General features: G+C 44.8%; 3 protein-coding genes across 3 annotated transcripts; 2 read left to right on the top strand and 1 right to left on the bottom strand.

Annotated features, from left to right (window-relative positions):
• Positions 1-2,959: 2,959 nt before the first annotated feature.
• LOC115116186 (probable serpin E3) lies at positions 2,960-11,225 on the bottom strand. Its single transcript, XM_029644668.2, has 7 exons — positions 10,935-11,225; positions 8,620-8,960; positions 6,096-6,563; positions 4,290-4,488; positions 4,039-4,139; positions 3,624-3,794; positions 2,960-3,464 (listed from the first exon to the last, which is right to left on the bottom strand). The coding sequence occupies exons 2-7, from the start codon at positions 8,882-8,884 to the stop codon at positions 3,412-3,414; spliced, it is 1,257 nt and encodes a 418-aa protein (XP_029500528.1). The 5' UTR covers positions 8,885-8,960; positions 10,935-11,225; the 3' UTR covers positions 2,960-3,411.
• A 22,260-nt stretch (positions 11,226-33,485) lies between these two features.
• On the top strand, positions 33,486-65,582 carry LOC115113702 (glycerol kinase-like). Its single transcript, XM_065016146.1, has 19 exons — positions 33,486-33,712; positions 40,172-40,245; positions 43,042-43,148; positions 45,915-45,992; positions 46,604-46,683; positions 47,265-47,402; positions 47,664-47,773; positions 47,910-47,976; positions 51,173-51,208; positions 51,376-51,443; positions 55,178-55,220; positions 55,311-55,391; positions 57,451-57,529; positions 57,614-57,710; positions 57,927-58,011; positions 58,225-58,345; positions 58,623-58,766; positions 59,570-59,824; positions 63,744-65,582. Exons 1-19 carry the CDS (start codon positions 33,626-33,628, stop codon positions 63,752-63,754), a joined length of 1,761 nt encoding a protein of 586 aa, XP_064872218.1. The 5' UTR covers positions 33,486-33,625; the 3' UTR covers positions 63,755-65,582.
• A 4,061-nt stretch (positions 65,583-69,643) lies between these two features.
• On the top strand, positions 69,644-71,506 carry LOC135563581 (glycerol kinase-like). The gene is made up of 3 exons (XM_065006395.1): positions 69,644-69,941; positions 70,756-71,013; positions 71,273-71,506. The coding sequence occupies exons 1-3, from the start codon at positions 69,809-69,811 to the stop codon at positions 71,281-71,283; spliced, it is 402 nt and encodes a 133-aa protein (XP_064862467.1). The 5' UTR covers positions 69,644-69,808; the 3' UTR covers positions 71,284-71,506.
• Positions 71,507-72,089: the final 583 nt, after the last annotated feature.

Raw genomic sequence — 72,089 nt, 5'->3', positions numbered from 1 at the left:
GTCTCTGGTCCAATACCCCCTCCCTCATAGGGTCTCTGTCTCTGGTCCAATACCCCTCCCTCATAGGGTCTCTGTCTCTGGTCCAATACCCCCTCCCTCATAGGGTCTCTGTCTCTGGTCCAATACCCCTCCCTCATAGGGTCTCTGTCTCTGGTCCAATACCCCTCCCTCATAGGGTCTCTGTCTCTGGTCCAATACCCCCTCCCTCATAGGGTCTCTGTCTCTGGTCCAATACCCCCTCCCTCATAGGGTCTCTGTCTCTGGTCCAATACCCCCTCCCTCATAGGGTCTCTGTCTCTGGTCCAATACCCCCTCCCTCATAGGGTCTCTGTCTCTGGTCCAATACCCCTCCCTCATAGGGTCTCTGTCTCTGGTCCAATACCCCCTCCCTCATAGGGTCTCTGTCTCTGGTCCAATACCCCCTCCCTCATAGGGTCTCTGTCTCTGGTCCAATACCCCTCCCTCATAGGGTCTCTGTCTCTGGTCCAATACCCCTCCCTCATAGGGTCTCTGTCTCTGGTCCAATACCCCCTCCCTCATAGGGTCTCTGTCTCTGGTCCAATACCCCCTCCCTCATCCAATACCCCTCCCTCATAGGGTCTCTGTCTCTGGTCCAATACCCCCTCCCTCATAGGGTCTCTGTCTCTGGTCCAATACCCCCTCCCTCATAGGGTCTCTGTCTCTGGTCCAATACCCCCTCCCTCATAGGGTCTCTGTCTCTGGTCCAATACCCCCTCCCTCATAGGGTCTCTGTCTCTGGTCCAACCCCCTCCCTCATAGGGTCTCTGTCTCTGGTCCAATACCCCTCCCTCATAGGGTCTCTGTCTCTGGTCCAATACCCCCTCCCTCATAGGGTCTCTGTCTCTGGTCCAATACCCCCTCCCTCATAGGGTCTCTGTCTCTGGTCCAATACCCCCTCCCTCATAGGGTCTCTGTCTCTGGTCCAATACCCCCACCCTCATAGGTCTTTCCCGTACTTGTTGTTGTTCGTAAAGAGGACCCGACCACAATAGTATTTTGAATACACTATATAGATGTAAACTACTGAATCATTTTAAAGTGAATTCCCAAAGGAAGACCTTTTTTTTTGTATTTCCATGAATAATGTTTTATATTTTGAATGTCCATGTAGGTAAAAGCGTCAGTTGTTCAGTAAGTGTCATCATGTTTTATTTCACTTTCTTTCAAGGAAATGAGAGGCTTTGCATGTTGTTGAGGAGGTTTCTCTTTGGAGATGTGACTGGTGATATACAGTATATATATTTTTATCACACAAACTATGGGAAACAGCAGTGATCACTTGAGTTTGAATAAAATGTGGTGGATGTGAGAGTTTCTGAATCCTCTCTGACACCATGCATTAGCCCGGGAAGTGACACCATGCATCAGACAGGAAGTGGCACAATGCATCAGCCGGGAACTGGCACCATGCATCAGCCGGTAAGTGACACCATGCATCAGACAGGAAGTGGCACCATTCATCAGCCCGGGAAGTGACACCATGCATCAGCTGGGAAGTGACACCATGCATCACCCGGGAAGTGACACCATGCATCAGACAGGAAGTGACACCATGCATCAGACAGGAAGTGACACCATTCATCAGCCCGGGACGTGACACCATGCATCAGCCGGGAAGTGACACCATTCATCAGCCCGGGAAGTGACACCATGCATCAGACAGGAAGTGGCACCATGCATCAGACAGGAAGTGGCACCATGCATCAGACAGGAAGTGACACCATGCATCAGACAGGAAGTGACACCATGCATCAGCCCGGGAAGTGACACCATTCATCAGACAGGAAGTGACACCATTCATCAGCCCGGGAAGTGACACCATGCATCAGACAGGAAGTGACACCATGCATCAGACAGGAAGTGACACCATGCATCAGCCGGGAAGTGACACCATTCATCAGCCCGGGAAATGACACCATGCATCAGACAGGAAGTGACACCATGCATCAGACAGGAAGTGACACCATGCATCAGCCCGGGAAGTGACACCATTCATCAGACAGGAAGTGACAACATTCATCAGACAGGAAGTGACACCATTCATCAGCCAGGGAAGTGACACCATGCATCAGACAGGAAGTGACACCATGCATCAGACAGGAAGTGACACCATGCATCAGACAGGAAGTGACACCATGCATCAGCCCGGGAAGTGACACCATGCATCAGCCCGGGAAGTGACACCATGCATCAGACAGGAAGTGACACCATTCATCAGCCCGGGAAGTGACACCATGCATCAGTCGGGAAGTGACACCATTCATCAGCCCAGGAAGTGACACCATGCATCAGACAGGAAGTGGCACCATGCATCAGACAGGAAGTGGCACCATGCATCAGACAGGAAGTGGCAACATGCATCAGACAGGAAGTGGCACCATGCATCAGACAGGAAGTGGCACCATGCATCAGACAGGAAGTGACACCATGCATCAGACAGGAAGTGGAAGGCCTATAATACAGCTGCAGGAAAAAAATGGACCAAAACATTTTTGGTGCAAAACACAAAGTATTAACATTTTATTTACAATGTACAAAAATATTGTTCCTCTTCCTGAAGTGTCTTGACCCTCTTGTTGGTCACCAATAAATATGGGTAGTTTAGTTTATTAGGATCCCCATTAGCTACTGCACACGCAGCAGCTACTCTTCCCGGGGTCCACATAAAGAGTACAAATACATGACAAAGTACAGAACCGTTATAGAACAGAACAACAGAAGATGTTACATTGAACAGTTTTATATAGCAAAGACACCAAGAGACAACAAAAATACTATTTACACACTATTCATATATATATTCATATTGTTATATACAGTCAAAGTAGATCTTTAGAATGGTTGAGGTTGAATATGAGGTAAGGTATGGTGGAGGGGGTCCTAGGATGGTGGAGGGGGTCCTAGGGTGGTGGAGGGGTCCTAAGGTGGTGGAGGGGTCCCAGGTTGGTGGAGGGGTCCTAGGGTGGTGGAGGGGGTCCTAGGGTGGTGGAGGAGGTCCTAGGGTGGTTGAGGGGGTAAGGGGGTCCTAGGGTGGTGGAGGGGGTCCTAGGGTGGTTGAGGGGGTAAGGGGGTCCTAGGGTGGTGGAGGGGTCCTAGGGTGGTGGAGGGGGTCCCAGGTTGGTGGAGGGGGTCCTAGGGTGGTGGAGGAGGTCCTATGGTGGTGGAGGGGTCCCAGGGTGGTGGAGGGGGTCCCAGGTTGGTGGAGGGGGTCCTAGGGTGGTGGAGGAGGTCCTATGGTGGTGGAGGGGGTCCTAGGGTGGTGGAGGGGGTCCTAGGGTGGTGGAGGAGGTCCTAGGGTGGTGGAGGGGGTCCTAGGGTGGTGGAGGAGGTCCTAGGGTGGTGGAGGGGGTCCTAGGGTGGTTGGGGGGTCCCAGGGTGGTTGAGGGAGTCCTAGGGTGCCTGTTCAGCTGGATTCATCACACGCCCCATAAATAGAACAGATCCTGGAGAGAGAAAGAGATGATAAATAGAAGACCAAACTAACAGGGTGATGTTGTAACGGCAATAAAACGCCCAAATAGTGCCCTCCTTTTCCTGTGACATCAGTGATCACACAGATCATGTCAGCTATCTGTCCATTTTTTGTATGGTAGGCCTCCTACCTGTGCTGACTTGTCGCAGGAGGAAGAAGAAAGGTCTGTCTGCTTTGAAGACGGGAGCTCGGGATCGTTTGAGTAGCACCATAGCGGTTACTGCCACTGCCTTGGTCCCGTCCTCTGTTACCTCTATCCTGGCCTCATGAAAGGCATCTGACACATACAGGCCTTCCTCTGCTGTGGAGAGATAACAAACACAATGCTGTAAGTCCTGGACAGCCATCTGTCCTGAGGATGACATGGCTCTCTAGCCTGGGGGCCAGTCTGTTAGCTGGCCAACAGCCAGTTCCTTAGGGAATTATCATGCAAAAAAAAAAAAAACATTGGCTAGACAATGGAGTAGGCAAATGCACAAACTGATCTTAGGACCAGGACCTCATATAAAAACCCAGAATAAGGCAGTTGAATGAGTGTACTGTACCTGAGATGCCGGTGAAGTCTGCTGCCATTGGGTTGAAGGCGTCTCTGACCCCCATTGACGGCAGAACCAACCTCAGGTTGAACCTACTCTGCATTTTAAACCTGTAAGTAAAATGCCAGTCCATTACTCTACCATTCACCTGTTTTGCCATGCTACAGTAGATCAGACACCATGAAGATTAGGAAATATATTTAGCGACTACCCTGGTATAACTAAAGTTCAGATAAATACATATCGAGATCAAAGTGCACCTGGGGAGGAAGACATCCATCTTGGTTCTGCGGAGGCCAGTGTCCCAAGTGGCCACAGCGCGGGGTGTTATCTGGGATTCCAGCGAGGACAGAGGTGTCTTCCTGTCACTGGGCAGAGCCACCAGCAGACTGAGGGAGCGGCCCAGGTACGGCAGCTCCAGGACTGTGTAACTCTGGTCTGACAAGGTGCGGAACTGCCCTGCACATAGAGGGAAACCAAGGGAGGGACCGTTTTAAATAAAATCATTTATTTTATAAAGCCCTTTTTACATCATCAGTTGTCACAAGGTGCTTTACAGATACCCAGGCTAAAACTCCAGAGAGGAAGCAATGCACAGGCAGAAGCACTAAACATTAACACTTTACAATGTCTACTATACTATGAATCAAAACTCTAATTGTGTTGTTTTGTGCTTGATGATTTTATTTGACTGTATGTAAGTGATGAACTGACAAGTATCTAAGTGATGAACTGACAAGTATCTAAGTGATGAACCAACAAGTATCTAAGTGATGAACCAACAAGTATCTAAGTGATGAACTGACAAGTATCTAAGTGATGAACCAACAAGTATCTAAGTGATGAACCAACAAGTATGTAAGTGTTGAACCGATAAGTATCTAAGTGATGAACTGACAAGTATCTAAGTGATGAACTGACAAGTATCTAAGTGATGAACCAACAAGTATCTAAGTGATGAACCAACAAGTATCTAAGTGATGAACCAACAAGTATGTAAGTGTTGAACCGATAAGGATGTAGGTAATGAACCGATAAGTATGTAAGTGTTGAATTGATAAGTATGTAGGTAATGAATCGATAAGTATGTAGGTAATGAATCGATAAGTATGTAGGTAATGAATCGATAAGTATGTAGGTAATGAATCGATAAGTATGTAAGTGTTGAATTGATAAGTATGTAGGTAATGAATCGATAAGTATGTAGGTAATGAATTGATAAGTATGTAGGTAATGAATCGATACATATGTAAGTGTTGAATTGATAAGTATGTAGGTAATGAATCGATAAGTATGTAAGTGTTGAATTGATAAGTATGTAGGTAATGAATCGATAAGTATGTAGGTAATGAATCGATAAGTATGTAGGTAATGAATCGATAAGTATGTAGGTAATGAATTGATAAGTATGTAAGTGTTGAATTGATAAGTATGTAAGTGTTGAATCGATAAGTATGTAGGTAATGAATCGATAAGTATGTAGGTAATGAATCGATAAGTATGTAGGTAATGAATCGATAAGTATGTAGGTAATGAATTGATAAGTATGTAAGTGTTGAATTGATAAGTATGTAAGTGTTGAATCGATAAGTATGTAGGTAATGAATCGATAAGTATGTAGGTAATGAATCGATAAGTATGTAGGTAATGAATCGATAAGTATGTAGGTAATGAATCGATAAGTATGTAGGTAATGAATCGATAAGTATGTAGGTAATGAATCGATAAGTATGTAGGTAATGAATCGATAAGTATGTAGGTAATGAATCGATAAGTATGTAGGTAATGAATTGATAAGTATGTAAGTGTTGAATTGATAAGTATGTAAGTGTTGAATCGATAAGTATGTAGGTAATGAATCGATAAGTATGTAGGTAATGAATCGATAAGTATGTAAGGGATGAACTGACAAGTTCAACTACAGCAAAAAAGAAGTCCAGACAGAAAACTATTGCTGTACTGTACTCACTAGGGACTGTGGGTGAAAATGAACACTGGTGCATATTTCACTGTCTGAACTGTGCTTTTAATTGCACATGGTCCCTTTAAAATAAACTACTACTTACCAAAGTTGACCTCTGTGGCCTGGTGCATCATGGGCACCTTGATGGTGCTGCCGTCCGACAGGGTGAAGGGAAGGTTCTGGGTGTCAGTGAAGAGGAACTGTTTCTGCCACACTCCCCGGAAGTTTACAGTGTTGACCAGGGCCATCTGCAGCCGCTTGGCCCACAACGAGGTCTCTCCCTGGGCCTCGCCAGACCCAAACAGCTCCCCGCTGCCACCGGACTGGAGCAGCTCAACGGTGCCGTGGTTACGTCCCCACTGTTGCAGCTGGCTGCGGGTTTGGTTGTGCTGACTGAAGTTGGCTCGGACCAGACTGCTGTTGCTCAGGGCTGCTGCATGCTGGGTAAAAACAGGAAGGAGCTGGACGCCGGTCTGGATGAATAGGGCGCAGGCCTGCTGGAGCCGCACCCCTTGACTGGAGTTACCCACGTCCCTCTGCGACCGCAACAGGAAGTCCTGCACCTGCATGTCTGGAGAGACAGGAAGTGGAATCAGTGGCTAGGCCAAGTGGAAAGGTTCCCGCTAGAATCAATGAGTGAAAAAGAGACCAGGTGTCAGCCAAGCCAATTTAATCCAGGTCTGCATTGGTAAATTCATTTCGGCCTACTTGAGGCACCAGATCCATACCACATGTATAAAACACCCTTGGTTTTCTTCACTCTGACACCTTACCACCTGCACCTTTTTTGTTGTTGTTCAATCAAGAATGCTAAATAAATCAAAAGAAAATGTTATTATGTCCCTGTGTAACGGATGTGAAACGGCTAGCTAGTTAGCGGTGGTGCTCGCTAAATAGCGTTTCAATCGGTGACGTCACTTGCTCTGAGACCTTGAAGTAGTAGTTCCCCTTGCTCTGCAAGGGCCGCGGCTTTTGTGGAGCGATGGGTAACGATGCTTCGAGGGGTGACTGTTGTTGATGTGTGCAGAGGGTCCCTGGTTCGCGCCCGGGTATGGGCGAGGGGACGGTCTAAAGTTATACTGTTACACCTGCCTGGAGTAAGTCCTTCCCACGACTTGTGAACTTGTTTAGTGTCTGCTGTCACTATTGCAGTGTAACACGGTGGCCTTTCGACCCCAGAGTCTCAGTATTACCCTCTGAATAATCAGATTAGCAGGGGCAGGTATTAGAGCTCCAGACACCACTCTACTCTACCTTGCCTGGGCCAACCCGGCCCACAGGGCCCCGTAGCAACGGTATAGCCCAGCACCAGTTTAAAGGAATGGTATGCACACACCCAGAAACACTTGAACTAACAATAACAGAGAGCACAATCAACCCCACACTTAGATGTTACTTAAAGTGCTCTGTCTTTGTACCAGCACAGCATGTTATACCAACAATCAACAGCTGTGGCACCCATCCCCACTGACTGGTCCCGGAGAGTAATAGGGGTATGCAAACAAATGCAGGGTTTCATTCCACCCCAGCACTAAAACTGCTTTAGAATCGATTTCTCATCAAGACCATGATTCGATGAACAAGGTGTGTTGGTAATGGGCTTTGAACACAAGCCTACACACCCAGTAACCTGAGCACCCAGTAGTCTGAGCACCCAGTACCCTGACCACCCAGTAATCTGACCACCCAGTACCCTGACCGCCCAGTAGTCTGACCACCCAGTACCCTGACCACCCAGTAGCCTGACCACCCAGTAGTCTGACCACCCAGTAGTCTGACCACCCAGTACCCTGACCACCCAGTAGTCTGACCGCCCAGTAGTCTGACTACCCAGTACCCTGACCACCCAGTAACCTGACCACCCAGTAGTCTGACCACCCAGTAACCTGACCACCCAGTAGTCTGACCACCCAGTAACCTGACCACCCAGTAGTCTTACCACCCAGTAACCTGACCACCCAGTAGTCTGACCACCCAGGAGTCTGACCACCCAGGAGTCTGACCACCCAGTAGTCTGACCACCCAGTAACCTGACCACCCAGTAACCTGACCACCCAGTACCCTGACCGCCCAGTAACCTGACCACTCAGTATCCTGACTACCCAGTAGCCTGACCACCCAGTAGTCTGACCACCCAGTTCCTTGACTACCCAGTAGTTTTACCACCCAGTAACCTGACCACCCAGTAACCTGACCACTCAGTAACCTGACCACCCAGTAACCTGACCGCCCAGTAGTCTTACCACCCAGTAACCTGACCACCCAGTAGTCTTACCACCCAGTACCCTGACCGCCCAGTACCCTGACCGCCCAGTACCCTGACCACCCAGTACCCTGACCACCCAGTAGTCTGACCACCCAGTAGCCTACTGCACTCCTCTGGATGCCTTTTGAACTCTTAGGGGCTCTGCTTGGTGGTGGGTTCTGGGGAAGTCCCACTCCTTTTATAATAGGTTCCATTTGATTGAAAGTATAGTACATTGTGAAAGATGGGGAACATGGGGAGGGTGAGCCAAAGGGCAGTGGGTCGGATTCGAATCCATGCCAACTCTGGCATACGTGTGTTCCAAGGGGTCAGAGGTTGTAAATTCTGGATCACACAGGCCACTGGTGGCGGAGGGTCTTACCGTTGACGTCATATCCCAGCGCCGCCTCCAGTTGTGCCAGCGTGTTGCCGCGGGCGCCCAGCTGCAGAAGACCCAAGGACAGCGAGACGCTCAGCGGCGACGCGATCAGGTTGGAGTTATTCTCCGTCTCTTTGAGCGTTTGGTAGAGTCTGACGGCGAACTCTGTGTGCAGCTCTCCCATGGAGTCCTGAAAGCTGGCGTCACACCGACCGCTCCCCACCAACCAGAAGCAGACGAATAGTGAGGTCATCGACAGGCGACGCATGGCCTTGGAGGTGCAGGGTCAAAGGTAAAATAGAGCTGATGATGTCAGAGTGGCCGGGTCCGCAGTGATGAGGTCACTGCAAAGAAGGGTGTTCAATTGTATTAATTTGATTTGCCAGTTTAAAAAGCAAGCATATCCACAGCAGCGTTATGACAGCGACGGCACAATAAATCCAATGACTTATTTCCATTGCTGTCCCTGATGATATCAAGTGTTGCGTAAGATACATTTCATCAATCGGTCTTGATGGAATCGTGGAAGAACTTTTCATTGTAAAACCAACACTTCCAATTGTTGAAACATTTGTTCAATTACTGCCTCGGCTCTCTCTTATCCTAAGCTCCGCCACGTGCCTGCTCTTTCCATAGAAGGCCACGTACCATTGAGGGGTGCTGTCATCCCTATTCAATTCAATCAATTAAAGAGAAATATTGACCTGCAGAAAATGGAGACCTCATGAACCAATTATTCATTAATCCTATTTTGTGTCCAGGAAATTGCACCACATTCAGAGTTAATGTTATTATACAGTATTATATATATATATATATATATATATATATATATATATATAGTATTATTAAATATATGTCTACATACATACACGCACACTACCTGACCAAAAGTATGTGGACATCTGCTCGTCAAACATCTCTTTCCAAAATGAGTAGTAGTTGTAGTAGTAGTTTATATTAGTTGTAGTAGTACTTTATATTAGTTGTAGTAGTAGTTTATATTAGTTGAAGTAGTAGTTTATAGTAGTTGTAGTAGTAGTTTATAGTAGTTGTAGTAGTACTTTATATTAGTTGAAGTAGTAGTTTATAGTAGTTGTAGTAGTAGTTTATAGTAGTTGTAGTAGTACTTCATATTAGTTGTAGTAGTAGTTTTTATTAGTTGTAGTAGTGCTTCATATTAGTTGTAGTAGTAGTTTATATTAGTTGTAGTAGTAGTTTATATTAGTTGTAGCTTTTATTAGTTGTAGTAGTAGTTTATATTAGTTGTAGTACTGGTTTAAATTAGTTGTAGTAGTATTTTATATTTGTTGTAGTAGTAGTTTATATTAGTTGTAGTAGTAGTTTATATTAGTTTTAGTAGTACTTCATATTAGTTGTAGTAGTAGTTTTTATTAGTTGTAGTAGTGCTTCATATTAGTTGTAGTAGTAGTTTATATTAGTTGTAGTAGTGCTTCATATTAGTTGTAGTAGTAGTTTATATTAGTTGTAGTAGTAGTTTATATTAGTTGTAGCTTTTATTAGTTGTAGTAGTAGTTTGTATTAGTTGTAGTACTGGTTTAAATTAGTTGTAGTAGTATTTTATATTTGTTGTAGTAGTAGTTTATATTAGTTGTAGTAGTAATTTATATTAGTTGTAGTAGTAGTTTATATTAGTTGTAGTTTATATTAGTTGTAGTAGTAGTTTATATTAGTTGTAGTAGTAGTTTAAATTAGTTGTAGTAGTAGTTTATAGTAGTTGTAGTAGTAGTTTATAGTAGTTGTAGTAGTAGTTTATATTAGTTGTAGTAGTAGTTTATAGTAGTTGTAGTAGTAGTTTATAGTAGTTGTAGTAGTAGTTTATATTAGTTGTAGGCCTATTAGTAATTGTACAACTTTTCTATGCCGTTAATGTACGTTTGTATTTTATTATTGTTTAGTTGTTATTATTATTAGACTATAGTTGCCATATTATTATTGTTACTAAGTTACAAATCTGGAAATTGCAATCAAAAGCACGCATCATTTAGTTAAAGTTTTAAAAAACACTAGTTTTATAATTCAATATAATCCATAAATATTTGTAGCCTGTAGTGATCACGACTGACACATCAGCCAACGTAAATGTTCCTTCCCAAGTGGACATAACTTGTATCTATGGTAACCTGTACATTCTATCCATATTTTAAGGAGCTCAAGCTAATGTAAACCGTAGAAGACAACAAATAAGGACCTTTAATGATCTGAAATCATTTAAAAGTTAAAACTCATCGCAGTTATAGGTCTGTTATAATTTATCATGGCCCTAATCATGAATAATTCACCTGCAAGAAACGTACCTGGAAGACAGGTACAGAGAAAGACTACAATTATTTTGGTTTTCCGTTCCAATTCCAGGCAGTTATCGCCAAATATCCGATGTCCACAAACGTCTGCTATCGCTGTCACTGGGGAGCTTGTGTGCGCGTATGTCCCTCTCACTTCTCCTGTCCTTGTGTTTGTTGGCTACTCCTGTCTGCTCCTTGAGTAGCCAGCTGATTGAGCGGGTTCTAGTCATAAGACCGTGTTTAAAAGGAGTGCTCCGTGTTTGCGGTCTCTGTCGGCGATGTCCGTACCATTCGACTCGGCTAGAATTCCTACCTCCCTAACCCTGCCCGGTCCGGCGCTATAAGGAGCCAGGCGGAGGGAGGCATGTCACCAACCAGCAAATCCCAAAACGAGCTGAGAAAAAAAGACTCACACACATTTTCACAAAAGACAGTCAGTGCCCTTTATTCAAGCAGCTTGCCCTTTTGTTGTGGTGATCAAAAGCCATTTCCCAAACAAGAGTACAACAGGCTGACCATCAAAGTACTGTGTCAGCACTTCTAATTGGGAGACACTATGGAATGTGCCATATAAATGATCTGGAAAATGAATGATTTGTGAGTCCTGTTTGGACACTCATCTCACCCATCATCACTACATTTCTAACCCAATCAACCCTAACATAAATATTATTTTTGTGGTATTATGTAGCTCAGTCGGTAGAGCATATGTAGAGTAAAACTGAGAGAAAGATAAAAGTACAGCACGCCTGACGAAGAAGTCGCTTTGGATAAAAGCATCATTATATTGGGGTGGCAGGGTAGCCTAGTGGTTAGAGCGTTGGACTAGTAACCGAAAAGTAACCGAAAGGTTGCAAGTTCATATCCCCGAGCTGACAAGGTATAAATCTCTCATTCTGCCCCTAAACAGCCATCATTGAAAATAATAATTTGTTCTTAACTGACTTGCCTAGTTAAATAATAATAATTATATATTCATTATAGTGAAACCAGGATGGAAATATGAGGAGAAGAGAGGGAGATAAGGGGAGACCAGTGCCCCTGGTCTGAATGGGACACGATGGAGTGAACTTCCCTCCTCAGAGCCAACTGAATGTGACTTTAAACTGTCTTATAAGCTAGCACCTTTTTCATTACATGTAAGTAAGTATTGTTTAAATTGTAATACATTCTGCTTCATTTTTTGTTGTTGTCATGTCGACTATGAATTAAATAAATCAAATCAACTCTGTGAATTAGTATCCCCGTGATGGCTAACTGGCCTTGAAACAGACGATGTGAAGAAACATATTTTCCCATGGTGAGCTGAAGGAAGGAGGGACAGGGCATGATTGGTAGCCATCAGGTATTTGGCTCCTCCCATTACTGGAACTGTGCTAATGAGTCCAGCCAGCTTGGCTCTCGACAATGGAGACACCACATTCTTTAATACTAATGTTCCAACTCCGCCGGCACAGGAATTTGGAATTTTAAGGACTCAGGCCTCGGGGAAACAGGATGAAATGTCATTGGTAATTGCCCAAAGACAATCGTTTGAACTACCACCAAAAGTAAACAACAGCTTTTATCATCTTGATGGCCAGCTTCAAACAATGTGACTTGGGCCTGGAGAAAGAAACACACCATTTGGATTGGAAGATAATGATTTGTGCACTCAATTTATGATTTCTGGTCCAATTAAAAAAAACAAGCTCATACCAGACTGATAGGGAAGGAGTGGAGGGTGGCATTCTCCAGATTGAATGAGAGAAACACACACACACACGTACAAAAACCCTGAAGCCTTTCAGGGACACCTAAAGACAGGGACACCTCATCAACTCCTCCGAGAGAGAGAGAGAGAGAGAGAGAGAGAGAGAGAGAGAGAGAGAGAGAGACAGACAGAGAGAGAGAGAGAGAGAGAGAGAGACAGACAGACCGAGAGAGAGAGAGAGAGAGACAGAGACAGAGAGAGAGAGAGAGAGAGAGAGAGAGAGAGACAGACCGAGAGAGAGAGAGAGAGAGAGAGAGAGAGAGAGAGAGAGAGAGAGAGAGAGAGAGAGAGAGAGAGAGAGAGAGGAGAGAGAGAGACTGCCTGCCTGCAGAAAGTATTCACAGCCCTTGACTTTTTACACATTTTATTGTGTTACAGCCTGAATTTAAAATGGATTTAATTGAGATTTTGTATCACTGACCTGCACACAATACCCCATAATGTCAAAGTGGAATGATGCTATTTTGTCTATTTTCAATGTTGTCTTGTAAAGCAACTCCAGTGTATATTTGGCCTTGTGTTTTAGGTTATTGTCCTGCTGAAAGATGAATTCATCTCCCAGTGTCTGGTGGAAAGCAGACTGAACCAGATTTTCCTCTAGGATTCATGTCTGTTGGAAAGCAGACTGAACCAGGTTGTCCTCTGGGAGTTTGTCTGTTGGAAAGCAGACTGAACCAGATCTTCCTCTGGGATTCTCCACCCTCTCCGAGTTGGGCATCTCCGGCACGGCCCACGCTTGGATTGCGTCCTACCTGACAGGTCGCTCCTACCAGGTGGCGTGGCGAGAATCCGTCTCCTCACCACGTGCTCTCACCAGTGGTGTCCCCCAGGGCTCTGTTCTAGGCCCTCTCCTATTCTCGCTATACACCAAGTCACTTGGCTCTGTCATAACCTCACATGGTCTCTCCTATCATTGCTATGCAGACGACACACAATTAATCTTCTCCTTTCCCCCTTCTGATGACCAGGTGGCGAATCGCATCTCTGCATGTCTGGCAGACATATCAGTGTGGATGACGGATCACCACCTCAAGCTGAACCTCGGCAAGACGGAGCTGCTCTTCCTCCCGGGGAAGGACTGCCCGTTCCATGATCTCGCCATCACGGTTGACAACTCCACTGTGTCCTCCTCCCAGAGCGCTAAGAACCTTGGCGTGATCCTGGACAACACCCTGTCGTTCTCAACTAACATCAAGGCGGTGGCCCGTTCCTGTAGGTTCATGCTCTACAACATCCGCAGAGTACGACCCTGCCTCACACAGGAAGCGGCGCAGGTCCTAATCCAGGCACTTGTCATCTCCCGTCTGGATTACTGCAACTCGCTGTTGGCTGGGCTCCCTGCCTGTGCCATTAAACCCCTACAACTCATCCAGAACGCCGCAGCCCGTCTGGTGTTCAACCTTCCCAAGTTCTCTCACGTCACCCCGCTCCTCCGCTCTCTCCACTGGCTTCCAGTTGAAGCTCGCATCCGCTACAAGACCATGGTGCTTGCCTACGGAGCTGTGAGGGGAACGGCACCTCAGTACCTCCAGGCTCTGATCAGGCCCTACACCCAAACAAGGGCACTGCGTTCATCCACCTCTGGCCTGCTCGCCTCCCTACCACTGAGGAAGTACAGTTCCCGCTCAGCCCAGTCAAAACTGTTCGCTGCTCTGGCCCCCCAATGGTGGAACAAACTCCCTCACGACGCCAGGACAGCGGAGTCAATCACCACCTTCCGGAGACACCTGAAACCCCACCTCTTTAAGGAATACCTAGGATAGGATAAAGTAATCCTTCTCACCCCCCCTTAAAAGATTTAGATGCACTATTGTAATGTTGCTGCTCCACTGGATGTCATAAGGTGAATGCACCAATTTGTAAGTCGCTCTGGATAAGAGCGTCTGCTAAATGACTTAAATGTAAATGTAAATGTATTCATGTCTGTGCTTATAGCTCTATTCTGTTTCTTTATAACTGAGTGGCAGTTAGTTACAGTTTGGATTTAAATCGGCTTGAAAATCTATGGCAAGATTTTAAATGGCTGTCTACAACCAATTTGACAGAGCTTGAAGAATTACAAAAACAATCATGTGCAAATGTTGTACAATCCAGGTGTGAAAAGCTCTTGGAGACTTACCCAGAAAGCAGCACAGCTGTAATCACGATCACAGGTGATTCTAACATGTATTGACTCGTGGGAGTGTAAATATTTATGTAGATGAGATATTTCTGTGTTGCATTTTCAATACATTTGCAAAACATATTTGCAAAACATGTCTCTAATGTCTCATGTATATATTTTAATTCTTTATTTATTTCGGGCTGTAACAACGTGTGGAATAGTCAAGGGCTATGAATATTTTCTGTAGGCACTTTCTGTAGATGAATAGATGGATTAGATAGATTATATAATCCACCATAGCCTACAGAGAGTCAAAACATCTACCATAGCCTACAGGGAGTCAAAACATCTACCATAGCCTACAGAGAGTCAAAACATCTACCATAGCCTACAGGGAGTCAAAACATCTACCCCAGCCTACAGAGAGTCAAAACATCTACCATAGCCTACAGGGAGTCAAAACATCTACCATAGCCTACAGGGAGTCAAAACATCTACCATAGCCTACAGGGAGTCAAAACATCTACCATAGCCTACAGGGAGTCAAAACATCTACCATAGCCTACAGGGAGTCAAAACATCTACCATAGCCTACAGGGAGTCAAAACATCTACCATAGCCTACAGAGAGTCAAAACATCTACCATAGCCTACAGGGAGTCAAAACATCTACCCCAGCCTACAGAGAGTCAAAACATCTACCATAGCCTACAGGGAGTCAAAACATCCACCATAGCCTACAGAGAGTCAAAACATCTACCATAGCCTACAGGGAGTCAAAACATCTACCATAGCCTACAGGGAGTCAAAAACATCTACCATAGCCTACAGGTAGTCAAAACATCTACCATAGCCTACAGGGAGTCAAAACATCTACCATAGCCTACAGGGAGTCAAAACATCTACCATAGCCTACAGGAGTCAAAACATCTACCATAGCCTACAGGGAGTCAAAACATCTACCATAGCCTACAGGAGTCAAAACATCTACCATAGCCTACAGGAGTCAAAACATCTACCATAGCCTACAGGGAGTCAAAACATCTACCATAGCCTACAGAGAGTCAAAACATCTACCATAGCCTACAGGGAGTCAAAACATCTACCATAGCCTACAGAGAGTCAAAACATCTACCATAGCCTACAGGGAGTCAAAACATCTACCATAGCCTACAGGGAGTCAAAACATCTACCATAGCCTACAGAGAGTCAAAACATCTACCATAGCCTACAGGGAGTCAAAACATCTACCATAGCCTACAGAGAGTCAAAACATCTACCATAGCCTACAGGGAGTCAAAACATCTACCATAGCCTACAGGGAGTCAAAACATCTACCATAGCCTACAGGGAGTCAAAACATCTACCATAGCCTACAGGGAGTCAAAACATCTACCATAGCCTACAGGGAGTCAAAACATCTACCATAGCCTACAGGTAGTCAAAACATCTACCACAGCCTACAGGGAGTCAAAACATCTACCATAGCCTACAGGGAGTCAAACATCTACCATAGCCTACAGGGAGTCAAAACATCTACCATAGCCTACAGGGAGTCAAAACATCCACCATAGCCTACAGGGAGTCAAAACATCTACCATAGCCTACAGGGAGTCAAAACATCTACCATAGCCTACAGGGAGTCAAAACATCTACCATAGCCTACAGGGAGTCAAAACATCTACCATAGCCTACAGGGAGTCAAAACATCCACCATAGCCTACAGAGAGTCAAAGCATCCACGATAGCCTACAGGGAGTCAAAACATCTACCATAGCCGACAGAGAGTCAAAACATATACCATAGCAGACAGGGAGTCAAACATCTACCATAGCCTACAGGGAGTCAAAACATCTACCACAGCCTACAGGGAGTCAAAATATCTACCATAGCCCACAGGGAGTCAAAACATCTACCCCAGCCTACAGAGAGTCAAAACATCTACCATAGCCTACAGGGAGTTAAACATCTACCATAGCCTACAGGGAGTCAAAACATCTACGATAGCCTACAGGGAGTCAAATATCCACCATAGCCTACAGGGAGTCAAATATCCACCATAGCCTACAGGGAGTCAAAACATCTACCACAGCCTACAGGGAGTCAAACATCTACCATAGCCTACAGGGAGTCAAAACTTCTACCACAGCCTACAGGGAGTCAACACATCTACCATAGCCTACAGGGAGTCAAAACATCTACCATAGCCTACAGGGAGTCAAATATCCACCATAGCCTACAGGGAGTCAAAACATCTACCATAGCCTACAGGGAGTCAAAACATCCACCATAGCCTACAGGGAGTCAAATATCCACCATAGCCTACAGGGAGTCAAAACATCTACCATAGCCTACAGGGAGTCAAAACATCTACCATAGCCTACAGGTAGTCAAAACATCTACCACAGCCTACAGGTAGTCAAAACATCTACCACAGCCTACAGGGAGTCAAAACATCTACCATAGCCTACAGGGAGTCAAACATCTACCATAGCCTACAGGGAGTCAAACATCTACCTTAGCCTACAGGGAGTCAAAACATCTACCACAGCCTACAGGGAGTCAAAACATCTACCATAGCCTACAGGGAGTCAAAACATCTACGATAGCCTACAGGGAGTCAAACATCTACCATAGCCTACAGGGAGTCAAACATCTACCATAGCCTACAGGTAGTCAAAACATCTACCACAGCCTACAGGTAGTCAAAACATCTACCACAGCCTACAGGGAGTCAAAACATCTACGATAGCCTACAGGGAGTCAAATATCCACCATAGCCTACAGGGAGTCAAATATCCACCATAGCCTACAGGGAGTCAAAACATCTACCACAGCCTACAGGGAGTCAAACATCTACCATAGCCTACAGGGAGTCAAAACTTCTACCACAGCCTACAGGGAGTCAACACATCTACCATAGCCTACAGGGAGTCAAAACATCTACCATAGCCTACAGGGAGTCAAATATCCACCATAGCCTACAGGGAGTCAAAACATCTACCATAGCCTACAGGGAGTCAAAACATCCACCATAGCCTACAGGGAGTCAAATATCCACCATAGCCTACAGGGAGTCAAAACATCTACCATAGCCTACAGGGAGTCAAAACATCTACCATAGCCTACAGGGAGTCAAAACATCTACCATAGCCTACAGGGAGTCAAAACATCTACCATAGCCTACAGGGAGTCAAATATCCACCATAGCCTACACAGACTAAAGACAGAAAACATGGCCTGAAGACGTGAGAACAGAGCAGCCCGCTGTGTCTGAGTGACTTGTTATGACTCCCCTCCTGTGTCTGAGTGACTTGTTATGACTCCCCTCCTGTGTCTAAGTGACTTGTTATGACTCCCCTCCTGTGTCTGAGTGACTTGTTATGACTCCCCTCCTGTGTCTGAGTGACTTGTTATGACTCCCCTCCTGTGTCTAAGTGACTTGTTATGACTCCCCTCCTTTCCCTGAGTGACTTGTTATGACTCCCCTCCTGTGTCTGAGTGACTTGTTATGACTCCCCTCCTGTCCCTGAGTGACTTGTTATGACTCCCCTCCTGTGTCTGAGTGACTTGTTATGACTCCCCTCCTGTCCCTGAGTGACTTGTTATGACTCCCCTCCTGTCCCTGAGTGACTTGTTATGACTCCCCTCCTGATTTCCATGTCCGCCTTCAGGGCCGATTATCTGCCGTGGTGGGCCGGACTGAGGCAGCGCTGTGAGCCGGCGTCGCCGTGGTGATGGTGGGCCGGACTGAGGCAGCGCTGTGAGCCGTCGTCGCCGCGGTGATGGTGGGCCGGACTGAGGCAGCGCTGTGAGCCGGCGTCGCCGCGGTGATCTGCCAGGTGCGCGGCAGGGATTAGAGCCTAGAGGAGCTCGCGCTGAGAGAGGGAACGTGAGGGGACGCATCCCACACGGTGTACACTTAAGCCTCCCGAATGGCACGGCGGTCTTAAGGCACTGCGTCTCAGCGCAAGAGGCGTCACTACAGACCCTGGTTCGAATCCAGGTTGTATCACATCTGGCTGTGATTTGGAGTCCCGTAGGGCGGTGCAGAATTGTCCCAGTGTCGTCCGTGGTAGGCTGTCATTGTAAATAAGAATTTGTTCTTCAATGACTTGTCGAATTAATTAACGTTTTACATTTATTTTTAATTTAAATACCCCGTCATTCACCGGGTCACCCCACACGGAGACACAGGGAGGGACACAGGCCAGTGTTGTAAGAGGGTGTCTCCCATCTAGATACAGTGCCTTGCGAAAGTATTCGGCCCCCTTGAACTTTGCGACCTTTTGCCACATTTCAGGCTTCAAACATAAAGATATAAAACTGTATTTTTTTGTGACGAATCAACAACAAGTGGGACACAATCATGAAGTGGAACGACATTTATTGGATATTTCAAACTTTTTTAACAAATCAAAAACTGAAAAATTGGGCGTGCAAAATTATTCAGCCCCTTTACTTTCAGTGCAGCAAACTCTCTCCAGAAGTTCAGTGAGGATCTCTGAATGATCCAATGACTAATGATGATAAATACAATCCACCTGTGTGTAATCAAGTCTCCGTATAAATGCACCTGCACTGTGATAGTCTCAGAGGTCCGTTAAAAGCGCAGAGAGCATCATGAAGAACAAGGAACACACCAGGCAGGTCCGAGATACTGTTGTGAAGAAGTTTAAAGCCGGATTTGGATACAAAAAGATTTCCCAAGCTTTAAACATCCCAAGGAGCACTGTGCAAGCGATAATATTGAAATGGAAGGAGTATCAGACCACTGCAAATCTACCAAGACCTGGCCGTCCCTCTAAACTTTCAGCTCATACAAGGAGAAGACTGGTCAGAGATGCAGCCAAGAGGCCCATGATCACTCTGGATGAACTGCAGAGACCTACAGCTGAGGTGGGAGACTCTGTCCATAGGACAACAATCAGTCGTATATTGCACAAATCTGGCCTTTATGGAAGAGTGGCAAGAAGAAAGCCATTTCTTAAAGATATCCATAAAAAGTGTCGTTTAAAGTTTGCCACAAGCCACCTGGGAGACACACCAAAAATGTGGAAGAAGGTGCTCTGGTCAGATGAAACCAAAATTGAACTGTTTGGCAACAATGCAAAACATTATGTTTGGCGTAAAAGCAACACAGCTCATCACCCTGAACACACCATCCCCACTGTCAAACATGGTGGTGGCAGCATCATGTTTTGGGCCTGCTTTTCTTCAGCAGGGACAGGGAAGATGGTTAAAATTGATGGGAAGATGGATGGAGCCAAATACAGGACCATTCTGGAAGAAAACCTGATGGAGTCTGCAAAAGACCTGAGACTGGGACGGAGATTTGTCTTCCAACAAGACAATGATCCAAAACATAAAGCAAAATCTACAATGGAATGGTTCAAAAATAAACATATCCAGGTGTTAGAATGGCCAAGTCAAAGTCCAGACCTGAATCCAATCGAGAATCTGTGGAAAGAACTGAAAACTGCTGTTCACAAATGCTCTCCATCCAACCTCACTGAGCTCGAGCTGTTTTACAAGGAGGAATGGGAAAAAATGTCAGTCTCTCGATGTGCAAAACTGATAGAGACATACCCCAAGCGACTTACAGCTGTAATCACAGCAAAAGGTGGCGCTACAAAGTATTAACTTAAGGGGGCTGAATAATTTTGCACGCCCAATTTTTCAGTTTTTGATTTGTTAAAAAAGTTTGAAATATCCAATAAATGTCGTTCCACTTCATGATTGTGTCCCACTTGTTGTTGATTCTTCACAAAAAAATACAGTTTTATATCTTTATGTTTGAAGCCTGAAATGTGGCAAAAGGTCGCAAAGTTCAAGGGGGCCGAATACTTTCGCAAGGCACTGTATGTAATGTATGTATTTTGTAATAGATGTGTAACATATTTTTTAGACCAGGTAGAGAATAGTGAGGGTAGTGGGTATTTCGTTTTGTAGACCACGTTTGCAGCCGTTGAGTATGCACGTTTTTTGCTACTTCCTATAAGACATGTGATTCAGCTAGTCAAGGTCCCCAGGAGATGAGTATAATCAGGTGTGTTAGAGACGGGCTACAACAAGCAGGAGGGTATCTCCCCAGGAGTAGGGTTGGCCACCCCTTGTTCTGTCATAGAGGCTAGCTGTGGTATCTGGGAGGTTTCCGTTTGGCAGCACAGACACCTCGTCAACATCGGCAATATCATTTAAAATGAATGAAAACAAATAAGAGATGTTATGGTCCTTGTTTAAGGTTAGGCATAAGGTTAGTAGGGTGGTTAGGGTTTAGGTTTAAAATCTGCATTAACTGACTGACTGACTCCTCCACTGAGTCACACAGCTGGGTGTCAGCAGTAACTAACTGACTCCTCCACTGAGTCACACAGCTGGGTGTCAGCATTAACTAACTGACTCCTCCACTGAGTCACACAGCTGGGTGTCAGCAGTAACTAACTGACTCCTCCACTGAGTCACACAGCTGGGTGTCAGCAGTAACTAACTGACTCCTCCACTGAGTCACACAGCTGGGTGTCAGCAGTAACTAACTGACTCCTCCACTGAGTCACACAGCTGGGTGTCAGCAGTAACTAACTGACTCCTCCACTGAGTCACACAGCTGGGTGTCAGCAGTAACTAACTGTCTGACAGACTCCTCCACTGAGTCACACAGCTGGGTGTCAGCAGTAACTAACTGCCTGACTGACTCCTCCACTGAGGACCTCAGGTGAATCGATGTTGTCTGTTTTTTAAGTATTGACCTCAGGTGAATCGATGTCATCTGTTCTTTAACACCAGATTTAGTTAAGATGTCAATTTAAAAAAAAAAAAACACTAGAGGGAGCCATTGCACCAAAAGTGTCCTGAGTCAAAGACTGAATCTCAATTTTCCCCCTAAGCCTAAACCCTACCCCAGGGATCATTAACTAGATTCAGCCGCAGGCCAAATTATTTTTATCTTTCTTGAGTGGATAATCGGCAGGCCAGAACATAATTACAAACAATTTGTAGACTGAAAATTGACTACAGAAAGAATCCCAAACAGATATAATATTTGACTAAAACATAATCATTTAAAATCACCAGGTGTTCACAATCATCATCTATCTCTATTATACGTGGGAATACTTGGGGGCAGATATCCCATATTAAAATAACTTAGAGCTGATTTATTGGTATTTTTAGTCTTATGCCCTCCCATATATATATATTTTAACCTCGGGCCTCCAGTTGGGGAACCCTACCCTATGAACTTGTGAAGATCTGAGACTATTTGACAGATCCAAGCACTATGGTAATAGCTCCACCCATTGCCCTCTGATTGGCTTGATGGAAGTTTCACCATATTGCTTACACAAATCAAAATAATCTCCATAGGATGTGGGGTCTAGTGGTTCATTTGGGATTGGACCTCAGACTCTACTGTTATTTAATAAGGTTCGGACTCTTTTTTTCAAATGTTTCACCTAAAATGACGTACCCAAATCTAACTGCCTGTAGCTCAGGACCTAAAGCAAGGATATGCATATTCTTGGTACCATTTGAAATGAAACACTTTGAAGTTTGTGGAAATGTGAAATTAATGTAGGAGAATATAACACATTAGATCTAGTAAAAGATAACAGTTTTTTTTCTACCATCATTTTTGAAATGCAAGAGAAAGGCCATAATGTATTATTCCAGCCCAGGTACAATTTAGATTTTGGCCACTAGATGGCGGCAGTGTATGTGCAACGTTTCAGACTGATCCAATGAACCATTGTATTTCTGTATCAATTTTGTATCAAGACTACCCAAATGTGCCAAATAATTTGTTTATTAATAATTCTTCATGTTCAAAATTGTGCACTCTTCTCAAACAATAGCATGGGAATTCTTTCACTGTAATAGCTACTGTAAATTGGACAGTTCAGTTAGATTAAACAAGAATTTAAGCTTTCTGCCCATATCAGATATGTCTATGTCCTGGGAAATATTCTTTTTACTTACAACCTCATGCTAATCGCATTAGCCTACGTTAGCTCAACCGTGCCGCAGGGGACCCACCAATCCTGAAGAAGTTTTTAACCTTTTAAGCTCAAGACTTGGATCTACAATAAGTGTACTAAACATTAGGAACACCTTCACTTTCCATGACATAGACTGAGCAGGTGAATGCAGGTGAAAGCTATGATCCCTTATTGATGTAGATGAAGTGGAAGAGACAGGTTAAAAATATATATTTTTAAGCCGTGAGACAATTGAGACATGGATTGTGTATATGTGCCATTCAGAGTGTGAATGGGCAAGACAAAATATTGAAGTGTCTTTGAACTGGGTATGGTAGTAGGTGACAGGCACACCGGTTTCAGTGTGTCAAGAACTGCAACGCAGCTGGCTTTTTCACACTCAACAGTTTCCTGTGTGGATCAAGAATGGTTCATTATCCACAGGACATCCAGCCAACTTGACACAACTGTGGGAAGCATTGGAGTCAACATGGGCCAGCATCCCTGTGGGACGCTTTCGACACAATTTATAGAGTCCATGCCCTGACGAATTGACACTGTTCTGAGGGCAACTCAATATTAGGAAGGTGTTCCTAATGTTTTGTACACTCAAGATATGAGTAGCCTGACTCTGCAATGGGATTTGAAGCTATCTCAGTAAGCGCTACACATTTATACCACTACTTGATTAAATAACAAATAGCACGTGTTCTAAACCGTACACCATAAACATCTAGTTGCAAAATATATAGACATTTCAGGATGTAATGAACAGGCTGAATGAAGCGTCTGTCTCCCAACCACTGTACTGCCATAGTCCCTGTCCATGCCCCTACCCCTGTCCCTGTCCCTGTCCCTACCCCTGTCCCTACCCCTACCCCTGCCCCTGTCCCTGTCCCTGTCCCTGTCCCTACCCCTGCCCCTGTCCCTACCCCTGCCCCTGTCCCTGTCCCTGTCCCTACCCCTGCCCCTGTCCCTGTGCATGCCCCTGTCCCTGTCCATGCCCCTGTCCCTGCCCCTGTCCATGCCCCTGTCTCTGTCCCTGTCCCTATCCCTACCCCTGCCCCTGTCCCTGTCCCTGTCCCTACCCCTACCCCTGCCCCTGCCCCTGTCCCTGTCCCTGTCCCTACCCCTGTCCCTGTCCCTGTCCCTACCCCTGTGCATGCCCCTGTCCCTGTCCATGCCCCTGTCCCTGTCCCTGTCCCTGTCCCTGTCCCTGTCCCTGTCCCTAACCCTGCCCCTGTCCCTGTCCCTACCCCTGCCCCTGCCCCTGTCCCTGTCCCTGTCCCTACCCCTGCCCCTGTCCCTGTCCCTGTCCCTACCCCTGCCCCTGTCCCTGTCCCTGTCCCTGTCCCTGTCCCTACCCCCTGCCCCTGTCCCTGTGCATGCCCCTGTCCCTGTCCATGCCCCTGTCCCTGCCCCTGTCCATGCCCCTGTCCCTGTCCCTGTCCCTACCCCTGCCCCTGCCCCTGCCCCTGTCCCTGTGCATGCCCCTGTCCATGCCCCTGTCCCTGTCCCTACCCGTGTCCCTGTCCCTACCCCTGCCCCTGTCCCTGTCCATGCCCCTGTCCCTGTCAATGCCCCTGTCCCTGTCCCTACCCCTGTCCCTGTCCATGCCCCTGTCCCTGTCAATGCCCCTGTCCCTGTCCCTACCCCTGCCCCTGTCCCTACCCCTGCCCTGTCCCTGTGCATGTCCATGCCCCTGTCCATGTCCATGCCCCTGTCCCTACCCCTGTCCCTGTCCATGCCCCTGTCCCTGTCAATGCCCCTGTCCCTACCCCTGCCCCTGTCCCTACCCCTGCCCCTGTCCCTGTGCATGTCCATGCCCCTGTCCATGCCCCTGTCCCTGTCCCTACCCCTGCCCCTGTCCCTGTCCCTACCCCTGCCCCTGTCCCTACCCCTGCCCCTGTCCCTGTGCATGCCCCTGTCCATGTCCATGCCCCTGTCCCTGTCCCTACCCCTGTCCCTGTCCCTACCCCTACCCTTGCCCCTGTCCCTACCCCTGCCCCTGTCCCTGTCCCTCCCCTGTCCCTACCCCTGTCCCTGTTCCTACCCCTGTCCCTGTCCCTACCCCTGTCCATGTCCCTACCCCTGTCCCTACCCCTGCCCATGTCCATGCCCCTGTCCCTGTCCCTACCCCTGCCCCTGTCCCTGTGCATGCCCCTGTCCATGTCCATGCCCCTGTCCCTACCCCTGTCCCTACCCCCCTGCCCCTGTCCCTGTCCCTGTCCATGCCCCTGTCCCTGTCCCTGTCCATGCCCCTGTCCCTGTCCCTGTCCCTACCCCTGTCCCTACCCCTACCCCTGCCCCTGTCCCTGCTCCTGTCCCTACCCCTACCCCTGTCCCTACCCCTGCCCCTGTCCCTGTGCATGCCCCTGTCCATGTCCATGCCCCTGTCCCCACCCCTGCCCCTGTCCCTGCCCCTGTCCCTGTCCATGCCCCTGTCCATGCCCCTGTCCCTGTCCCTGTCCCTGTCCCTGTCCCTACCCCTGTCCCTACCCCTGCCCCTGCCCCTGTCCCTGTCCATGCCCCTGTCCATGTCCATGCCCCTGTCCCTGTCCCTGTCCCTGTCCCTGTCCCTGTCCCTGTCCCTCCCCTGGCCCTGTTCCTACCCCTGCCCCTGTCCCTGTCCCTGTCCCTGTCCCTGTCCCTGTCCCTGCCTGCAATACTCCAATACTGCTTCCCATTTCTATCTTTATCCCTGTGTCCATGTCTGTCTCCTCTGCACCAATCAGAGCGTCCACATTGAGGCGAAAAGGCGGGATCAGGGAGGAGCTGAGGGAGTGGGAGTGGCTTCCGTGGAGGGCGGGGCTTGGGGATGTGCCAGGGGAGGAGCAGGCAGAGCGGGAGCGAGAGCCACCAAACCCTGCCAGTCTGTGCAGGGAAAACAGGGAGCGGGTTCGACCAGTCCACCAGGCTTTAGAGCCAGCCTCCATCTCCTTCTCCTCCTCACAGACCAGGGCCAGGGAGGTCTGGGAGGCCTGGCTGGACCTACTGTGGGTCTAGGGCAGAGGCAGGGTCCAGGAGTGGGACGAGTTGCGCCTTTCCTGTAGGAGGCAGGCCACCGGCCAAATGTGTCTGCTGCCGGACAGAGTCATGGCTGGGTCTGCGGGTCATGGCTGGGTCTGCGGGTCATGGCTGGGTCTGCGGGTCATGGCTGGGTCTGCGGGTCATGGCTGGGTCTGCGGGTCATAGCTGGGTCTGCGGGTCATGGCTGGGTCTGCGGGTCATGGCTGGGTCTGCGGGTCATGGCTGGGTTTGCGGGTGGGGGAGAAGAGCAGTCGCTTGCAATGCGAAGGTTGTGGGTTTGATTCTTGTGGGGGGACCAGTATGAAAATAAGTACACTGTACTGTAAGTTGCTCTGGACAAGAGCGTCTTGGGAAAAGGAATGAATAGACCATTTCAGTTTTCACATAGAAATAAATTGCATTTGCAAAGTATTTCAAGAAACTGGGAAACATACTGTACTAGTCAAAAGTTGACACACCCACTCATTTAAGGGTTTTTCTTAATTTTTACTATTTTCTATGTTTATAAAAGTAGTGAAGACATCAAAACTATTAAAAAACATACATGGAATCATGTAGTAACCAAAAAATTATTAAACAAATCAACAAATATTTTATATTATATATTCTTCAAAGTAGCCACTCTTTGCCTTGATGACAGCTTTGCACACTTTTGGCATTCTCTCAACCAGTTTCACCTGGAATGCTTTTCAAACAGTGTTGAAGAAGTTCCCACATATGCTGGTGGCTGCTTTTACTTCACTATGCAGTCCAATTCATCCCAAACCATCTCAATCCAAGACCATCTGTAAATAGCCCATCCAACTACCTCATCCTTATACAGTATTTATTTATTTATCTTGCTCCTTTCCACCCCAGTATCTCTACTTGCACATTCACCTTCTGCACATTCTACCATTCCAGTGTTTTATTGCTATATTGTAATTACTTCGCCACTATGGCCTATTTATTGCCTTACCTCCCTTATCTTACCTCATTTGCACACACTGTATATAGACTTTTCTACTGTATCATTGATTGTATGTTTGTTTACTCCATGTGTAACTCTGTGTTGTTGATTGTGTCGAACGGCTTTGCTTTATCTTATCCAGGTCGCAGTTGCAAATGAGAACTTCTTCTCAACTTGCCTACCTGGTTGAATAAAGGTGAAATAAATAAAATAAAAATAACTAATCTCAACTGGATTGAGGTTGGGTGATTGTGGAGGCCAGGTCATCTGATGCAGCACTCCATCACTCTCCTTCTGGGTAAAATAGCCCTTACACAGCCTGGAGGTCATTGGGTCATTGTCCTGTTGAAAACAAATGATACACCCACTAAGCGCAAACCAGATGTGATGGTGTATCGCTGCAGAATGCTGTGGTAGCCATGCTGATTAAGTGTGCCATGAATTCTAAATAAATCACTGACAGTGTCACCAGCAAAGCACTTCCACACCATCACACCTCCTCCTCCATGCTTCACGGTGGGAACCACACATGCGGAGAACATTCCGTTCACCTACTCTGCGTCTCATAAAGACACTGCGGTTGGAACCAAAAATCTCAAATTTGGACTGAACAGACCAAAGGACAAATTTCTAAATTGTTGCACTTGTGTGTGTGTGTGTGTGTGTGTGTGTGTGTGTGTGTGTGCGCGTGTGTGTGTGTGACTGTTAGGTATTGGTTATCTTTCCATTAGGTAGAATTCAACATGACTTTGATGACAGAAGCTGCTCTGACGACATCACACATGGGTTATGTATATATCATTATTTCCTCGATGCCCATGTTTTAAAAAAAGCACATGTATTTCAATCACAACAATATCCCTATATCACTGATCCCAAGTCAGCCTGAGCCTAAACCCTGAATCTAACTGCTCTGTTAGCACAACGCTCTGGACTGGTTCAAGGTCAGTGCCCGGGGAGGAGTACTCTTTCATCACATAAAGGAAATCTAAACTCCCCAATAAGTAGAACATTTGATTTCCTCTTAGAACCAATAGAACCTATTCACTTCTAACATATAATTTAGTTTGGGACAAAGAGAGGCAGGAATACAGAAGAACAACCTTCTTTAAAACTCCTTGAGCGCAAATGCTTGCTTTTGTTGCCCCCGTGTGGTACAGGGAGGTACTGCCATACCGACTTTTGATACAATGGTAGGCTAGAATGTGTGATGACACGTTCTATTACATGGTACAATGAGAGTATCATGTTTTTAGACACCTAAAACAATAAACACAATGATTCCCATTCACAACTCTCAGCGATAGTGTTGGCTTACCCTTTAAGACCTCATAAACTTTTACAGATGCACCATTGAGAGCATCCTGTCAGACTGTATCACCGCCTGGTACGGCAACTGCAGAGCTCTCCAGAGGGTGGTGCGGTCAGGCCAATGCATCACCGGTGGCAAACTGCCTGCCCTCCAGAACATCTACAGCGGCCCGGTGTTACAGGAAGGTCAAGAAGATCATTAAGGACCTCAGCCACCGAGCCACGGCCTGTTCACCCCGCTACCATCCAGAAGGACCTCAGCCACCTGAACCACGGCCTGTTCACCCCTCTACCATCCAGAAGGACCTCAGCCACCTGAGCCACGGCCTGTTCACCCCGCTACCATCCAGAAGGACCTCAGCCACCTGAGCCACGGCCTGTTCACCCCGCTACCATCCAGAAGGACCTCAGCCACCTGAGCCACGGCCTGTTCACCCCGCTACCATCCAGAAGATCATCAAGGACCTCAGCCACCCGAGATATGGCCTGTTCACCCCTCTACCATCTAGAAGATCATCAAGGACCTCAGCCACCCGAGATATGGCCTGTTCACCCCGCTACCATCCAGAAGGACCTCAGCCACCTGAGCCACGGCCTGTTCACCCCGCTACCATCCAGAAGGACCTCAGCCACCTGAGCCACGGCCTGTTCACCCCTCTACCATCCAGAAGATCATCAAGGACCTGAACCACGGCCTGTTCACCCCGCTACAGTCCAGAAGATCATCAAGGACCTCAGCCACCTGAACCACGGCCCGTTCACCCCGCTACCATCCAGAAGGCGAAAGTAGTACAGGTGCTGCAAAGCTGGGTCAGAGAGACTGATAATCAGGCTTCTATCTCAAGGCCATCAGACTGATAAACAGGCTTCTATCTCAAGGCCATCAGACTGTTAAACATTTACCACTAGCCGGCCTCCGCCCAGTACCCTACCCTGAACTTTAGTCACTGTTACTAGCCGCCTACCACTCGGTACCCTACCCTGAACTTTAGTCACTGTTACTAGTTGCCTACCACTCGGTACTCTGCCCTGCGCCTTAGAGACTGCTGCGCTGTGTACATAAACATGGGAAACCGGTCACTTTAACACTGTTTACATACTGTTTTACCCTCTTCATATGTATATACTGTATTCTAGTCATGGTTCATCCTGCTGTCCTCTTCATATGTATATACTGTATTCTAGTTCATCCTATATAACTACTGCTGTCCACTTCATATGTATATACTGTATTCTAGTTCATCCTATATAACTACTGCTGTCCACTTCATATGTATATACTGTATTCTAGTCATGGTTCATCCTATATAACTACTGCTGTCCACTTCATATGTATATACTGTATTCTAGTCATGGTTCATCCTATATAACTACTGTCTATACACACCATCCTATATAACTACTGTCTATACACACCATCCTATATAACTACTGTCTATACACACCATCCTATATAACTACTGTCTATATTGTCTATACACACCATCCTATATAACTACTGTCTATAACCACCATCCTATATAACTACTGTCTATACTGTCTATACACACCATCCTATATAACTACTGTCATCCTATATAACTACTGTCTATACTGTCTACTGTCTATACTGTCTATACACACCATCCTATATAACTACTGTCTATACTGTCTATACACACCATCCTATATAACTACTGTCTATACACACCATCCTATATAACTACTGTCTATACTGTCTATACACACCATCCTATATAACTACTGTCTATACTGTCTATACACACCATCCTATATAACTACTGTCTATACACACCATCCTATATAACTACTGTCTATATACACCATCCTATATAACTACTGTCTATACACACCATCCTATATAACTACTGTCTATACACACCATCCTATATAACTACTGTCTATACACACCATCCTATATAACTACTGTCTATACTGTCTATACACACCATCCTATATAACTACTGTCTATAACCACCATCTTATATAACTACTGTCTATACTGTCTATACACACTATCCTGTATAACTACTGTCTATACTGTCTATACACACTATCCTGTATAACTACTGTCTATACTGTCTATACACACTATCCTGTATAACTACTGTCTATACTGTCTATACACACCATCCTATATAACTACTGTCTATACACACCATCCTATATAACTACTGTCTAAACACACCATCCTATATAACTACTGTCTATACTGTCTATACACACCATCCTATATAACTACTGTCTATACACACCATCCTATATAACTACTGTCTATACTGTCTATACACACCATCCTATATAACTACTGTCTATACACACCATCCTATATAACTACTGTCTATACACACCATCCTATATAACTACTGTCTATACACACCATCCTCTATAACTACTGTCTATACACACCATCCTATATAACTACTGTCTATACACACCATCCTATATAACTACTGTCTATATACACCATCCTATATAACTACTGTCTATACACACCATCCTATATAACTACTGTCTATACACACCATCCTATATAACTACTGTCTATATACACCATCCTATATAACTACTGTCTATACACACCATCCTATATAACTACTGTCTATATACACCATCCTATATAACTACTGTCTATACACACCATCCTATATAACTACTGTCTATACTGTCTATACACACCATCCTATATAACTACTGTCTATACTGTCTATATACACCATCCTATATAACTACTGTCTATACACACTATCCTATATAACTACTGTCTATACACACCATCCTATATAACTACTGTCTATACTGTCTATACACACCATCCTATATAACTACTGTCTATACACACCATCCTATATAACTACTGTCTATACTGTCTATACACACCATCCTATATAACTACTGTCTATACTGTCTATACACACCATCCTATATAACTACTGTCTATACACACCATCCTATATAACTACTGTCTATACTGTCTATACACACCATCCTCTATAACTACTGTCTATACTGTCTATATACACCATCCTATATAACTACTGTCTATACTGTCTATACACACCATCCTATATAACTACTGTCTATACACACCATCCTATATAACTACTGTCTATACACACCATCCTATATAACTACTGTCTATACACACCATCCTATATAACTACTGTCTATACACACCATCCTATACATATACATTTACTTTGCCACCATGGCCTTTTTTGCCTTTACCTCCCTTCTCAGCTCATTTGCTCACATTGTATATAGACTTGTTTATACTGTATTATTGACTGTATGTTTGTTTTACTCCATGTGTAACTCTGTGTCGTTGTATCTGTCAAACTGCTTTGCTTTATCTTGGCCAGGTCGCAATTATAAATGAGAACTTGTTCTCAACTTGCCTACCTGGTTAAATAAAGGTGAAATAAATAAAATAAAATAAAAAAATATTCAGGACTCTGACATTACTCGTTCAAATATCTCTTTCTTAATGTCTTTCTTTTTATTTTGGAGATGTGTGTTTATCGTTTTGTATTGTTAGGTATTACTGCGCTGTTGGAACGAGGAACATTTCACAACGCCATGATAACATTTGCATAATATATGTACGTAGCCAATACAATTTAATTTGTATCCCCAAATGTCACCAGTTGTGAACTAGACATGTGTTTTTTTAGTTTGTAGGCTCTGTGATGGCCCTCCGTCTTCCTCCCTCTGCCTTTCATCCAGATCTCTTTTGGTTATTTGGGGATTTGTTGTAAATAAGCCCAAGTGTTGTCCAATTGGTAGAGAAGGAGATAAGAATGTAACATAAAAACACCACTCCTTCTCACTGGTCTGGTGGAGAGAGAGGGGGTGTGGTCTGGTGGAGAGAGAGGGGGTGTGGTCTGGTGGAGAGAGAGGGGTGTGGTCTGGCGGAGAGAGGGGTGTGGTCTGGTGGAGAGAGAGAGTGTGTGGTCTGGTGGAGAGAGAGGGGGTGTGGTCTGGTGGAGAGAGAGGGGTGTGGTCTGGCGGAGAGAGGGGTGTGGTCTGGTGGAGAGAGAGAGTGTGTGGTCTGGCGGAGAGAGAGGGGGTGTGGTCTGGTCGAGAGAGAGGGGGTGTGGTCTGGCGGAGAGAGAGGGGGTGTGGTCTGGTGGAGAGAGAGGGGGTGGGGTCTAGTAGAGAGAGAGTGTGTGTGGTCTAGTAGAGAGAGGGGGTGTGGTCTGATAGAGAGAGGGGGTGTGGTCTGGTACAGAGAGAGGGGGTGTGGTCTGGTAGAGAGAGAGGTGTTCCTTGCACCTCTTGGACTCTTGACCTCTTGGTTTCTCTCATTACATAATTATTATCCAAGATACTCCTGACCATTACACATAACCGAGACTATCACTGGCATCACATGATGCTATATTGTGTTACGGCACGTCTGATCAACTCCCACTGTTTCCACAGAACTCTAGAGTGTCATGGTGACCTAGGTCTACTGGATCACAGTAGTTCAGATGAGAATTTCAATTAACACCCTTCCTTGCAAGCTGTGGATTATTCAAACACTCAAAACCACTCTGATCGATTTTCAAATAATAAATACGTTATATATATATATATATATTTCCACACTGTGAGGTTGGAATAATACGGGGACATTTTGAAAATGATGATAATACCCTTTTAGTGTAAGAGCTGTTTGAAGAGATTTCAGCCTGTGGCATGGACTTTTGGCCTGCCTGGTGACATCACCATGTTAATCGAAAACAATCCCAGTAAGGTACTTACTTATAATGGTTACCCAGAAGTGATTTGATATTGAGATGAAAACAGTCGCGTTGGACTTTTAAGTGAATCGCAATTAGTTGCCGTTGCACATCGGAAGCCGAGAGGCTGCAGATTCCTGACAGACCAAATATAAAAGCTGTGGTCTATTTTAGGGCTCCAGTTGTCCTCTTTATCACAAGGAGAATGACAGACACAAGAATATGCAGTGTGATCTATGATGATGTTCAATTAGTCTGATCCACACAGACAACTACAGAATAAAAGTTGTCTGTGTTTCTTCTGAAAAGGGGATGGAGAGTGTAAATAAATGTTGAGTAGGATGAAGCTGTGCTCATCTGTTAGTTTGCAGAGTTATAGCCTAAGATAAGATACAGATGAACTCAAATATCAGTTTTAGTGATTGATGATTGGATGTGTTTATGTCCAAATCACTGATGTAAAATGAACCCACTGCCTCAGTGGGTAAAAAGGGGGTGACTTTTGATGCTTTTAGGACAACTGGGAGTTCGAGTTTTTTCTCTCTCTCGGGTTCCCAGTTGTCTTCAATGGACTGACTTGTTTTGAATGCGGCATTTATCCCGGTGATTTAAACTCGTTGAACCTTTTTTTATTTATTTTGGACGTGCCCCCGGATTTGATTGGGCACCACGAGGCCAACGCCTTCTGACGGCTCGTCAAACATAAATTAGCCACAACCGATAGGGATTTTGTCAACGTGACTGGAAGGATTCTCTCATGGTCTCAACAGGACTGCCTGTAGTGGGTAATATAAAGCCGACCACGGGTTCACCGGCGTTTGTAGAACTTGATCACCACCGATACGAACAGAAATATGTCCACAGCGTCTTACTCGGAGAGGATCACAATGGAGCCCCTGGTCGCAGCTATCGATCAAGGCACAAGCTCGACGAGGTTTCTGGTAAATTGACAAAGTCACAGCAAGCCTCTGAGTTCTGATTGGGTTGCGTTCTCCTGTTTTTCAGAAACTTCTTAAATGTAACTTCGTGTAATCCCCGAAAGTAATTATTTATCATGAGAACCATCAATAACTAGTGATTAAAAAAAAGAAAGATATATATATATAACAGTTCAGTTAAGAACACATTCTTATTTACAATTACGGCTTTGTTCAGGGACCGGTAAAACGTTGTCAGCTTGGGGATTCGATCCTGCAACCTTTCGGTTACTGGCTCAACGTTCTAACTAGGCTACCTGCCGCCCCAATGCATTCTCCAAGATTACAATCTCACCTTTCTGTACATTTTTTAAAATAAATTGTTGAGGCACTTTTGAAGACACAAGTACAAATATGATTTAAAAAAACAAATTTAAATATTTTATGAAGTATTCCCTATTTAACACTGTATGAATAAAGGTTTGGAATTACTTGTATGCTTTCTAAATATAGTATAATGAAATTTATAAAACCACAAACTGTAAAATTTCACCTTCCTTACAACTGTAAAATACATGTTTTAGTGTTCTAGAAAAATGTGCATATTTTCTGAAGGTATCTCTTGATCAAAACATCTGCCCCCACCAATGTGAACATCACACAGAGCTCTGGAGTGGCTTCCTGAACTCCCCAAAAAGTGTTTTTGTTTAAAATCTATGAATATATATTTTTAGATGTAATGGCTATAAATTGATCTCTGACTGTACTATAGTGATGAAACTACTATTTCCTGCTGTGCTACGATAAGGGTTTCAGGCTTGTGCTATGTCAGTGCCTGTGAAGTAGGGGTTCAGGCTTGTGCTATGTCAGTGCCTGTGAAGTAGGGGTTCAGGCAGGAGAGCAAAAAATATACTACTGTATCCTTGGGAACCAGGGCTATTACTCAATGCAAGCCATTTCCATCTACGGTGTCCACAGATCACTTTAGAACTGAAAATGTCGATCTGAACCGGTATCAGAACCACACAGGTCCCCTAAACGGGGGATTTTACATCTAATAGGTTTTTAAAGTAAACCGCTGTTTTCATCCTCATGCTAGCTAGCAGTAGCCACAGCAGCCATAATGGAATGTCACGTTGAACAACAAAGGAGCTGATTGGCTGACACTGCCATTCAGTTCAATGTTCTTTGTGTAACAGTTGAGATAATGGGACAATTAAGAGTATAACACATTTCTCATCCCTGGATTGAGGTATGTTTTCTGAGCCATATCTTGCTCCGTGGTGTCTACACAGGAAGACTGTCCGACCCCTAGCCCAATATTGGACTATAGAAGCCTAAAGTTACTCCTTATCGTCCAAGGACATAACATGTTCTGTTAAAGGTGAATTGGGTCTGGAAGCCAAAACGGCCAAATCCTCCATCTCTAAACGTGAATCGATTCTCAATTTCAGTACTGTTCTAGAAACAAAACCCCTCTACTTTCATATCACATCCCAAAATATTTTCACCAATGCAAAAAAAAAAAAAAAAAAACACACTTATGCTGACTGTTTTTAAACCGGTTACTGTAGGTTGCAGCTGACCAGTATTTTTCAGCGACAACATGTTTGTGGTGTCCTGTCTTCCATTTTTACACACGTGTTCAGAGACTCAGATAGCTAATTAACGCCGGTAGTCCACTCTCTCATTCGTCTGTTTTCTGTAAACAAGAGCTGTAGTAGCCAGAAAGCCTGATTCCTCTCTAGGTTTCTTCCTAGGTTCTGTCCTTTCTAGGGAGTTTTTCCTCATAGCCTGGTTCCTCTCTAGGTTTCTTCCTAGGTTTTGGCCTTTCTAGGGAGTTTTTCCTAGCCACTGTGCTTCTACACCTGCATTGCTTGCTGTTTGGGGGTTTTAGGCTGGGTTTCTGTACAGCACTTTGAGATATCAGCTGATGTACGAAGGGCTATATAAATAAATTTGATTTGATTTAGTAACATGGAAATACACTGAGCGTGTACAACAACATGTAAGGTGTCGAAAGCGTTCTACAGGGATGTTGACTGCAACGCTTCCCACAGTTCCTGTCAAGTTGGCTGGATGTCCTTTGGGTGGTGGACCATTCTTCATACACACGGGAAACTGTTGAGCGTGAAACGATCCAGCAGTGTTAGTGTTCTTGACGCCCTCAAACCGGTGTGCCTGACACCTACTGTCTTACCTCGTTCAATGGCACTTAAAATATTTTGTCTTGCCCATTCATCCTCTAAATGGCACACACACAATCCATGTCTCAATTGTCTCAACTCTTAAAAAAAAAATATATATATATATCCTTCTTTAGCCCGTCTCCTCTCCTTCATCTACACTGATTTTGAAGGTGGTCTCCATATGGGATCATAGCTTTCACCTGGCCAGTCTGTCATGGAAATAGCAATTGTTCCTAATGTTTTGTCCACTCAGTGGGTGTGTGGCCGTGTGGGAACCCATATGAAGGTGTAGATTTAACCTCTTCATTTTTGAAAATTATTTCTAAAGGGGTTGAGTTAAATGCGGAAGAGACATTTCAGTTGAAGGCATTCAGTTGTACAACTGACTAGGTATTCCCCTCTTCCTTAATGTTCAGACAGTGTCGCAGATCTTAACAAACCCACCCCGCCCCCCCTACAGAAGACTCCCTCATCCGGTGACTTGTGTGTAAGGTAATGGAACAAGTGTGTAAGGTAATGGAACAAGTGTGTAAGGTAATGGAACAAGTGTGTAAGGTAAGGTAATGGAACAAGTGTGTAGTGTAATGGAACAAGTGTGTAGTATAATGGAACAAGTGTGTAGTATAATGGAACAAGTGTGTAGTATAATGGAACAAGTGTGTAGTATAATGGAACAAGTATAATGGAACACGTGTGTAGTATAATGGAACACGTCTGACTTTGTCTGACCCTAGTGCCACTGTAAGCAGGGTTGATGTAGATAGTCATTCTTTTTTTAAGAGGGTCTCTGATCTCTCACCATTGATCACTACCTTGGTGGCAGCACTGGGATAACCCCCATCTCCATCCCTGCTTCTTTATACCTCTACCTGAATAAACTGTGAAGAGCTACTGTTTCACTTCTCTTGGTTAAACAGGAAGCTGTCCATTTTTGTAGAAGGCGTTGCGTTTTTTTTTCTTTTGACTCGTCCTGTTGTGATGTAAATATGTTCCAAGCGACGTGACGTTCTGGACATCCAGTCTTGGACAATGTTTCTAACTCTCACCAAAGTGTGTGTGACATGTAGTCTACACATTAACTACTATCCTATGGGTGAGAGGTGAAGCACTCCTTTTTTCAAATGGCCATAAGAGGACAGGAGTCCAGCTGGCAATTTAACATGTAAAAACAATGAAGGAACCACGTTAATGAATAACTGATGAACAAAACACACCGTCAGTATCTGGGGAAAACCTGACGATCTAAACCACTATGCAATTTGTCTTTCCCGGACTGTAAAACAATGCAAATTACATATGTTGTGTAAATTTGTTAGATACTACTACTAGTTAGGTTATTACTGCACTGTTGGAGCTAGAAACACAAGCGTTTCATTGACACCCGCAATAACATCTTCTAATCACGTCTGTGGGACCAATAAATGTTTGATTTGCTTTAGTGATTATTTCAAATGAGCATCACTTTTCACATTATTTTATTACTTCTGTAAATTCCATGGTATCTACTGCTGAGGACCGTCATCCATCTCTCAGGTAGTTATGTAACACCTGACACTTGTCCATCTCTCAGGTAGATATGTAACACCTGACAGTCGTCCATCTCTCAGGTAGTTATGTAACACCTGACAGTCGTGCCAAAACAAAGCAGACATTGTTTATCTGTCAACATTGTTGCTTGGCATGATCAGAGTATATATAAAAATAAAAAAAAGTATGTGAAATGTCAGATTAATAGTAGTGAGAATTATTTCTTTCAGCTTTTATTTATTTCATCACATTCCCAGTGGGTCAGAAGTTTACATACTCAATTTCTATTTGGTAGCATTTTGCCATTAATTTGTTTAACTTGGGTCAAAAATTTCAGGTAGCCTTCCACAAGCTTCCCACAATAAGTTGGGTGAATTTTGGCCCGTTCCTCCTGACAGAGCTGGTGTAACTAAATCAGGTTTGTAGGCCTCCTTGCTCGCACATGCTTTTTCAGTTCTGCCGACAAATTTTCTATAAGATTGAGGTCAGGGCTTTGTGATGGCCACTCCAATACCTTGACTTTGTAGTCCTTAAAGCCATTTTGACACAACTTTCTAAGTATGTTTGTGATCATTGTCCATCTAGAAGACCCATTTGCGACCAAGCTTTAACTTGATGTTGCTTCAATATATCCACCTAATTGTCCTCCCTCATGATGCCATCTATTTTGTGAAGTGCATCAGTCCCTCCTGCAGCAAAGCACCCCCACAACATGATGCTGCCACCCCCGTGCTTCACGGTTGGGATGGTGTTCTTCGGCTTGCAAGCCTCCCCCTTTTTCCTCCAAACCATAACGATGGTCATTATGGCCAAACAGTTCTATTTTTGTTTCATCAGACACAAGGACAAAAGTACGATCTTTCTCCCCATGGGCAGTTGCAAACCGGTCTGGGTTTTTATGGCTGTTTTGGAGCAATGGCTTCTTCCTTGCTGAGCGGCCTTTCAGGTTATGTCGAAATAAGACTCATTTTACTGTGGCTATAGATACTTTTGTACCTGTTTCCTCCAGCATCTTCACAAGATCCTTTGTTGTTTTGGGATTGATTTGCACTTTTTGCAGCAAAGTATGGTCATCTCTAGGAGACAGAACGCGTTTCCTTCCAAAGCGTTATGACGACTGCGTGGTCCCATGGTGTTTATACTTGCGTACTATTGTTTGTACAGATGAACGCAGTATCTTCAGGAATTTGGAAGTTCATCCCAAGGATGAACCAGACTTGTGGAGGTCTACAAAAATGTTTTTCTGGGGTCTTGGCTGATTTTCTTTTGATTTTCCCGTGATGTCAAGCAAAGAGGCACTGAGTTTGAAGGTAGGCCTTGAAATACATCCGCAGGTACACCTCCAATTGACTCAAATGATGTCAATTTGCCTAATCAGAAGGTTGTAAAGCCATGGCATAATTATCTGGAATTTTCTAAGCTGTTTAAAGGCACAGTCAACTTAATGTTTGTACACTTATGACATCATCATATTCATGGATTTTTGAAAGAGCTCACAGAGCTTGTTTCGTCATTCACAGCTGTCCCACAGTGTTATTTCTTCAGACTGAATTTATATCTATTTTTAATTGATTGAGATATAGCATATTGGGCCTAGATTAATCCTATACTGAAGAAAAACATAAACGCAACAATAAAGAAATCACAATTTTCGATTTGCACAAGAAATGTATTCATCTCAAATTTTGTGCAGAATTGTATTTTTAATAATCCTTGTTAGGTAGCATTTCTCTTTTGCCAAGAGAATCCATCCACCTTACAGGTGTGGCATATCAAGAAACTGATTTAACAGCATGATTACACAGGTGCACCTTGTGCTGGGGACAATAAAAGGCCACATTAAAACGTGCAGTTTTGACACACAACACAATGCCACAGGCATGCTGACTGCTGGAATGTCCACCAGAGCTGTTGCCATACAATTCAATGTTTATTTCTCGACCCTAAGCCCCCTCCAATGTCATTGAAAATTTGGCAGTATGTCCAACTGGCCTCAACTGCAGACCACCTTTATGGCGTTCTGTGGGTGAGCGGTTTGCTGACGCCAACGTTGTGAACAGAGTGCCCCGTGGTGGCAGTGGGCTTATGGTATGGGAAGGCATAAGCTACGGACATTGGACACAATTGCATTTTATCGATAGCAATTTGAATGCACAGAGAGACCGTGATGAAATCCTGAGGCCCATTGTCGTGCCATTCATCCGCCTCCATCACTTCATGATAATGCACGGCCCCATGTCGCAAAGATCTCTACACAATTCCTAGAAGCTGAAAATGTCCCTGTTCTGCCATGGCCTGTATACACACCAGACATGTCACCCATTGAGCATGTTTGGGATGCTCTGGATCGACGTGTAGGACCGCGTGTTCCAGTTCCCTCCAATATCTAGCAATGTTGTGCAGCCATTGAAGAGGAGTGGGGACAACATGCCACAGGCCACAAAGAGCCCTCATCAACTCTAAGTGAAGGAGATGTCATGCTGCATGAGGCAAATGGTTTTCTGATCCACGCCCCAAACTTTTTTTTTTTTAAAAAAAAGAAAAGTGACCAACCGATTCATATCTGTATTCCCAGTCGTGAAATCCATAGATTAGGGTCTAAAGAATGTATTTTAATTGACTGATTTTCCTTATGAACTGTAAATCGGTAAAATAATTTGAAATTGTTGCAGGTCACTTTAAAAAATATATTTTTGTTCAGTTTAATCTGATTTTTAAGATCACTTCCACAGTAGGAACAACTAACTCTTGTCGCTCCTCTCCTCAGGTGTTCAATTCTAAAACGGCAGAGCTGCTTAGTCACCACCAGGTTGGGATAAAGCAGAGTTTCCCTAAAGAGGGGTGAGTGCCCACACCTTACACTGCAATACAGTCCGCTTGCAAGGCCCAGTAACAATACTTTTATGAGCATACCTTCTATTCTCCTCCCCTCTTTTTCTTTTAACCTTTTATTTAACGAGGTTAAGTCAGTTAAGAACAAATTATTATTTTAAATGATGGCCTAGGAACAGTGGGTTAACTGCCTTGTTCAGGGGCAGAACGACAGATTTTTACCTGGTCGGCTCAGGGGATTCGATCTTGCAACCTTTCAGTTACTAGTCCAACGCTCTAACCACTAGGCTACCTGGCTCCACCCTTCTGGGGTGAATTCTGATCCAGGATTGGTCAGTGATGACAGGAAGAATGGAAAGAGGGAAATTTGGAAGGAGGATCTTTATGAGTATGTCAACATTTACCAAATCCCCTCCCTGGGTTGAGTCAACACTGAGTACTAAGAACTGAGGTTACACTTTAATGAAGATCCCTAGGATTTTATCCCCCCTTTAGCTGAATGCATGAGCTGTCAGAGTCCAATGTCCAGGACTTATTTACATTAGACAGACTATTGGGGTTCTGTGGGCCAGGCAGACTGTGGGGTTCTGTGGGCCAGGCAGACTGTGGGGTTCTGTGGGCCAGGCAGACTGTGGGGTTCTGTGGGCCAGGCAGACTGTGGGGTTCTGTGGGCTAGGCAGACTGTGGGGTTCTGTGGGCTAGTCATTCTGTGGGCTACTAAAGCCTTATTTGGAGAACTTACAGTGCATTCGGAAAGTTACGTTGCAGCCTTAATCTAAAATGGATTAAATTGTCCCTCCCCCCCTCCCCATCAATCTACACACAATACCTCCATAATGACAAAGCAAAAACAGGTTTTGACATTTTTGCAAAAAACAAAACCAATGATATCACGTTTACATAAGTATTCAGACCCTTTACTCAGTACTTTGTTGAAGCCCCTTCGGCAGCGATTACAGCCTCACGTCTTTTTGTTTGGTGTGACTCTACAAGCTTGGCACACCTTTTTTGGGGGGAGTTTCTCCCATTCTTCTCTGCAGATCCTCTCAAGCTCTATCAAGTTGGATGGGGAGCGTTTCTGCACAGCTTTTCAGGTCTCCAGAGATGTTTGATCAGGTTCAAATCCAAGCTCTGGCTGAGCCACTCAAGGACATTGAGACTTGTCCCAAAGCCACTCCTGCATTGTCTTGGCTGTGTGCTTATGTTCGTTGTCCTGTTGGAAGGTGGACCTTCGCCCCAGTCTGAGGTCCAGAGCACTCTGGAGCAGGTTTTCATCAAGGATCTCTCTCTACTTTGATCTGTTCATCTTTCCCTCGATCCTGACTAGTCTCCCAGTCCCTGCCGCTGAAAAACATCCCCGCAGCATGATGCTGCCACCACCGTGCTTCACCGTAGGGATGGTGCCAGGTGTCCTCCAGACATGATGCTACCACCACCATGCTTCACCGTAGGGATGGGGCCAGGTTTCCTCCAGATGTGACGCTTGGCATTCAGGACAAAGAGTTCAATCTTGGTTTCATCAGACCAGAGAATCTTGTTTAACTTCTTTAACAGTTTTTTTTACGTGAACAAATAACGAAAAGCTTTTGAACACGCAAATGTACAAACGCACATACCTTAGGTGACTTTTGGCAAACTCCAAGCGGGCTGTCATGAGCCTTTTTTACTGAGGTGTGGCTTCTCTCTGGCCACTCTACCATGAAGGCCTGATTGGTGGAGTGCTGCAGAGATGGGTTTTCCTTCTGGAAGGTTCTCCATTCTCCACAGAGGAACTCTTTGGTCACCTCCCTTCTTCCCCATTTGCTCAGTTTTGGCCGGGCGGCCAGCTCTAGGAAGAGTCTTGGTGGTTACCAACTTCTTCCATTTAAGAATGATGGAGGCCACTGTGTTCTTGGAGACTTAACGCTGTAGACATTTTTTTTGGTACCCTTCCCCAGATCTGTTCCTTGACACAACCCTGTCTCGGAGCTCTATGGACAATTCCTTTGACCTCATGGCTTGGTTTTTGCTCTGACATCCACTGTCAACTGTGGGACCTTTTTATATAGATAGACAGGTGTGTCTTTTCCAAATCATGTCCAATCAATTGAGTTTACCACAGCTGGACTCCAAGTTGTAGAAACATCTCAAGGATGATCAATGGAAACAGGATGTACCTGAGCTCAATTTAGAGTCTGATAGCAAAGGGTCTGAATACTTATGTAAATAAGGTATTTCTGAATTATTATTATTATTTTTTTCAATACATTTGCCCAAAATTCTTAAACCTGCTTTTGCTTTGTCATTATGGGATATTGTGATGTCATTATGGGGTATTGTGATGTCATTATGGGGTATTGTGATGTCATTATGGGGTATTGTGATGTCATTATCGGGTATTGTGTGTAGATTGAGATTTTTTTTTTAAATAGTATTGAATCAATTTTAGAATAAGGTTGGAATGTAACCATGTAGAGAAGGGGTCTGAACAGTTTCTGAAGTGTATACAGAGAAGCTGCTATTCACTATGGGCCTGGGTTCTTTTGGAAAGACTCTTTGACCGAGTCAGAACTTTAAACAAATTGTCTTTGACCCTGATGAGGACCAGTAGAAAAGAGAATTGGACCACATATGACTGAAAGACTTAAGTGTCAGTACCTGTTGTGCGTTCTATCCCTGATGATCACTGCACAACACCAAGCTGAAGTGTGACTCTTGTCATTCCACATTTTCACCATGTTCGTTCTCTGAACTGCTACTTTCTAATACTGGTAAAACCGTTTCCAACACTTAGTTGAACTCTGTGTGTGTGTGTGTGTGTCTCAGCTGGGTAGAAGAGGACCCTAAGGAGATTCTTCAGTCAGTTTATGAGTGTATGGAGAGGACCTGTGAGAAGCTCGGCCAGCTCAACATAGACATCTCCAACATTAAAGGTACTGTGTGTGTGTGTATATATATATTAGTGCCTTCAGAAAGTATTCACACCCCTTGACTTTGTCCACATTTTGTTGTGTTATAGCCTGAATTTAAAATGGATGACATTTTAAGTGTATTCTTTTTGTCACTGGCCCACACACAATACCCTATAATGTCAGTGGAATTATATTTTTTCAAAATCTTTACATAATTAATTAAAAATGAAAAGCTGAAATATATTGAGTCAAGTATTCAACCCCTTTCGTTATGGCAAGGAGCCTAAATAAGTTCAGGAGTAAAAATGTGCTTAAACAAGTCACGTAATAAGTTGCATGGATTCACTCTGTGTGCAATAATAGTTTATAGCACGATGTTTGAATGACTACGTCATCTCTGTACCCCACACATATAAATGATCTGTAAGGTCCCTCATCTCTGTACCCCACACATATAAATGATCTGTAAGGTCCCTCATCTCTGTACCCCACACATATAAATGATCTGTAAGGTCCCTCATCTCTGTACCCCACACATATAAATGATCTGTAAGGTCCCTCATCTCTGTACCCCACACATATAAATGATCTGTAAGGTCCCTCATCTCTGTACCCCACACATATAAATGATCTTTAAGGTCCCTCAGTCGAGCAGTGCATTTCAAACACAGATTCAACCACAAAGACCAGGGAGGTTTTCCCAATGCCTTGCAAAGAAGGGCATCTATTGGTAGATTGGGTTAAAAAAAAATAAAGCAGACATTGAATATACCTTTTTGAGCATGTTAAAGTTATTAATTACACATTGTAGTGACTGGGTATATTGATACACCATCCAAAAGACCCAGGTGTCCCTTCTAACTCTGTTGCCGGAAAGGAAGGAAACCACTCAGGCCAATTTTGTGACTTAAAAAAATACAAAAAAACAATGACAGAGTTGAATGGCTGTGATAGGAGAACACTGAGGATGGATCAACAACATGGTAGTTACTCCTCAATACTAACCTAAATGACAGAGTTTAATGGCTGTGATAGGAGAACACTGAGGATGGATCAACAACATGGTAGTTACTCCTCAATACTAACCTAAATGACAGAGTTGAATGGCTGTGATAGGAGAACACTGAGGATGGATCAACAACATGGTAGTTACTCCTCAATACTAACCTAAATGACAGAGTTGAATGGCTGTGATAGGAGAACACTGAGGATGGATCAACAACATGGTAGTTACTCCTCAATACTAACCTAAATGACAGAGTTGAATGGCTGTGATAGGAGAACACTGAGGATGGATCAACAACATGGTAGTTACTCCTCAATACTAACCTAAATGACAGAGTTGAATGGCTGTGATAGGAGAACACTGAGGATGGATCAACAACATGGTAGTTACTCCTCAATACTAACCTAAATGACAGAGTTGAATGGCTGTGATAGGAGAACACTGAGGATGGATCAACAACATGGTAGTTACTCCTCAATACTAACCTAAATGACAGAGTTGAATGGCTGTGATAGGAGAACACTGAGGATGGATCAACAACATGGTAGTTACTCCGCAATACTAACCTAAATGACAGAGTTGAATGGCTGTGATAGGAGAACACTGAGGATGGATCAACAACATGGTAGTTACTCCGCAATACTAACCTAAATGACAGAGTTGAATGGCTGTGATAGGAGAACACTGAGGATGGATCAACAACATGGTAGTTACTCCTCAATACTAACCTAAATGACAGAGTTGAATGGCTGTGATAGGAGAACACTGAGGATGGATCAACAACATTGTAGTTACTCCGCAATACTAACCTAAATGACAGAGTGAAAAGAAGGAAGTACAGAATAGATAGTATTACAAAACATGTTTCCTGTTTCCAACAAGGCACTAAAGTAATACTGAAAAAAAAAATGTGGTAAAGCAATTGGCTATTTGTCCTGAATGCAATGTGTTATGTTTGGGGGGGAAATACAACACATTACTGAGTACCCTCTCGCATATGTCCAAGCATAGTGGTGGCTGCATCATGTTATGGGTATGCTTGTAATCGATAAGGACTGTTTTGTAGGATTAAAAGAAACCGAATGGAGCTCAACACAGGCTAAATCCTAGAGGAAAACCTGGTTGTCTGCTTTCCACCAGCCACTGGGAGATGCATTCACTTTTCAGCAGGACAACGACATAAAACACAAGGTCAAATATTCACTGGAGTTGTTTACCAAGAAGACAGTGAATCTTCCTGAATGTCTGAGTTACAGTTTGAACTTAAATAAGCTTGAAAATCAATGGCAAGACTTAAATGGTTGTCCAGCAATGATCATCTACCAGTTTGACAGAGTTTGAAGAATTTTGAAAATAATAATGGGCAAATGTTGAACAATCCAGGTGTGGAAACCTCTTAGATTTACCCAGAAAGCCTCACGGCTGAAACCACAGCTGTAATCACAGTCACGGGTGTGACTACTTATCTGAATGAGCCATTTTATGTATTTCATTTTTTTGGAAAATTTAAACATTTCTAAAAAAACATGTTTTCACTTTGTCATTATGGGATGTGTGTGTGTGTGTGTGTGTGTGTGTGTGTGTGTGTGTGTGTGTGTGTGTGTGTGTGTTAAGTAATCTATTTAATCCATTTTGAATTCAGGCTGTAACACAACAAAATGTGTAACAAGTCAAGGGGTGTGAATACTCTGTACCTACAGTAGCACTCAGGATTCCATTGAATGCAGCAGGGGGTGTGGTGTTCGTTTTACCTTTTTTGTTTTGTTTTTGTGTTTACCCAGCTGTCGGCGTGACCAATCAGAGAGAGACTACGCTGGTTTGGGACAAAGAGACTGGGGAACCGCTCTACAATGCCATTGGTGGGTATTACCAAGCTCATTGGTAGTCACAAACGTATGTGCCAGAAAGTACGGGGTCACCGTCCCCAGTAGAAGGAACAGCCTGTTCACTTTTTCTGAGGGGGGATCAGAGTTATAATTCAGTAGTGGTTATAGGAACGAGTCCAATTCATTGGCTTTGACACACACTTTTTTTCCCCCAGTCTGATTCAGACAGCTACACTCAGCCCCCTCCCCCCAGTCTCTCCCTCAAACCTCCACACAGATCCTTACCGTAACTCAACTTAGTAAACTTAGTTGTGTCATGTGACAAACCACACAGCACATGGCCAGATTGCATAACATCATCCAATAGCATTGTTGCAATACCATTACACCCTCCCCCAGCTCCAGGAAGTACTGCATTATGTCATTACCAACAGTCGTGCTTCTCATTCTGCCAGTTCCACCACTGTCTATTGTTGAACATTGTAAGATACTATATATATATATATATATTATAATCTCTGGGTGATTTTATTCAATTGACGTTTTAGTTTTTTAGCAGTGAATTTTTTTAATTAAAAAAAAAAAAATTCTTTACTTAAAAAAAAATAAAAAAAATACTCCTTGTGTGCTGGTTATCTCTGTAGTTTGGCTGGACCTTCGTACACAGTCCACAGTGGAGAGGCTGATCAACAGCACCCCGGGAAAGAACAAGAACCATCTGAAGGTAAGAGGAGAGCCCTGTCCCAAACCAACCCCTAAACCAGTGGTGGGCTCCTCCAGGCCCTCATTGGAGTCACACTTTTCCTCCATCCCTAGCAAACACAGCTGATTAATAAAATTACATTCTAAACTGAAGATCATGATTAGGTGATTATTGGAGTCAGCTGGGGCAAAACTGTGACACCTATCAGGCCCCTGAGGACTGGAATTACTCACCCCTGCCCTAGACCTTACTTCATAGCCCCTACCCCACCATGGATCCTAGTCTATAGGCACCTGTGGGGATGAGAAGATTAGATATTAGGTGTGAACAATCTGACACATCTTTACCATACTCTCTGATGGGTGACGTCAACCCCCTTGACTCCTCACCCTTACATTTGATTCTTTCTCAATCTCATCTCCCTCTCATCTCTATTTTTTTAAATGTAACCTTTTTATTTAACCAAGTCAGTTAAGAACAAATCCTTATTTACAATGACGCCAAACCCGGATGACGCTGGGCCAATTGTGCGCCACCCTATGGGACACTCAATCACGGCCGGAAGCGATACAGCCTCTATCTCTCCATCTCTCTCTCCCCAGCACAAGACCGGTCTGCCCATCAGTACATACTTCAGTGCTGTGAAGCTGCGTTGGCTCATGGACAACGTGGAGGAGGTCGCCAAGGCTGTCCTGACACACCGAGCCATGTTCGGCACCGTGGACTCCTGGCTTATCTGGGTAAGACTGGGCCCAACCCGAACCCTACAGTACTGGGCTGGTATAAATACCTGCACAGTTACTCCGGATCGGAGTTGGTGATCAGTTCCTGTTCAGATTGTTTATCTGTGATAAATGATGATTGATTTGACAGATTTAAAAATGACAGAGGATCTGATCTAAACTTGTCAGGGGTGACTTAAAATCCAGACTTATTTCCATTGTGGTTCTGAATCGACATGTTCATTATCTTCTGTGGCGGTGTGGTCCTCTCTACCCCAGTGTCTGACAGGGGGGAAGAGTGGAGGGGTGCATGTCACAGATGTGACCAATGCAAGTCGCACCATGCTCTTCAATATACACACCCTGGACTGGGACCCCGAGCTCTGCAAGTAGGAACACACACACACACACACACAGTTGAACATGTTTGCATAGACATATCTGCATGATTGAATTATTTTATTTTTTTGTACAAAATTTTATATTTCCAGCATTATTTTGAATATATTTATTTGTTGGTTGTAGATATTTTGATGTCCCAATGGAAATTCTACCCCAAGTGAAGAGCTCCTCAGAAATATACGGTTCAATGGTGAGTGGATGTTTGCGTAAATGTTTTTGAAACCCTTTCCGACCCATGTTTTAAACACTAACCCACCTATCCAGGTTAAGTCCTTATCATTCTTCAGTAGAAGGTAGATATTTATGATCAAATGTGTGATTTAAGTGACCAATCACAACGGGTTATTTTTTTATTTTTTATGACTAGTGTTTAGTTCCAACTGAGTCAAAGCTGACCTGATAAGATTCCAGTTGACAAGTCATTAGACTATGGTCAAGGTTACAGGGCTAAATATTGTTTTCTTGGTTCGTTCCCCAGACACTTGATCAGACATGACATACAGTGTTTTTCTTTTTGGAAAGTATTCAGACCCCTTGACTTTTTCCACGTTGTTACGTCACTGCCTTATTCTGAAACTTTTATTTTTAATATCTATGATTTATTTTAATCTTCACACAATGACAAAACAAAAACAGGTTTTTGGATATTTTTTGCAAAATTAATATGACATTTACATAAGTATTCTGTACTTTAGCTTTCTTATTCTTGACACTTTTCCCAGTCATATTTAAGGTTAGAACTACCTTTCTAAATGTTCTGATACTTCTAGTTTGGAGTTGCGTTTTTATGATAACGTAGTTACAATATTTCAATGTGTATAGTATTGCTTACTAGGTGTGTCCCATCAATTGTGTAACCACTCCCTCTTCCAATTAGGACTAATTGATAAGCTGTTCAAAAGAGGACCTTGTATTCCTTTTTTATTTTTTTGTACTCCCTGACGAAGGCCATGCACCCGAAACGCGTCGGTTTTAAACTTTATTTCTATTGAACATGCCATACGAATAAAGGCATTTTAATCAATTGTATGAAGAGTGTCTTGGTCCTCCTTTCTTTTTGATGCGGTACTTTGCTGAAGCACCTTTTGGCAGGAATTTTCTTGAAGTTAAAGCTCATTTACTGTAGTTCTACACAATTCAAAAACTGTAAAATGCTATTTGGAAAACGACAAAATGACCCCAGCCATGAATTATCGATATTACTTTAAAGGTCAATGTACAGCAAAGTATTCAGACCCCTTGAATTTTTCCACATTTTGTTAGTTTACAACCTTATTCTAAAATGGATTAAATTGTTTTGTTTCTCCCCCTCATCAATCTACACACAATACCCCATAATGACATCACAATACCCCATAATGACATCACAATACCCCATAATGACATCACAATACCCCATAATGACAAAGCAAAAACAGGTTTTCAGAAAATTTTGCCAATGTAACCTCCCCCACCATTTACATAAGTATTCAGACCGTTTACTCAGTACTTTGTTGAAGCACCCTTGGCAGCGATTACACTGAGTCTTCTTGGGGATGACGCAACAAGCTTGGCACACCTGTATTTGGGGAGTTTCTCCCATTCTTCTCTGCAGATCCTCTCAAGCTCGGTCAGGTTGGCTAGGGAACATTGCTGCACTCTTATTTTCAGGTCTCTCTAGAGATGTTCTGGCTGGGGCACTCGAGGACATTCAGAGACTTGTCCCGAAGCCACTCCTGCATTGTCTTGGCTGTGTGCTTAGGGTTGTTGTACTGTTGGAAGGTGAACCTTCGCCCCAGTCTGAGGTTCTGAGTGCTCTGAAGCAGGTTTTCATCAAGGATCTCTTTACTTTGCTCTGGTCATATTTCTCTCGATCCTGACTAGTCTCCCCAAAATATCCCCACAGCTTGATGCTGCCACCATGCTTCACAGTAGGGATGGTGCCAGGTTTCTTCCAGACGTCATGTTTGCCTTTCAGGCCAAAGAGTTCAATCTTGTTTTTTTTTTCAGACCAGAGAATCTGGTTTCTCATGATCTGAGTCCTTTAGGTGCCTTTTGGCTAACTCTAAGCAGGCTGTCATGTACTTTTTACTGAAGAGTGACTTCTGTCTGGCCACTCTACCATAAAGGCCTGATTGGTGGAGTGCTGCATAGATGGTTGTCCTTCTGGAAGGTTCTCCCATTTCCACAGAGGAGCTCTGTCAGTGACCATTGGGTTCTTGGTCACCTCCCTGACCAAGGCTCTTCTCCCCTGATTGCTCAGTTTGGCCGGGCGGCCAGCTCTAGGAAGACTCTCGGTGGTTCCAAACTTCTTCCATTTAAGAAAGATGGAGGCCACGGTGTTTTTGGGGAACTTCAATGATGCAGACATTTTTTTGGTACCCTTCCTCAGATCTGTGCCTCGACACAATCCTGGCTTTGTTTTTGCTCTGACATGCACTGTCAACTGTGGGACCTTATATAGACTGGTGTCTTTTTCCAAATTTACCACAGGTGGACTCCAATCAAGTTGTAGAAACATCTCAAGGGTGATCAATGGAAACCGGATGCACCTGAGCTCAATTTCGAGTCTCATAGTAAAAGATCTGAAATGAGGGGGGTGTGTATTTAATCAATTTTAGAATAAGGCTGTAACGTAACCAAGTGGAAAAAGTCGAGGGGTCTGAATATTTTCTGGATACACTGTATACAACTTTGATACAGAGAAATGACGCTCATCTTGTGACAGTTGTCTTTGTAACGAGGGCAGATTTTAAACGGGTCAAATTTAGAAATACATACTCTCTCATGAATAGAACGTGAAGTATGTGTCTTGTCTGTTTTTGTGTTTTTATCTCATGTCACTGTGTCATGTTTGCTGCACTGCTGTCAACAACCTTGGTGTCCAGAGGTCATTCATTGAGCTGGTTGCTCCTCCTACTTCTGATGTGTTCTTATCTGCAACTGTCACCTAAAATGGCTGCCCGTCGTCCCCAAAATGTTCTCACTCACTGTCTCTCACATCCACCAAATGGAGGTTTGGTAAGGTCCGTGGAGAGAATGCCAGGCCTTTGCCCCCCCCCCCTCTTTTCCATTACACCATTGAGACGCTCGTGACTCCTGTGGTGTCCGTAGAGAGTGTGTGGCTATAGCTATGCCAGTTATTTGGACAGGAGCGTCTCGTTGCCTTAACAGCTGATTTTTGGTTTGGCTGTAGAGATGATTTGGACAGGTGGTTTGTGTTTTAATACGACCTGGTTGACCCCGATTCTGTTGCTGCTACTATTAGCTCTGATTTGATAAAGGTGGCAGATTTTGTTTTTTTGTTGGGGGGGTGGACTTTTTTTATGGACTTTGTTGAGATTTGACACAGGTCCTGGATCAGTAACTTCACTCACATCATGTCTGTTCTTTTCATCCTCTTCTAGAACTCTGGTTCTCTGGCAGGAGTTCCCATCTCCGGGGTAAGGAGTTCTACCTCGTTGTTATTGCATCAGAACAATATACTGTGTGTGTGTGTGTGTGTGTGTGTGATTTGCCCTAGTTGGAGTGAATCAATGACAGTAATGACTGACAGAGGTTAGTGTGTGTGTGTGATGACTAAACGCTGTTGTGGTTCTTGCTGTCGCAGTGTCTCGGGGACCAGTCCGCTGCTCTGGTTGGTCAGATGTGCTTCCAGGATGGACAGGCTAAAAACACGTAAGTTCTCTTCAAGACGTGTCTTCTCTCCTTACTTGGAAGAAAAAAAAAAACTGACCGTGATATTCATATCATTTTATTCAGAGGTCCGTATCACTTAAAGGTGCTTGTGAACATTTTATCCTTAGACTGTCCATGTATTCCCTCAGTTGTAATGAAAGGAGAGGGTGGCCTTTGACTCTGCCATTTGTTTGGGAGCCTACCACATGGCTCTGTAGCTCTGCATTCTGGCTGTGGCCTGCTTGTTGTGTTCACAGCTATGGTGTAGCTGTTTTGGATGGGTTTATGACCTAGCAGACACGGTCGTTCTCTGTGGAACTGGACGTGCTGGTTTAGGTCGTCATCACTCGGAAACACAGCCAGTTTCAGAATATATTAGTCCGTAGAATGTTATGTACGAGCCTGGCTCCCCTCTTGGTTTCTTCCTAGGTTCCTGACCTTCTAGTGAGTGTGTCCTCCTAGCCACTGTGATTCTTCTGCCTCCTACTTCGGTGGTTTTGAAGCTGTAAAATATCTGTAAAACACTTTGTGACAACTGCTGATGTAAAAAAAGGGATTTCTAAAATACTTTTTGAGATTTGATTTTATATGAACACGGTAAACGCATCACCAAGTGATATGGGAGGGTACAAGCTCCTTACCAGCTTCTACCCCACCCCCCCAGCCATAAGACTTCTGCATTATTAATCAAATGGCCACTGGACTACTACATTGAATACTACCCCCCCCCCCCCAGCCATAAGACTTCTGCATTATTAATCAAATGGCCACTGGACTACTACATTGAATACTACCCCCCCCCAGCCATAAGACTTCTGCATTATTAATCAAATGGCCACTGGACTACTACATTGAATACTACCCCCCCCAGCCATAAGACTTCTGCATTATTAATCAAATGGCCACTGGACTACTACATTGAATACTACCCCCCTATTACATTGATTACTACCCCCCCCCTCCTATTACATTGATTACTACCCCCCTCCTATTACATTGATTGCTACCCCCCTCCTATTACATTGATTGCTACCCCTCCTATTACATTGATTACTACCCCTCCTATTACATTGATTACTACCCCCTCCTATTACATTGATTACTACCCCCTCCTATTACATTGATTACTACCCCCCTCCTATTACATTGATTACTACCCCCCCCATTACATTGATTACTATCCCCCCTATTACATTGATTACTACCCCCCCTATTACATTGATTACTACCCCCTCCTATTACATTGATTACTACCCCCCTATTACATTGATTACTACCCCCTATTACATTGATTACTACCCCCCCCTATTACATTGATTACTACCCCCCCTATTACATTGATTACTACCCCCCTATTACATTGATTACTACCCCCCTATTACATTGATTACTACCCCCCTATTACATTGATTACTACCCCTATTACATTGATTACTACCCCCCTATTACATTGATTACTACCCCCCTATTACATTGATTACTACCCCCCTATTACATTGATTACTACCCCCTATTACATTGATTACTACCCCCCTATTACATTGATTACTACCCCCCTATTACATTGATTACTACCCCCCTATTACATTGATTACTACCCCCCTATTACATTGATTACTACCCCCCCCTATTACATTGATTACTACCCCCCTATTACATTGATTACTACCCACTACCCCCCTATTACATTGATTACTACCCCCCTCCTATTACATTGATTACTACCCCCCTCCTATTACATTGATTACTACCCCCCCTATTACATTGATTACTACCCCCCTATTACATTGATTACTATCCCCCCCTATTACATTGATTACTATCCCCCCTATTACATTGATTACTACCCCTCCCCTATTACATTGATTACTACCCCTCCCCCCCTATTACATTGATTACTACCCCCCTATTACATTGATTACTAACCCCCCTATTACATTGATTACTAACCCCCCTATTACATTGATTACTACCCCCCTATTACATTGATTACTACCCCTCCCCTATTACATTGATTACTACCCCTCCCCTATTACATTGATTACTACCCCCTATTACATTGATTACTACCCCCCTATTACATTGATTACTACCCCCCTATTACATTGATTACTACCCCCCTATTACATTGATTACTACCCCCCCATTACATTGATTACTACCCCCCTATTACATTGATTACTACCCCCTCCTATTACATTGATTACCCCCTCCTATTACATTGATTACCCCCCTCCTATTACATTGATTACTTACACCCCCTATTACATTGATTACTACCCCTCCCCTATTACATTGATTACTACCCCCCTCCATTTGTCTGCTGCAACTCACTGTATTATCTATGTATAGTCACTTCACCCCTACCTACATGTACATATTACCTGGATTAACCTGTAACCCCGCACACTGACTCTGTACCGGTACCCCCTGTATATAGCCTCCACACTGACTCTGTACCGGTACCCCCTGTATATAGCCTCCACACTGACTCTGTACCGGTACCCCCTGTATATAGCCTCCACACTGACTCTGTACCGGTACCCCCTGTATATAGCCTCCACACTGACTCTGTACCGGTACCCCCTGTATATAGCCTCCACACTGACTCTGTACCGGTACCCCCTGTATATAGCCTCCACACTGACTCTGTACCGGTACCCCTGTATATAGCCTCCACACTGACTCTGTACCGGTACCCCTGTATATAGCCTCCACACTGACTCTGTACCGGTACCCCTGTATATAGCCTCCACACTGACTCTGTACCGGTACCCCTGTATATAGCCTCCACACTGACTCTGTACCTGTACCCCCTGTATATAGCCTCCACACTGACTCTGTACCGGTACCCCTGTATATAGCCTCCACACTGACTCTGTACCGGTACCCCCTGTATATAGCCTCCACACTGACTCTGTACCGGTACCCCTGTATATAGCCTCCACACTGACTCTGTACCTGTACCCCTGTATATAGCCTCCACACTGACTCTGTACCGGTACCCCCTGTATATAGCCTCCACACTGACTCTGTACCTGTACCCCCTGTATATAGCCTCCACACTGACTCTGTACCTGTACCCCCTGTATATAGCCTCCACACTGACTCTGTACCTGTACCCCCTGTATATAGCCTCCACACTGACTCTGTACCTGTACCCCCTGTATATAGCCTCCACACTGACTCTGTACCTGTACCCCCTGTATATAGCCTCCACACTGACTCTGTACCGGTACCCCTGTATATAGCCTCCACACTGACTCTGTACCTGTACCCCTGTATATAGCCTCCACACTGACTCTGTACCTGTACCCCCTGTATATAGCCTCCACACTGACTCTGTACCTGTACCCCTGTATATAGCCTCCACACTGACTCTGTACCGGTACCCCCTGTATATAGCCTCCACACTGACTCTGTACCGGTACCCCCTGTATATAGCCTCCACACTGACTCTGTACCTGTACCCCCTGTATATAGCCTCATTGTTAATTTTTTTACTTTTATTTTTATTTAAAAAATACACTTTCTTGAATTGCATTGTTGGTTAAGGGCTTGTTAAGTAAAGCATTTCATGGTAAAGTCTACTCTTGTTGTATTCGGCGCATGTGACAAAGTTTGATTTGATTTTCAGAGATGTCCCCAAGTCTTCCTCTGTTCTTCTCATAGATGGATTGTATTTTTATGGTCCGACTCCATCTCCTTTTAAAACCCTTGTTTCTATTTAAAAGGTACGGAACTGGCTGCTTCCTGCTGAGAAACACAGGGATCAAGGTAAAATGGACTTGAATGTCCTTATTTTATTTTTTCTCCAAAATGGTGTCTGTCTGCTCTTAAATGACACCCTCTCTCTTTTCGTCTCAGCCAGTGATGTCGGATCACGGCCTCCTGACCACACTGGCCTACAAACTGGGGAAGGACTCACCAGCCCACTACGCTCTTGAGGTACACGTCTATTGTCCTGTAGCGCTGGGTCCTGTAGCGCTGGGTCCTGTAGCGCTGGGTCCTGTAGCGCTGGGTCCTGTAGCGCTGGGTCCTGTAGCGCTGGGTCCTGTAGCGCTGGGTCCTGTAGCGCTGGGTCCTGTAGCGCTGGGTCCTGTAGCGCTGGGTCCTGTAGCGCTAGGTCCTGTAGCGCTAGGTCCTGTAGCGCTGCTATACAGTGCCTTGCAAAAGTATTCATTCCCCTTGGTGTTTTTCCTATTTTGTTGCATTACAACCTGTAATTTAAATAGATTTTTATTTGGATTCCATGTAATGAACATACACAAAATAGTCCAAATTGGTGAAGTGAAGAAAAAAAAGACAATTCTAAAAATGTAAAAAATATTTAAAACAGAAAAGTGGTGTGCACATATGCATGAATATGTTTTCACCCCCTTTGCTATGAAACCCCTAAATAAGTTCTGGAGCAACCAATTACCTTCAGAAGTCACATAATTAGTTAGATTGCACACAGGTAGACTTTATAGAAGTGTCACATGATCTCAGTGTGTATATATAAACCTGTTCTGATAGGCCCCAGAGTCTGCAACACCACTAAGCAAGGGGCACCATGGACACCAATGAGCTCTCCAAACAGGTCAGGGACAAAGTTGTGGAGAAGTACAGATCAGGGTTAGGTTCTAAAAAAAAAAATCTGAAACTTTGAACATCCCACAGAGCACCATTTTTAAATCCATTATTAAAAAATTGAAAGAATATGGCACCACAACAAACCTGCCAAGAGAGGGCCGCACAACAAAACTTACAGACCAGGCAAGGAGGGCATTAATCAGAGAGGCAACAAAGAGACCAAAGATAACCCTGAAAGAGCTTCACAGCGGAGATTACTGTACTTTTCCCTTTCATTCTTCATTCCCTGAGATTGGAGGGCCGTAGGACCACGCTGTACAGTTCACAGAGCTGGGCTTTACGGAAGAGTGGCCAGAAAAAAGCAATTTCTTAATGAAAAAAAATAAGCAAACACGTTTGGTGTTTGCCAAAAGGCATGTGGGATACTCTCAAACATATGGAAGAAGCTACTTTGGTCAGATGAGACTAAAATTGAGCTTTTTGGCCATCAAGGAAAAATGCTATTTCTGTTGCAAACCCAACACCTCATCACCCCGAGAACGCCATCCCCACAGTGAAGCATGGTGGTGGCAGCTGTGGGGATGTTTTTTATCGGCAGGGACTGAGAAACTGGTCAGAATTTAAGGAATGATGGATGGCCCTAAATACAGGGAAATTCTTGAGGGAAACCTGTTTGTCTTCCAGAGATTTGAGATTGGGACGGGGGTTCACCTTCCAGCAGGACGATGACCCTAAGCATACTGCTAAAGCAGCACTTGAGTGGTTTAAGGGGAAACATTTAGATGTCTTGAATGGCCTAGTCAAAGCCCAGACCTAAATCCAATTGAGAATCTGTGGTATGACTTAAATATTGCTTTACACCAGCGGAACCCATCCAACTTGAAGGAGCTGGAGCAGTTTTGTCTTGAAGAATGGGCAAAAATCCCAGTGGCTAGATGTGCCAAGTTTTATAGAGACATACCCCAAGAAGCTTGTAGCTGTAATTGCTGCAAAAGGTGTCTCTACAAGTTTTGACTGGGGGGGGAATAGTTATGTACGCTCAAGTTTTTTTTTCTTTGTCTTATTTCTTGTTTGTTTCATAATCAATGTTTTGCATCTTCAAAGTGGTCGGCATGTTGTGTAAATCAAATGATACACACCCCCCCCCCAAAAAAATCTAATTTAATTCCAGCTTTTAAGGCAACAAAATAGGGAAAATGCCAAGGGGGTGAATACTTTCACAAGCCACTGTGCTAGTCTTGGTGAGTGCTAGTCTTGGTGAGTGCTAGTCTTGGTGAGTGCTAGTCTTGGTGAGTGCTAGTCTTGGTGAGTGCTAGTCTTGGTGAGTGCTAGTCTTGGTGAGTGCTAGTCTGAAATATAGCCCTGCAGTATGTTTGTCAGGTTCTGATTAGCTCCTCTATGCTGGTGCTGACCTGTGATTGGTCTATTCCAGGGGTCGGTGGCCATAGCTGGCGCGGTGGTACGCTGGCTGAAAGATAACCTGGGAATCATCCAATCCTCCGCAGAGATCGGTGAGCTCTGCAACACACTGTACGTTTTTAGGTTGATGGTCATATTTACTTAAGACCGTCGTCATCATCCTCTTCCTCTCACAGAGAAGCTGGCAGGTGATGTGGGCTCGTCCTATGGATGTTACTTTGTTCCTGCCTTCTCCGGGCTGTACGCCCCCTACTGGGAGCCCAGTGCACGAGGGTAGGCCTCTTGCACCTAATTGTGACACAATCCTTGCGCTTCAGACGTCATTAATTTCACTTGGGTTTTTTATGTGACAAAATTTCACTAGATTTGAGGTGTTTTTATTTTTTAAAAGTTAACATGTGTGTATTCTGTCCTCCATTTCAACAGAGCTGCCAGTTTTGTTTCCATCCTGGTTTCATCTATCTCTCTCTCACTCTCTCGTTTTGACAGTATCATCTGTGGCCTGACTCAGTTCACTAACAGATCTCACCTGGCCTTCGCTGCGCTGGAGGCTGTCTGTTTTCAGACTAGAGAGGTAAGCCAGACCCGGTTCACTAACAGATCTCACCTAGGCCTTCGCTGCTAAGCCAGACCCGGTTCACTAACAGATCTCACCTAGGCCTTCGCTGCTCTGGCTGTCTGTTTTCAGAGAATATGGCTCTGAGTTCCATTCAGACTCAAATCACAGAAGTCAAACAGCAGACTCTGCTATGAACCTAATATAATTGTATTTATTATTATTGTCCAGATCCTGGAGGCTATGAATCAGGATTACGGGGTTCCTTTGACCCAGCTCCAGGTGGACGGAGGCATGACCTCCAACAGACTACTGATGCAGCTTCAAGCTGATGTACTCTGCATCCCCGTGGGTAAGTACGGACGCACCAACACGTACACACTGCATTGAGGTAAAGAACACGCACTCGGTAATCTCTCATTTGAAACTTTGACTCAACCACACACACATTTTACGTCTACTTCCAAGAACATACAGACACGTTGACATCATGCACTCCGTAAACTCCGTAAAGGCAGACACAGCTGCTGCACAGTGCACACTCTCTAACATTAACTTTTTTTTTTACCCAAATACACATACCCCCTGAGGACGGCGCAGTATTGGATTTCTGTGTTGTGTTCCCTCAGTGAAGCCGTCCATGTCGGAGACCACGGCGCTGGGCGCCGCCATGGCAGCAGGAGCAGCGGAGGGGGTGGGTGTCTGGAGTCTGACCCCTGGTAACCTCACAACCATCCCCACTGACAAATACCAACCCCTGATCAATCCTGAGGGTGAGAGAACAGCGTCAGACCTTGATCAGTAGCCAGGGTCGGGGTCAAAGTGATTTAAAATGCCATTAAAAAAATATATATATATATATATATAATTTACAATTCATTATTTTAAAATTTAAATCCACTTCTTGAATTGACTTATTTGGAAAACTGAATTGACCCCTGACCCTGTCGCCATGATTTGTGAAACCGTATCAATATGTGTCCTACTGTCATCTGGTGGTTAAATGTATCTTACATTAAATACCGTTCAGTTAATATTCTCAAACCTTAAACAGTGACTAGGGTTTGGTTTCACTAATGAACTCTTTTTTTTTTGGGGGGCAATAGAGGCTTTAGGTCACTGCCTTATCCCCTTGAATAAAACACTAAATAGTAGCTGCCAAGATGGACATCACGGAGGTTATTTTTAGTGAGTATGTGGCTAATTTGCATCCACCACCTTCACTCTGGAAAAACCACTGCCAAGGTTTGGCATGGAAACTTTTTAGTTTTGAATCGTGACGTTCTGGCATGTCTGCCTTGTGATTTGTTGGCAGGGTCCCCGGAAAATGTTTTCTCCCGTATCGACTGAGGATGTGACATAGTTCCTCCAGGCCAAGAGTTCATCGTTGAAACCAGACCCTAGTCACTGTCTTGCCTAAAGTCAGGGTTTACATGACAGACTCTCTACAATTTTTTTATTTTTGTTTGGTAGTGAGTTTAACACTGACATCTAGTGGTTATATGTATGTACTGCAGTTACCTTGAGGATAGGAGCCTCCAATGGAATTGTCTGTCCCTCCTTTTTTCTCCTTTAGAGAGTGAGTTCCGGTACGCACGATGGAAGAAGGCCGTCCAGAAGGCCATGAATTGGGAGACCACGGAGCCCATCAGCAATGGGAACGGCCCGGTGGGCAATGGGAACGGCCCGGTGGGCAATGGGAACGGCCCGGTGGGCAATGGGAACGGCCCGGTGGGCAATGGGAACGGCCCGGTGGGCAATGGGAACGGCCCGGTGAGCAATGGGAACGGCCCGGTCAGCAATGGGAACGGCCCGGTCAGCAATGGGAACGGTGAGCATTGAGCAATAAGCACAACCATTTGATAGCCTGGGGGCCTCTCTATAGAGGCTGGCCGCGATAGCCTGTGGTCTCTCTATAGAGGCTGGCCGCGATAGCCTGGGGGCCTCTCTATAGAGGCTGGCCGCGATAGCCTGGGGGCCTTTCTGTATCCTGTATAACTGCAGTGTTGGGACAGAAGGTTAAGTCTTCCCTCGGGTCTCCCTCTCCCCTTCTCAACAAACCTCTAGGGTCTGGGCCATGTCTCAACGAACGTCTAGGGTCTGGGCCATGTCTCAACGAACCTCTAGGGTCTGGGCCATGTCTCAACGGAACCCCTAGGGTCTGGGCCATGTCTCTGCGGACCCCCTAGGGTCTGGGCCATGTCTCTGCGGACCCCCTAGGGTCTGGGCCATGTCTCTGCGGAACCCCTAGGGTCTGGGCCATGTCTCTGCGGAACCCCTAGGGTCTGGGCCATGTCTCTGCGGACCTCCTAGGGTCTGGGCCATGTCTCAGTGGACCTCGAAGGGTCTGGGCCATGTCTCAGTGGACCTCGAAGGGTCTGGGCCATGTCTCAGTGAACCCCTAGGGTCTGGGCCATGTCTCAGCGGAACCCCTAGGGTCTGGGCCATCTCTCAACGGAACCCCTAGGGTCTGGGCCATGTCTCAGCGGACCTCGTAGGGTCTGGGCCATGTCTCAGCGGACCTCGTAGGGTCTGGGCCATGTCTCAGCGGACCTCTAGGGTCTGGGCCATGTCTCAACGGAACCCCTAGGGTCTGGGCCATGTCTCAACGGAACCCTAGGTTCTGGGCCATGTCTCAACGAACCTCTAGGTTCTGGGCCATGTCTCTGCGGACCTCCTAGGGTCTGGGCCATGTCTCGGCGGACCTCATAGGGTCTGGGCCATGTCTCGGCGGACCTCCTAGGGTCTGGGAGTTGTTGGTTTATGTTGTTGTGTCTTGAGTGAGATGCTTCTCCATTCTAAAACTATCATAGCCAAAATACGTTTTGATTGAAACCCTGAATTGAACTAGAAAGTCCCTGTTTTATACGAGGAGTCTCTTCTTACATGTGCAACAACTGTAACATACAGGATGAGGCTGAGACTGATACAGGGATCTAGGATGAGACTGATAGAGGATGACCCTGAGACTGATACAGATTACAGGATGACCCTGAGACTGATACAGGGATACAGGATGACCCTGAGACTGATACAGGGATACAGGATGACCCTGAGACTGATACAGGGATACAGGATGACCCTGAGACTGATACAGGGATACAGGATGACCCTGAGACTGATACAGGGATACAGGATGACCCTGAGACTGATACAGGGATACAGGATGACCCTGAGACTGATACAGGATGACCCTGAGACTGATACAGGGATACAGGATGACCCTGAGACTGATACAGGGATACAGGATGACCCTGAGACTGATACAGGATGACCCTGAGACTGATACAGGATGACCCTGAGACTGATACAGGATGACCCTGAGACTGATACAGGATGACCCTGAGACTGATACAGGATGACCCTGAGACTGATACAGGATGACCCTGAGACTGATACAGGATGACCCTGAGACTGATACAGGATGACCCTGAGACTGATACAGGATGACCCTGAGACTGATACAGGATGACCCTGAGACTGATACAGGATGACCCTGAGACTGATACAGGATGACCCTGAGACTGATACAGGATGACCCTGAGACTGATACAGGATGACCCTGAGACTGATACTGGGATCTAGGATGACCCTGAGACTGATACAGGGATACAGGATGACCCTGAGACTGATACAGGATGACCCTGAGACTGATACAGGAATACAGGATGACCCTGAGACTGATACAGGGATACAGGATGACCCTGAGACTGATACAGGGATACAGGATGACCCTGGGACTGATACAGATTACAGGATGACCCTGAGACTGATACAGGGATATAGGATGACCCTGAGACTGATACAGGGATATAGGATGACCCTGAGACTGATACAGGGATATAGGATGACCCTGAGACTGATACAGGGATATAGGATGACCCTGAGACTGATACAGGGATATAGGATGACCCTGAGACTGATACAGGGATATAGGATGACCCTGAGACTGATACAGGGATATAGGATGACCCTGAGACTGATACAGGGATATAGGATGACCCTGAGACTGATACAGGATGACCCTGAGACTGATACAGGATGACCCTGAGACTGATACAGGATGACCCTGAGACTGATACAGGGATATAGGATGACCCCGAGACTGATACAGGGATATAGGATGACCCTGAGACTGATACAGGGATATAGGATGACCCTGAGACTGATACAGGATGACCCTGAGACTGATACAGGATGACCCTGAGACTGATACAGGGATACAGGATGACCCTGAGACTGATACAGGGATATAGGATGACCCCGAGACTGATACAGGGATACAGGATGACCCCGAGACTGATACAGGGATACAGGATGACTCTGAGACTGATACAGGATGACCCTGAGACTGATACAGGGATCTAGGATGACCCTGAGACTGATACAGGGATATAGGATGACCCTGAGACTGATACAGGGATATAGGATGACCCTGAGACTGATACAGGGATATAGGATGACCCTGAGACTGATACAGGGATACAGGATGACCCTGAGACTGATACAGGATGACCCTGAGACTGATACAGGGATATAGGATGACCCTGAGACTGATACAGGATGACCCTGAGACTGATACAGGGATATAGGATGACCCTGAGACTGATACAGGGATATAGGATGACTCTGAGACTGATACAGGATGACCCTGAGACTGATACAGGGATCTAGGATGACCCTGAGACTGATACAGGGATATAGGATGACCCTGAGACTGATACAGGGATATAGGATGACCCTGAGACTGATACAGGGATATAGGATGACCCTGAGACTGATACAGGGATATAGGATGACCCTGAGACTGATACAGGATGACCCTGAGACTGATACAGGATGACCCTAAGACTGATACAGGGATATAGGATGACCCCGAGACTGATACAGGGATATAGGATGACCCTGAGACTGATACAGGGATATAGGATGACCCTGAGACTGATACAGGATGACCCTGAGACTGATACAGGATGACCCTGAGACTGATACAGGGATACAGGATGACCCTGAGACTGATACAGGGATATAGGATGACCCCGAGACTGATACAGGGATACAGGATGACCCCGAGACTGATACAGGGATACAGGATGACTCTGAGACTGATACAGGATGACCCTGAGACTGATACAGGGATCTAGGATGACCCTGAGACTGATACAGGGATATAGGATGACCCTGAGACTGATACAGGGATATAGGATGACCCTGAGACTGATACAGGGATATAGGATGACCCTGAGACTGATACAGGGATACAGGATGACCCTGAGACTGATACAGGATGACCCTGAGACTGATACAGGGATATAGGATGACCCTGAGACTGATACAGGATGACCCTGAGACTGATACAGGGATATAGGATGACCCTGAGACTTATACAGGGATATAGGATGACTCTGAGACTGATACAGGATGACCCTGAGACTGATACAGGGATCTAGGATGACCCTGAGACTGATACAGGGATATAGGATGACCCTGTGACTGATACAGATTACAGGATGACCCTGAGACTGATACAGGGATACAGGATGACCCTGAGACTGATACAGGGATAATGTAATGTAGAAAGACAATTAGTTACATGCTACCAACAGTGCATGCTACCTACCTGAAGCCAAGTACCACTAATGCCATGGTAATGCATACATTTTTAAGCTACTACTATAAATTACATGAGCTGTCTCCTTTTTCTCTCATCTAAACCTTGTCACCCTCTTCCTCTCTCTGTCATCACACAGGACACCACTAGTAGGATCTGAGCCAACACTAGGAACCGTTGAGGATACATATGGAGTTGAAGAGAGGGGGAACATACAGAATGTAACACCCGTCCCTCCATAGGTCCACATGGCACCTACATCTGATGGCTGTTTGGGCATGCTGTGGACTTTCCTTTCCTCCTGAGAGCATTCCTAGTGCACATCCTGTTGCCTCCTGTACATGTACTCAGCCCCGTTCTCTTAGTCCCATGGACAAGGTGTGAACCTTTATCTTGGAAGAAATGCCCAAAGATGGAATCAATTGATGGAAGTCGACTGTGTGTCTGAACTGTGATGGAAGAGACTGATTCTCCTGTGGAAGGAAAAAAAAACATCCAATCGTGTCTTGTTTTCTATGAATTGATTAAGCAGATGATATTTGAATGTTTATCTTGTTTGTTTGTCATATTTTGTGCATCTTGTCATTTTAACAAATGGTGACACTGTACATTTAAAAAAAACAAAAGACAAATTAATGACACTGGTTAGTAATAGCGCCACCATTGAACCAGTGTTGTGAGAATGTTGTAGGCTACATATCTATAATGTGGAATGGAAGGCCTGCTGAGAGATGGTTTGATACTCTGATGATCGTAGATGTACCTAGTTATATGTGGGTCCACTTGAAGGAACCTCTGTATGAAAAGTATCGCAGGGTCCTTACAGCACTTTATGATTGATTTATGTGTGGAGTGCATGATCTGAGAACAGCACTTTATAATGATTGATTTACGTGTGGAGTGCATGATCTGAGAACAGCACTTTATAATGATTGATTTACGTGTGGAGTGCATGATCTGAGTACGACGCTCTGGATTTTTAAAGGGACATTTGTGTATTTAAAAAATAATAATGAAATACCGATAAAGCCTTTTTTAAAGGGATCATCAGTGTATAATGAAAGGTCTGTGAAACACATTTACTTCAGTTGTAAAGTTGAAGTTTTAACTACAAAATGCTTCATAAGACCTATTTTTTTTTTCTGTCGTTGAAGAAAAGTATATTACTTCCTAATTAATTTTTGGTCATGAATTGTCTTGTCCTTACAGCACTTTATAATGGGTGATTTGCACGGGTACAATGGGCTAATGTAAATGTTAAAACATAAAGTCAATCAACGGTAATGTTTTTTGCTTTTTGCAAGAGATTTATTATCAATTGATAATTAATTGGGGGGATCAATGTGAAGGCCTGAATTGGGGGGATCAATGTGAAGACCTGAATTGGGGGGGATCAATGTGAAGGCCTGAATTGTGGGGGATCAATGTGAAGGCCTGAATTGTGGGGGATCAATGTGAAGGCCTGAATTGGGGGGATCAATGTGAAGGCCTGAATTGGGGGGGATCAATGTGAAGGCCTGAAATAACAGTGACAGAGGAATCTAAATGTAAACTGTACAAGATGATCTGTTTTGGTTATTTAATTTACTGAGAAATGTCAACTTGTAAAATTGTTGTAAAGAGGAAATGAATCTGTCCAATGTGCTTCATATCCCAAATGGCTGCTTTTCAGACATTGATACAGAGAAGCATGGTATGGACCTTGTTATGTATAATGATCTCATACATTTTCTGTAACGTCTGTAATATGAAATCTAAAGCCCTCATTCTGTGTATGGAAAGGAAAGGACACTTGCCTTAAAGTTGTTTAAAAATGTTTTAAACTACACATTTCATTTGAATTGTTTCTGTTGTAATGTTTTATTTGATTTGTCCTTGTTTTTGTCTTTTCCTGAAAAATGGGTTTGGGTGCCTCTATTCTGTTGTGCAAAGAAGAATGTGACAATGCACATTGCAATAAAGTTTTACTTTTTAAAAACTGGGTCTGGATTTTCCTTCACCGTTAGGTGCCATAAGGGATTGATGAACGCTGTAATAAACCTGTCTAGGTGCCATAAGGGATTGATGAACGCTGTAATAAACCTGTCTAGGTGCCATAAGGGATTGATGAACGCTGTAATACACCTGCCTAGGTGCCATAAGGGATTGATGAACACTGTAATAAACCTATCTAGGTGCCATAAAGGATTGATGAACGCTGTAATAAACCTGTCTTGGTGCCATAAGGGATTGATGAACGCTGTAATACACCTGTCTAGGTGCCATAAGGGATTGATGAACGCTGTAATACACCTGTCTAGGTGCCATAAGGGATTGTCTTATTTCTTGTTTGTTTCATAATAAATATTTTTGCATCTTCAAAGTGGTCGGCATGTTGTGTAAATCAAATGATACAAACCCCCCAAAAATCTAATTTAATTCCAGGTTTTTAGGCAACAAAATAGGAAAAATGCCAAGGGGGGTGAATACATTCACAAGCCACTGTGCTAGTCTTGGTGTGTGCTAGTCTTGGTGTGTGCTAGTCTTGGTGTGTGCTAGTCTTGTTGTGTGCTAGTCTTGTTGTGCTAGTCTTGTTGTGTGCTAGTCTTGGTGTGTGCTAGTCTTGGTGTGTGCTAGTCTTGGTGAGTGCTAGTCTTGGTGAGTGCTAGTCTTGGTGTGTGCTAGTCTTGGTGAGTGCTAGTCTTGGTGTGTGCTAGTCTTGGTGTGCTAGTCTTGGTGAGTGCTAGTCTTGGTGTGCTAGTCTTGGTGAGTGCTAGTCTTGGTGTGTGCTAGTCTTGGTGAGTGCTAGTCTTGGTGAGTGCTAGTCTTGGTGTGTGCTAGTCTTGGTGAGTGCTAGTCTTGGTGTGTGCTAGTCTTGGTGTGCTAGTCTTGGTGAGTGCTAGTCTTGTTGTGCTAGTCTTGGTGAGTGCTAGTCTTGGTGTGTGCTAGTCTTGTTGTGCTAGTCTTGTTGTGTGCTAGTCTTGTTGTGCTAGTCTTGGTGTGTGCTAGTCTTGGTGTGTGCTAGTCTTGGTGTGTGCTAGTCTTGTTGTGCTAGTCTTGTTGTGCTAGTCTTGTTTTGCTAGTCTTGGTGTGTGCTAGTCTTGTTGTGTGCTAGTCTTGGTGTGTGCTAGTCTTGTTGTGCTAGTCTTGTTGTGTGCTAGTCTTGTTGTGCTAGTCTTGGTGTGTGCTAGTCTTGTTGTGTGCTAGTCTTGGTGTGTGCTAGTCTTGTTGTGCTAGTCTTGTTGTGTGCTAGTCTTGTTGTGCTAGTCTTGGTGTGTGCTAGTCTTGGTGAGTGCTAGTCTTGTTGTGCTAGTCTTGGTGTGTGCTAGTCTTGGTGTGTGCTAGTCTTGTTGTGCTAGTCTTGTTGTGCTAGTCTTGTTGTGCTAGTCTTGGTGTGTGCTAGTCTTGGTGTGTGCTAGTCTTGGTGTGTGCTAGTCTTGTTGTGTGCTAGTCTTGTTGTGCTAGTCTTGGTGTGTGCTAGTCTTGGTGTGTGCTAGTCTTGTTGTGCTAGTCTTGGTGTGTGCTAGTCTTGGTGTGTGCTAGTCTTGGTGTGCTAGTCTTGGTGAGTGCTAGTCTTGGTGTGCTAGTCTTGGTGAGTGCTAGTCTTGGTGTGTGCTAGTCTTGGTGAGTGCTAGTCTTGGTGTGTGCTAGTCTTGGTGTGCTAGTCTTGGTGAGTGCTAGTCTTGGTGTGCTAGTCTTGGTGAGTGCTAGTCTTGGTGTGTGCTAGTCTTGGTGAGTGCTAGTCTTGGTGAGTGCTAGTCTTGGTGTGTGCTAGTCTTGGTGAGTGCTAGTCTTGGTGTGTGCTAGTCTTGGTGTGCTAGTCTTGGTGAGTGCTAGTCTTGGTGTGCTAGTCTTGGTGAGTGCTAGTCTTGGTGTGTGCTAGTCTTGTTGTGCTAGTCTTGTTGTGTGCTAGTCTTGTTGTGCTAGTCTTGGTGTGTGCTAGTCTTGGTGTGTGCTAGTCTTGGTGTGTGCTAGTCTTGTTGTGCTAGTCTTGTTGTGCTAGTCTTGTTGTGCTAGTCTTGGTGTGTGCTAGTCTTGTTGTGTGCTAGTCTTGGTGTGTGCTAGTCTTGTTGTGCTAGTCTTGTTGTGTGCTAGTCTTGTTGTGCTAGTCTTGGTGTGTGCTAGTCTTGTTGTGTGCTAGTCTTGGTGTGTGCTAGTCTTGTTGTGCTAGTCTTGTTGTGTGCTAGTCTTGTTGTGCTAGTCTTGGTGTGTGCTAGTCTTGGTGAGTGCTAGTCTTGTTGTGCTAGTCTTGGTGTGTGCTAGTCTTGGTGTGTGCTAGTCTTGTTGTGCTAGTCTTGTTGTGCTAGTCTTGTTGTGCTAGTCTTGGTGTGTGCTAGTCTTGGTGTGTGCTAGTCTTGGTGTGTGCTAGTCTTGTTGTGCTAGTCTTGTTGTGCTAGTCTTGTTGTGCTAGTCTTGGTGTGTGCTAGTCTTGGTGTGTGCTAGTCTTGGTGTGTGCTAGTCTTGTTGTGTGCTAGTCTTGTTGTGCTAGTCTTGGTGTGTGCTAGTCTTGGTGTGTGCTAGTCTTGTTGTGCTAGTCTTGGTGTGTGCTAGTCTTGGTGTGTGCTAGTCTTGTTGTGCTAGTCTTGTTGTGCTAGTCTTGTTGTGCTAGTCTTGGTGTGTGCTAGTCTTGGTGTGTGCTAGTCTTGTTGTGTGCTAGTCTTGTTGTGCTAGTCTTGGTGTGTGCTAGTCTTGGTGTGTGCTAGTCTTGTTGTGTGCTAGTCTTGTTGTGCTAGTCTTGTTGTGCTAGTCTTGGTGTGTGCTAGTCTTGGTGTGTGCTAGTCTTGGTGTGTGCTAGTCTTGTTGTGCTAGTCTTGGTGTGTGCTAGTCTTGTTGTGTGCTAGTCTTGTTGTGCTAGTCTTGGTGTGTGCTAGTCTTGGTGTGTGCTAGTCTTGGTGTGTGCTAGTCTTGTTGTGTGCTAGTCTTGTTGTGCTAGTCTTGGTGTGTGCTAGTCTTGGTGTGTGCTAGTCTTGGTGTGTGCTAGTCTTGTTGTGTGCTAGTCTTGGTGTGTGCTACATTTACATTTACATTGAAGTCATTTAGCAGACGCTCTTATCCAGAGCGACTTACAAATTGGTGCTTTCACCTTATGACATCCAGTGGAACAGCCACTTTACAATAGTGCATCTAGGTCTTTTAAGGGGAGGGGGAGGGGGGGGGGGGTGAGAAGGATTACTTTATCCTATCCTAGGTATTCCTTAAAGAGGTGGGGTTTCAGGTGTCTCCGGAAGGTGGTGATTGACTCCGCTGTCCTGGCGTCGTGAGGGAGTTTGTTCCACCATTGGGGGGCCAGAGCAGCGAACAGTTTTGACTGGGCTGAGCGGGAACTGTACTTCCTCAGTGGTAGGGAGGCGAGCAGGCCAGAGGTGGATGAACGCAGTGCCCTTGTTTGGGTGTAGAGCCTGATCAGAGCCTGGAGGTACTGAGGTGCCGTTCCCCTCACAGCTCCGTAGGCAAGCACCATGGTCTTGTAGCGGATGCGAGCTTCAACTGGAAGCCAGTGGAGAGAGCGGAGGAGCGGGGTGACGTGAGAGAACTTGGGAAGGTTGAACACCAGACGGGCTGCGGCGTTCTGGATGAGTTGTAGGGGTTTAATGGCACAGGCAGGGAGCCCAGCCAACAGCGAGTTGCAGTAATCCAGACGGGAGATGACAAGTGCCTGGATTAGGACCTGCGCAACAGATCTCACCTAGGCCTTCGCTGCTAAGCCAGACCCGGTTCACTAACAGATCTCACCTAGGCCTTCGCTGCTAAGCCAGACCCGGTTCACTAACAGATCTCACCTAGGCCTTCGCTACGCTGGCTGTCTGTTTTCAGAGAATATGGCTCTGAGTTCCATTCAGACTCAAATCACAGAAGTCAAACAGCAGACTCTGCTATGAACCTAATATAATTGTATTTATTATTATTGTCCAGATCCTGGAGGCTATGAATCAGGATTATGGGGTTCCTTTGACCCAGTACGCACTGCATTGAGGTAAAGGACATGCATTCAGTAATCTCTCATTTGAAACTTTGACTCAACCACACACACACATTTTACGTCTACTTCCAAGAACATACAGACACGTTGACATCATGCACTCCGTAAACTCCGTAAAGGCAGACACAGCTGCTGCACAGTGCACACTCTCTAACATTAACTTTTTTTTTTACCCAAATACACATACCCCCTGAGGACGGCGCAGTATTGGATTTCTGTGTTGTGTTCCCTCAGTGAAGCCGTCCATGTCGGAGACCACGGCGCTGGGCGCCGCCATGGCAGCAGGAGCAGCGGAGGGGGTGGGTGTCTGGAGTCTGACCCCTGGTAACCTCACAACCATCCCCACTGACAAATACAGACCCCTGATCAATCCTGAGGGTGAGAGAACAGCGTCAGACCTTGATCAGTAGCCAGGGTCGGGGTCAAAGTGATAATTAAAAATTCCATTTAAAAAATATATATATATATATATATAATTTACAATTCATTATTTTAACATTTAAATCCACTTCTTGAATTGACTTATTTGGAAAACTGAATTGACCCCTGACCCTGTCACCATGATTTGTGAAACCGTATCAATATGTGTCCTACTGTCATCTGGTGGTTAAATGTATCTTACATTAAATACCGTTCAGTTAATATTCTCAAACCTTAAACAGTGACTAGGGTTTGGTTTCACTAATGAACTCTTTTTTGGGGGGGGGGGGGCAATAGAGGCTTTAGGTCACTGCCTTATCCCCTTGAATAAAACACTAAATAGTAGCTGCCAAGATGGACATCACGGAGTTTATTTTTAGTGAGTGCATTTCGCATGTGGCTAATTTGCATCCACCACCTTCACTCTGGAAAAACCACTGCCAAGGTTTGGCATGGAAACTTTTTAGTTTTGAATCGTGACGTTCTGGCATGTCTGCCTTGTGATTTGTTGGCAGGGTCCCCGGAAAATGTTTTCTCCCGTATCGACTGAGGATGTGACATAGTTCCTCCAGGCCAAGAGTTCATCGTTGAAACCAGACCCTAGTCACTGTCTTGCCTAAAGTCAGGGTTTACATGACAGACTCTCTACAATTATTTTTTTGTTTGGTAGTGAGTTTAACACTGACATCTAGTGGTTATATGTATGTACTGCAGTTACCTTGAGGATAGGAGCCTCCAATGGAATTTTCTGTTCCTCCTTTTTCTCCTGTAGAGAGTGAGTTCCGGTACGCACGATGGAAGAAGGCTGTCCAGCAGGCCATGAATTGGGAGACCACGGAGCCCATCATCAGCAATGGGAACGGCCCGGTCGGCAATGGGAACGGCCCGGTCGGCAATGGGAACGGCCCGGTGGGCAATGGGAACGGCCCGGTCAGCAATGGGAACGGCCCGGTGGGCAATGGGAACGGCCCGGTCAGCAATGGGAACGGCCCGGTCAGCAATGGGAACGGCCCGGTCAGCAATGGGAACGGTGAGCATGGAGCAATAAGCACACCCATTTGATACCCTGGGTCTCTCTCTCTATAGAGGCTGGCCGCGATAGCCTGGGGGCCTCTCTATAGAGGCAGGATGAGGCTGAGACAGGGATAATGTAATGTAGAAAGACAATTAGTTACATGCTACCAACATAGTGCATGCTACCTACCTGAAGCCAAGTACCACTAATGAGCCGTCTCCTTTTTCTCTCATCTAAACCTTGTCACCCTCTTCCTCTCTCTGTCATCACACAGGACACCACTAGTAGGATCTGAGCCAACACTAGGAACCGTTGAGGATACATATGGAGTTGAAGAGAGGGGGAACATACAGAATGTAACACCCGTCCCTCCATTGGTCCACATGGCACCGACATCTGATGGCTGTTTGGGCATGCTGTGGACTTTCCTTTCCTCCTGAGAGCATTCCTAGTGCACATCCTGTTGCCTCCTGTACATGTACTCAGCCCCGTTCTCTTAGTCCCATGGACAAGGACCCTACCTGTGAACCTTTATCTTGGAAGAAAGGCCCAAAGATGGAATCAATGGATGGAACTCGACTGTGTGTCTGAACTGTGATGGAAGAGACTGATTCTCCTGTGGAAGGAAAAAAAACATCCAATCGTGTCTTGTTTTCTATGAATTGATTAAGCAGATGACATTTGAATGTTTATCTTGTTTGTTTGTCATATGTTGTGCATCTTGTCATTTTAACAAATGGTGACACTGTACATTTAAAAAAAACAAAAGACAAATTAATGACACTGGTTAGTAATAGCGCCACCATTGAACCAGTGTTGTGAGAATGTTGTAGGCTACATATCTATAATGTGGAATGGAAGGCCTGCTGAGAGATGGTTTGATACTCTGATGATCGTAGATGTACCTAGTTATATGTGGGTCCACTTGAAGGAACCTCTGTATGAAAAGCATCGCAGGGTTCCTTACAGCACTTTATAATGATTGATTTACGTGTGGAGTGCATGATCTGAGTACAGCACTTTATGATTGATTTACGTGTGGAGTGCATGATCTGAGTACAGCACTTTATGATGATTGATTTACGTGTGGA

Source organism: Oncorhynchus nerka, linkage group LG3 (genome assembly GCF_034236695.1).
Source record: "Oncorhynchus nerka isolate Pitt River linkage group LG3, Oner_Uvic_2.0, whole genome shotgun sequence".
Taxonomy (NCBI): Eukaryota; Metazoa; Chordata; class Actinopteri; order Salmoniformes; family Salmonidae; genus Oncorhynchus; species Oncorhynchus nerka.
Note: the sequence above shows the minus strand (reverse complement) of the source record. Positions and strands in the feature narration are given on the sequence as shown.

What these genes read in the sequence shown, in the direction of transcription:
- LOC115116186 (XM_029644668.2), bottom strand. Translation starts at nt 8,884, where the DNA reads ATGCGTCGCCTGTCGATGACCTCACTATTCGTCTGCTTCTGGTTGGTG. An exon ending in GCTGGGATATGACGTCAACG is followed by an intron (nt 6,564 to 8,619) that starts GTAAGACCCTCC and finishes CTGTCTCTCCAG; the next exon opens with ACATGCAGGTGCAGGACTTC. An exon ending in GGCCACAGAGGTCAACTTTG is followed by an intron (nt 4,489 to 6,095) that starts GTAAGTAGTAGT and finishes CTCTATGTGCAG; the next exon opens with GGCAGTTCCGCACCTTGTCA.
- LOC115113702 (XM_065016146.1), top strand. Translation starts at nt 33,626, where the DNA reads ATGTCCACAGCGTCTTACTCGGAGAGGATCACAATGGAGCCCCTGGTC. An exon ending in TGGACTCCTGGCTTATCTGG is followed by an intron (nt 47,403 to 47,663) that starts GTAAGACTGGGC and finishes TCTCTACCCCAG; the next exon opens with TGTCTGACAGGGGGGAAGAG. An exon ending in CAGAAATATACGGTTCAATG is followed by an intron (nt 47,977 to 51,172) that starts GTGAGTGGATGT and finishes ATCCTCTTCTAG; the next exon opens with AACTCTGGTTCTCTGGCAGG.
- LOC135563581 (XM_065006395.1), top strand. Translation starts at nt 69,809, where the DNA reads ATGTCGGAGACCACGGCGCTGGGCGCCGCCATGGCAGCAGGAGCAGCG. An exon ending in ACCCCTGATCAATCCTGAGG is followed by an intron (nt 69,942 to 70,755) that starts GTGAGAGAACAG and finishes TTTCTCCTGTAG; the next exon opens with AGAGTGAGTTCCGGTACGCA.